The following is a 72,089-nucleotide window of genomic DNA, read 5'->3' as shown; positions in this document are numbered from 1 at the left end:
TCCAGAGTCACACCCAGATAGCTTCTATTTGTCTGTGATAACAGCCGGTACACGGTAGTGTGTGAGGAGCGTAAACCACTATACCATGTCTGTATGGAAATTTGTCAATCTCCGTCTATTTGTATACAGACTGACACACGCTGTCTCTGTCTAGTTTTGACCTTCATCAAACAGCAGATATACGAAACTGTTTGAAAAGCGTACAGCTCTCTAAAGTGTAGGTCCCGGAAAAATGGAAAATCTCCTTGGCTTGTTTTTCCAGAGTCACACCCAAATAGCTTCTATTTGTCCGTGATACCAGCCGGTACACGGTAGTGTGTGAGGAGTTTACACCACTATACGGTGTCTGTATGGAAATTTGTCAATCTCCATCTATCTGTATGCAGACTGACACATGCTGTCTCTGTCTAGTTTTGACCGTCATCAAACAGCAGATATACGAAACTGTTTGAAAAGTGGACAGCTCTATAAGGTGTTGGTGTTAGGAGTCAGGTTCCTGCGTCTGCTCTGCAGGAATCCAGACCCTTACATTCTGTGGTCTCTTGCTCTTTATCTACCACAGAAGAGATTGCCTTGCAGCAAATCTCTCCAGGGGCTAAGTCCCTCTGTCCTCCTACTGAGCATGCTCATCAGACGGTTTCCCATTGGAGATCGGGAGCCATGTGCTCAGGTCCTGCTCCAGATCTCATTGGTCCATCTCGGAGATCTGGAAGCTTCCGGAAGGTCCCGGCTGCTATAAAAAGTGCGCATGGCCATTCCGCCATGCGCTAATATAGACTATACTGCTATGTGTGAATGGTGACGGATGTATGATTCTGGTGACTGACTTATTATGAAACCCCTTCCCTCTGATATTACGCATGTGGTTAGTGAATTAGTTCAGTAGTCTGCGCCAGTCTGTGGCTAGCCTTAGGCCACTGTACACACCGCACCTCTGCGCTAGCGTCCGACATAGCGCCTGCTTTGTAGCTGTGTCATCCAGTGGCAGTGTCCTGCGCCACGCTGCAGTTGCAGCCCTTCTTGGCGTTCGCAGTAGCGACGCCGCACACACGGTAGGTCTAGACGGATGCAGCACCTCTGTCTTAGTTCCTGTTCCTGTGACCTTATACAGTATGTGCATTTACCTGAGGCCTGTGACTCTAACAGGCTCAGCCTTTTTGTATGTTTTTGTTGCGGTGCCTCTGTGTGTGAACAGAGCCCACTCTGCGCACTTTGGGTGAAGTTGATCCCATGCGCATTATATCGCCATATTGCTCGTCTGCCATTACTCAGCAGCGGTTGTAACACCTACTGCACGGTAGACCCCAAGCGGCGAACGCACTTTATTTTCATTTACTGTGTTCCGCCGTTCCTAACAGTAGGTCTGGAAAAATGGAAAATCTCCTCAGCTTGTTTTTCCAGAGTCACACCCAGATAGCTTCTATTTGTCCGTGATACCAGCCGGTACACGGTAGTGTGTGAGGAGCGTACACTGCTATACGGTGTGTGAAAAAAAGAACACTCGGTAACTCACCAGAATAAAATAATAAAAGTTGGAGTGCTTTGAAAAAAGCAGTTTGAACAGTAGTATGCACACAGCAATGCAGCTATCAGGTAGCCTTAAAATGCAGCCTAATCACCACCAGCACTGCTGCACACAACAAAAATCCTCCCCTTTCACTGCACACTAATTATACAGTGAAAAGCGCTATCAGCAGAAGCAATTTCTTTTTCTTCTTCCCTGCCTAACGCTCTCCCTATTCAGAATCAGCAGCAGCAACCGCACCTCTCCCTATTCTAAGATCAGCAGAAGTAAGATGGCGGTCGGCGGTCACGGCTTTTTATACCCACTGTGACACCACACAAAGCCAGCCAATCACTTCAATGCCCTTCTCTAAGATGGTGGTGGCCGCAGCCCATGTCATCGCGTTGCCCACCGTGTGCTTCCTCCTTCATTGGCTGAGAAAGGGTGCTGGAAGCATTATTTGAAACATGACTTTGGCGCTCGGCTCAGTGACCTCAAGGCCGACCTCACGCTATGGTCGGGTTTCGATCAGAGAAACCCGACTATAGTTAAAGTTGGCGTTTCTTTTAATTTGACCGACCCGTTTTGGTCAACTCTACTCATCTCTAATGGCTAGCATCTCATAATGCCAAGCTGTATGCAGGATAATTTTTTAAATTCGCACAGCAGAATACTAAACCTGATATAAATACTGCTTGTTTCTGATGACCAAGGAAAGTTGTTTTTAGACTTTAGAGACAGTGGATGAGGGCAGCACTACCAGAAGGCTGTTACCTGCAACACCGTCTCATCTTCTTGAATTGCTGCTTGCTAAGATGCATTTAATCCATTTGCATTTTGAAAGATGATTTTACACACAGTTTTTTGCTTTCCCTGCCAAAGAAATTTCATCCATAAGCTAGCTTGAAGTTAATAAAAGTTTGAAATGAGAAATAAGAAATTTGAAAAGGATTATGAAAATAAATTTTTTTGGTCTTTTTACCATTTTTTTTAGGACAAAAGCATGCTCTAGATCAGAGGTCTCAGAGTGCCCCTGAGGCACTCATCTGCGGCCCGCGGTGCACATGTCTCACCCCCTGAGGCAGGTAGAAGGGGGAAAGCATGCATTCAGGAGCATGTGATGGCTGCTCTGTGTGCACAGGACCTGATGAGGTCTCAGGAGGGGGAGGAGTCAGGGGTCACATGATCAGGGGCCTCAGTGTATGCAGGCCGCTGCCTGTGCTGGTTGCCATGGTGCTGGATGCGGGTAAGTTTATGTGAGGTCAAGAGGGGTTTACAGGATGGATGTAGCAGATCTGCGTGTGTACAAGGTGTACGGAGTAGAGCATGTGTGTACGAGGTGTGCAGATCCACATGTGTACGAGATGTGCGAAGCGGAGCCACGCGTGTACGAGGTGTGCAGAGTGGAGATGTGCATGTACGAGGTGTGCTGAGTGGAGATGTGTGTTTATTTTGGCATAGGGGTCCATTTGAAAGTTCGCACCAGGGCACATAACTTTGTAGTTACGCCACTGCTCACTCTAGAAGAGAGGAGGAGTGCGCCGCTCCGTAGTGGCTGTGGCCCTGCGTGATGACATCCCTCTGGCGCTGTGTCATGACATCACGCCAGCATGCAGAGAGCGGAGGTGTGACTTTCCCCCCATTGCTGGATTTTGTAGGTGGCTGTGCGTGTACAGCAAGATGATAGCGCCGGCTCACATGCAGAGATGACACTGTCATCCACTGAGGTAAGCTGTACATTGCAGCTGACAACCTATTTTAACGGCCACAATCGGTATTAGCACCGATCGCGGCCGTTTAACCCCTTAGATACCATTATCAATTGTGACTGTATTGTTTAAAAGGAATGCGGCCCACCAGCTTAAATTTTTTTTATGTGCGGCCCATTTTCTCTGCCGAGTTTGAGACCCCTGCTCTAGATACGCCCTTTTTCTTCCAATTATAGGTTTTTCCATAAGAAAAAAGCATTGAACAAAGCAAAAAACAAATTATTAGCAAAAGAAAGCTTCAGATTTTACCACGAAACCTGAGATTCCGGAGTAAAGTCTGCATGTAATGCATGCAGATTTTGATGCAGTTTTTGTGTTGCAAAATTGCCATAGATTTCATTTTAAATTGAAAGATGAAATCCACACTTAAAATTTGTGGTATTTCTGCAATTACAGTATAAGACATGCTAGGAATGATTTGAAAATCAGCAGTATGTTCAAAAAATGCATTTTTTTTACTTTTGGTAACTAGACTTAATAAGTCTAATTTATTTTACTGTACATCACAGAAAAACATGGGAAGGCTTTGCAGGACTGTTGTGAGAACCTCCAATGGATTTACTGTTCTAGACATTTTAAAGAGTTTGACTGGGCATATAATTTTGATAACTAATCTGTAAAATAGGTTATCAATATCATATTGGTCTCAGTTTGACATTCAACACCACCACAACCACCACAGATTGACTGTAATTAACTCCATCGGCTTAGCTGCTATTCTCTTAAAAAAAATTTAAAAAATTGTCAAAATGACTGTTTCAAACTAGCACAGAAGATTAGTGCACCCTTGATATGGCCAAACAATTAAGCAGCCCGATGGCCTAGTGGTGTTCCAAAGTAGGAAAAGAGGTTAGTACACCCCTGATATGGCCAAGCAATTAATTGGGCAGCATGGTGGCTTAGTGTTTAGCAATGTTGTTTTGCTGCACTGGAGTTCTGTAGGGCCTTTATATACATCTGAAGGGCATTTACATCCATTCTCGGAATGTTTCTGTTGGTTTCCTCTCACATCTCCAGAGAAATAGGGAATTTAGATTGTGAGCCCCGATGGGGACACTCAAGCTGATGTTTTCTCTGGCCCTGTGGAATTAATAGACCTATAAAAGTGAGTAACCTAAATACATCTTCTCAATGCACATCCATAAGTGCACCTTCCAATCTACAACAAACACTTAGATCTATTTCTAATGGTATGATAAAAAATCAAAATAACTGAAAGAAAAGTTTTTATTATTTTGGTAGCATCTCTACTATCAATTGCATTTCTCCTTTGGTCTTCCAAGTAATAATTAGTTCTTTTGGGACGAAAGTCAAAATATTTAATGTGTAGTTCTCTCAATTTGTTTACATTGTTTTCCAATTCCCTATCAAGCATAAGTAGTTTAGATAGCCTTGGGCAACATTCATGCTCTGCATTCAGGGGACTGTTTTCCATTTTATTACTGTAGTGGCCATATGTTGTGTATGTGTGAAAGGAAATTCACGAATTCCAGTATGACAACGTTAATATTGTAGTCCTAATATTTTGATGTAAAGACAACTAGTGATGTGGAGATATGACTGATGAAATCTTTAAGAGACTACTGAACAAGTTTCCAGTTTAAAGCCTGTGTAATATGCAAAGAAATATAGTCCACAAGACATTTGGCTCACATAGAGCTGTGTGAGGGAGGATGTATGAAGGCACAGAAAGTCTCTGTGACTGTGTACTCTGAAGTTGTTGTGGTACTTTGCTATAGAAATATTTTTCCCCTATATACATTGCTTTGGATTAGTATAATGTCCAACAGAAAAAAAAACATCCTTTAGTTCCTACTATAACTTTAAGGTTATATGTGGATGAAATTGGACCATGTGCATGAAACCCTTGCTCCACCCAACATAATTGGTCTCAGGGAGAAGACAGTCATTACATACTATTATGGCAAGCATAATGCACTGGCACAGTTATCACGGGATCACTGTTGGGAAGACATTTGTAATACACAGCAAATCTCTTGTTGCAACTACTCAGATCCTCTTAAAGAAGCACTCCCATCAATGTTTGTATCTTCTTAATATATTGCAATCATGATTTTACCGTATATAGAACTGTGCACTTACAATTGCTCATTTTGCCTTTTTACCCAGACAATTTTTCTCTTTTTTCTGCTCTATATAGAAACATGAAGTCTCTTTTCACTGCATGAATCATTCCCCACTTCAACTTCTGGCCCAGCAACTTACCCCTTCCCGTGCCAGGGACTTTGGCAGTGACTCATGAGTCATACAGTGAAAATTGACCTCCTGTTTCTACATAGAGCTTAGAAGGACTCAGACAGTCAGTTTTTAATCATGTGATGTCATGGACCTAATGGGAAAGAGAAGAATTAGCTGTGTAGAAAGGCAAAATTACAATTGTATGTACACAGTGCCTTATAATATGACGGTTGCAATATATTTCAGAGGATAACAATTTTCATAGTACTTCTTTAATGATAATGTCAACTGTATGGGGAGGGGGAGGACATGATCACTGTACCTTGTGTTACAGTAGAGACAGAAAGGGGCAAACTCATGGTCCCAATGGCTGTTTCTAGTAATAGATCATTAGCATATTCTAGTGGGATGGCCTAACATTGACCTGAAAATATTTGTATAGTTTCTATGTGTCACACTGGTAATGCCCCCTTTAATTTGAAGTAAGCTCTGGAGGCAGATTCTCAGGGAGATCAATGTCTGGCCCATAGATCTTTTCAGCTCATTTACATATTAAAGCAGCTGCAGTCCAGATTGTGACATTTTGTACTACACATTCACACACTATTTCACATACAATGAAGATATAAATTGTACAAACAGTCATGGCCAAAAGTGTTGGAATCCTTGAAATGTTCCAGAAAATTAATGTAATTGCACCTGTTTTGTTATGCACACATTTATTTCCTTTGTGTGTGTTGGAACAACACAACAAATAGAGAAAAAAAGGCAAGTTGGACATAAATTCCCACAAAAACCCAACAAAAACTTTGTTTCAATCATGTGATGTTTGATCAAACTCACCTTTGAATGCACGTATTTTCTGATAAAGAAAAATGCTTAAATATCTGGAACAATTTCAAGAGTGCCAACACTTTCAGCCATGACTGTATACACAAATGCAAACATATAAGAATTACAGAATACAAATACACAGACGCAAACATGCCCTTACATATATGGCAGACTAATTAGACATACACATTACACGCACTGTACATACATTATACACATGTACAGTAAATATATATCTAATAGCAGCAATTACAGTACCTGTCACGTTGATATGTCTGTAAAACCAGCCCACTGGTGTTCATAGGTGACCATGATTTTTTTCTATATACAATAATACTGTGGCATTGCTGTTTGTAGCACTAACAAACAGATGATTGTAGGTTCATATTATCCAAGGGTAGTAACAGATACAGTAGAAATGAAAAAAATGTTTTTAAAAATATAAATATGCTGCGGCAACACTGCAGTAAAATGCAATAAGAGGTGATCAAAACATTGTATCTAATTCAAAATGGTATCAGTAAAAACATCAGCTCGGGGTGCAAATAAACCTGCACACAGCCCTCTTGACCAAAAATTGAAAACATTCAAAGACTCAAGAATTTTTTTTTTCTCACTTTCTAATTTCCTTCAAAACTTAAATGACGAAAAAACTAGGTGTGTTTGGGATCTGCGCACTTGTACTGACCTGAAGAATCATATTGTCAGGTTAGTTTTTTCCAAATAGTGAAAATGGCAAATAAAAATAGCAAAAGCAATTGCAGAATTGAAATTTTTTTTGCTATGCTGCCAATTTAAATTTTTTTCCCCCTTTCCGGTAAATTACATGATAAAATTAATGGTGTCATTAAAAAATCAAATTATTCTCTGAAAAAACAAGCCCTCATATTGCTATGTGGACATAACAATAGAAAAATTCTATATTTTGGAAGAATGGGAGAAAAAAAAACAAAAGCACAAAACATAGAAAAAACTCTGGTCGGAAAGGGGTTAAGGACAGCACCAAGTTTTCTATTCATAAAATGAGCAAGTTTTTCCATTCCTCAAGTATGACAGAGCTTGGAAGCTGAATAATAGAATAGAGTATTATACTTTAAATAGAATGTTGAAATTAGGGGATATCTTTTTTATTATGGAGAACTAAGCATATTGCCCAAGTATGGGATAGATCAATTCTCTTCTTGAAAAAGCAGTGACATTTTATTTGTGGTTGGATCAAATTTGGGATGCCCAGATTTAGAGAGAAAAATAATTTAAAAAATACTACACAAACAGAACACCACCTAATAGTAAAATAATACTTATATACAGTATGTTATCTTCCCATAACAAGCAGGACAATTTACCATAAATATTCCCTGATATACACTTATCAGAGGTTCGGAGGTGAATAATGTAAAAAAGTGGGAAACACATTGCATTGCAGTATTTGGTTTTATTTTTCTTGATGCTCTTGGTTAAATGAATAAAGAATTAACACCAACTTATGTCTAAACCAAACTGTTAATTCTAAAACCTACAAGTTGAAGTGCGAAATTAAACATTCCTAAAATGTTTTCCTGTACAGAAACTCATTAAGGCCTCTTTCACACTTCCGTTTTTGACCATCAGTCAAAATCCGCCAGGTTTTGAAAAAAAACGGATCAGCCATTTTTTTTTGCGGATCCGTTTTTTTCCCCATTGAGTTGCATTACTGGCAGATCTTGACGGATGGCCATCCGTTGGATTGGTTTTTGTGAGGATCCGCCAAATTTTTTTCATCCACCGGCATGCCTGGACGGACCTTGCAACGTTTTTTTTGTTGTTGGATCCGCATTTTCCAGTGCGCATGCCCGGAGAAAGTTAGAAAGGGAGAAAATTAACCCTGAAATCCTTTCTGGCGGAGGAAAAAAAAATCTCTCTCTCTCTCTCCTTCTCTCTCTCTCCTTCTCTCTCTCTCTCTCTCTCTCTCTCCTTCCCGGCCAGCGGTTCCTTTAAAATTCTGCGGATCCGTCAAAAAACGGCTCCTGTGCCATCCGTTCACATGAGTTAGGGACGGATCCGCTTTTTGGCGGATTTTAACTGAGTCAAAAAACTGAAGTGTGAAAGAGGCCTAAGGAGTTAAACAGAACAATATTTATTTACCTATTTAATTAATAATTAAGCTTTTTTCAGCCATTTATATACAGAAAGTAGGCACCTGCACACTATTTGTAGTATTTTAAGATTTGTTTTAATTTTTAATTGCAACAAATTATCAATGTTGTGCAAATTTCAAGTTTGGTTATCAGATTATTTGGTAGAATGCAGAATTATGCATATATAAACCTTATTTTATCACAGAATTATGCATATATAAACATTTTATTTTATTCAAATAAAGCTAAGAGAATCTTGTAGTCATGCTGCCGAAATTGCTATTGAAGAAATATGACAGTAATTCTATAACTACTGGTAATATTCATAAACCTTAGCGTCCTGCAATAGGTGTCAGACACAATGGTTTTACTCATTTTGCATTTTTTTCATGCTTGTTTTATAAAGATGACAGCCAGTCCTATACCGGGCATACACTTAATCGAGAATCTAAACCATAAATCATTTTTAGTTCCCTTTTTATATGGTTCACATTTTTTTTTTAGAATGGAAACTAGACACTTTACAGCCTCTCCTGGGAGATTCCAGCAAGCTCTGAGAAAATGAAATTGTAAGAAATAAAAAAAGAGATTTTTTTTTTTGCTTAAAATGCATGCATAAGTGAAAAGGATACTATTTGTATTAAAACCTAATATATTTTCCAAAGCTAGAAAAGACAAAATATAGCAACATTGAAGAAAAGAAAATGAAACCATCCATATCAAAATGTAGCAATGTATGTTGTTTAAAGGGCCGAAAAGTGGATTTATAAACAGTGTAAGACATTGCTGTGAAGTAATCATCGCAAGAGAATAAAACTCAGAGAGAAAAATTCACTGCTGAGTTTATAGCAGGCAGTGCAATGGAAAAAAATTCTCCATCTAGGTAAAACACTTTGCTATAGCAACAAGGCAATCATTCAGCAGTGCAGATGAGAGAAACAATGTCCCTTGATGCAGAACTCTTATAAGACAGACCAGACATAATTTGTCCATTAAGGACAAATTTACAAATTATGCAGCAGGGGAGAATTAATCCAGGTCAAACCAATAAAAAAGTCTCACATTGAGAATTGTTTAGAATTAAATTCAAATCTGTTTTATGTGAATTAGAAATTTTGGTTAAGCGCATACTGGCCAATGTCCATCACTGCTGCATGGAGGACCACAGTGACATCTGCTTGGGGTTTATATGTTCACCTATCAGTGGCCGAACGAGGCTTTCCTTCACCTGGGAGAAGACTGAGTGTGCTACCTTAGAGTGCACCTAAATACTCTAGACAAAGAAGAGTGGCTAGTTGGAGCTTACCTCCCTGGTACCCAGAACTCAGTTTATATGTCCCAGTATGATACAGGAAAGATATATATCTCTGCACCGTTTTAGCCAGTAGATAGAAAAATATTTAGAAAAGAGAGTCCTCAGTGGTTGATACCTTTTACAGTAGTGGCTAACTGAAAAGATGGTAACAAATTGCAAGCTTTCGAGACCATTCAGGTCTCTTCATAAAGGCATAGAATAACACAAAATCTGGAGTCACATATTTCTACCCAACACAGCACAGAAATAATGCAGTAGATAAAACAAGTGATGTGAAGCAGAGCTAGCATTATGGGAGAGAGATAAGAGGGATAAACCGATGTGGCCATAAAAATTGAAACACAGTAGTGGGGGGGTCTGGAAATATGGATTGCAATCGGGCATCTTTTTGTTAGTAGAGGTTGTAATTTCTGTGCAGCTCCACTTAGCACCTCCAGATTTGGATTGTAGGTGAAAACTAGAGGCACCCAGTTATTTTCTTATTTAGCTTTGTAATGTAGGAGATGATTCCTTGAGATTCTGGTGTCTCTTGTAATTTGGTTTTCAATTGTTCTTGGATGGTAGCCCTGATTCAAAAAGGTCTTTCTGAGGTGACCAAGATGTTTGTCTCTATCCATGGGGTTGAGACTAGAGTTGAGCGAAACGGGTTGGTCAAATTCATAAGTCGCCGACTTCGCTAAAGTCGAGTTTCATGAAACGAAACCCGACCATGGCGTGAGGTCGGCCACGAGGTCGGCGACCAGAGCGCCAAAGTCGCGTTTCAAATGATGCTTCCAGTGCCCTTTTTCAGCCAATGATGGAGGTCGCACACTGTGGGCAACGTGATGACATGGACATCGGTCACCACCATCTTTGAGAAGGGCATGCAAGTGATTGGCTTGCTTTGTGTGGCGCCATAGGGGCTATAAAAGGGCGTGCACGCCGACCGCCATCTTACTTCTGCCGATATTAGCATTAGGGAGAGGTTGCAGCTGCTGATTCTGAAGAAAAGGGAGAGCATTAGGCAGGGAAGAAGAACAAAAAAACTGCTTCTGCTGTTAGCGATTTCCACTGTACAACACAACAGTTTGTGTGCAGTGACAGGGGAGGCTATATTTTTTGTGCATCAGCTCTGTTGGATATTAGGCTGCCTTAAAAGGCTCCCTGATAGCTGCATTGCTGTTTGCACACTGCTGTGCAAACTGCTTTTTTAAAAGCAAAAATACTTTTCTTCCTCTTTTCTGCACAGTTACCAAACATTCATTTTTCCACACTTTTGTGTGCAGCAGTCCTGCTTATTAGGCTGCCTGCTGCCATACTTGGACTGAGAGCATCATTGTCAGCCTCCTAAAATCTCTAGGGAGCTTCCAATTCTCCCCAATACTATATGCACACCTTGTACTTTGTCATACACCAGCCAATTTCAGCCTGTTAAATTGAGATGTAATCTATAGTGGGCCTGAGATAATAGTTCAGCCTCCTAAAATCTCTAGGGAGCTTCCAATTCTCCCCAATACTATATACACCTTGTACTTTGTCATACACCAGCCAATTTCAGCCTGTTAAATTGAGGTCTAATCTATAGTGGGCCTGAGATAATAGTTCAGCCTCCTAAAATCTATAGGGAGATTCAAATTCTCCCCAATTCTATATACATCTTGTCCCTTTTTTACAGCACCATATAGCTGGTGGTATTTTGGGTACATTTTTCCAAAAATGAGGAAGTATGGTGGAAGAGGCCGTGGAAGTGGGTGGGGGTTGCCAGCTGGTACTGATGGTGGTGGGGGTGCATCTGCTGATAGTGGCAAAAGCACAATAGCACCTAAAGCAGGAGGTGTAGAGCCTGCGTCATCATCTGGCTCCACAAGGCCTCGAAGGCTCTCTTTTCTGGGAGTAGGTAAACCGCTTTTAAAGCCGAAGCTTCAGGAACAAGTTTTGGCTTACGTTGCTGACACATCCTCCAGCTCTATTGCCTTCTCTTCTGAAGTTTCAAAAAATAAAAGCACTGAGTCGTCAGTGGAGGTTCCTGGTCAGAAACAACACCTTTCCTTGTGTCCTTCACCCCTACCAAAAGTGAAGGATGCGGCAGGCCACACTACAGATTACTCCATGGAGCTCTTTTCACATACCACAGATACCATGCCTGGGTTATCAAGTCAAATCGTGAATTCCCCAGTCCAAGATGAATCGGACATGGAGTGCACTGATGCACAGCCACTGCTAGATTTTTCTGCTGGTACAATCACTCAGAGCACTACATTGTCCTCGCAGTGTACTGAGCCAGAATCTGACCCTGATGAAACTCAGGTGCCCCTTCCCGCATACTGTACCACCTTACACGGTGAAACAGAGGAAGGTGCACATGAAATTGAAGAGGAGGTGATGGATGACCCATTTGTTGACCCAGATTGGGGAAGAGGGTGCCGCTGCCAATAGCTCAGAAGAAGAGGAGGAGGATCCGCAGCAGGCATCGACATCACTACAGCTGTTATCTGGCAGGCCCGTAGCAGTCCAAAAGCGGCTTACAAAAACCCAAAGAGTTGCAGGACAGCTTGGCCAGACGGTCAAATTAGCACAGCATGCAAGGCCTCAAAATGTCTTCCATGGTAGGAAGAGTGCAGTGTGGCACTTTTTTGAACAAAATCCTAATGATCAGGCAAAGGTTATCTGTAAGAAGTGCGCAAAGACCTTTAGCTGAGGGAAAAATCTGAGAAATTTGAATACCAGTTTCATACTTAGACATTTAACCACCATGCACTTGCAAGCGTGGACGGACTACCAAACCTCACGTACCACATGTGCACCTGCTCCGAATGAAGGTAGTCAGCAATGCTACATCGCTTCCCCCACTGTAAGCCCACTGGTTAACTCACCACCAGCAGCAAATGTTGAGGTGTTGTCGCAAGGTCAAAGCAGTAAGGGAACCTCAAAGTTATTGCTACAAAAGACTGAATCTAGGCCATCAGTAAGACTACCAACACCATCACCATCACCATCACCAGTCCGCCATGTCCACCGCTAGTTCCACCATATGCAGCTCTCAAGTCCAGCTCACCCTACCAGAGACTGTCAGTAGGTCAAGAAAGTACTCATCCTCTCATCCGCGTACACAGTGTTTGAATGCCCACATTGCCAAACTAATCTCATTAGATATGATGCCCTACGAATTGGTTGAAAGCGAAGCTTTCCGCGAGCTCATGGCCAACGCAGTACCACGCTATGACCTACCCAGTCGGCACTTCTTTTCTTGAAAAGCCATCCCAGCCCTCCACCTGCATGTGAAAGACCGCATTGTCCATGCACTCAAGCAATCAGTGAGTGGAAAGGTGCACCTCACAACAGATGCATGGTACAGTAGGCATGGCCAGGGCCATTACGTGTCCATCACTGTGCACTGGGTTAATGTGGTGGATGCAGGGTCCACTGGAGACAGCGGCAGTGGGACAGTGCGGCCTAGCCCATGGTATAAGAAACAGTTGGCTGTAGGCGTTCGACCCTCCTCCTCCTCGTTCAGAAGCGAAAGCTCGTCCACAGAGCGCAGTGGCACGAGCACTCCATCCGCAGCTGCCAGTGTTGCACACGAGGTGTCCCACTATCAAACAGCTAGTGGTAAGCGTCAGCAGGCTGTGTTGAAGATGATGTGTTTAGGCGACAACAGACACACCGCGGAGGTACTGGCCGACTACTTGCAGCGACAAATTGAGTCATGGCTGGGCAGTCTACATCTTGAGGCAGGTAAGGTAGTTAGTGATAACGACCGGAATTTTGTGGCAGCCATAGCCCTTTCAAAACTCAGACACATACCTTGCCTGGCTCACACCTTGAGCCTGGTGGTGCAGTGCTTCCTCAATAATTGTCAGGAGTTAACAGCCCTGCTCCATAAGGTGCGAAGACTGTGCTCGCACATCCGCCGGTCATCCATACACTCCAGTCGCATGCAGAAGCTGCAGCGATTGCTCCACCTTCCCAAGCACCACCTAATTATCGACATTGCAACAAGGTGGAACTCCACCCTGCACATGGTTCAGAGGCTGTGCGAGCAGAGGCAGGCTGTAATGCATTTGTGGGAGGATACATGGGCAGGCAGTTTGAAGGAAGACATGGAGTTGTCTGGTGTACAGTGGTCGAAGCCGAAAGACCTCTGTAAAGTCCTTCAGAGTTTTGCGGAATGCACACAGCTGGTAAGCGCAGACGACGTCATCATAAGCATGAGCATCCCACTTATGCGTCTGCTCATGCAAACTTTGACGCAAATTAAGGAGCAGGCGTCTGCAGCCGAGGAGGAAGAGGAGGAGGGAAGCCTTGATGACAGTCATCCATTGTCTGCTCAGGGAACTCTCCTGGATGAGGTGGAGGAAGAAGAGGAAGAGGAGGAGGAGGATGATGGGGATGATTATTTGTGGGAGGAGGATGGTTCTCAGGGGGCAAAAGAAAATGTTGGCGTGGCAAGGTCAGGTACAGGGTTTGTGCGTGACTTGAGGGATGTTGATTTGCCAGAAAGTGCTCCTCCACCCAGCACTCGCAGTGCATCATTGACAACTGGAACATTGGCCCATATGTGTGATTATGCCTTGCAGAGCCTAAAAAGGGACCCCCGCATTGCCAAAATGATGAACGATGATGACTACTGGTTGGCCAGCATCCTGGATCCACGCTATAAAGGCAAATTCCAAAACATCATGCCACAGGAGAACCTTGACCTAATATTGGCTAACAAACAAGCAACTCTGGTAAACCGTTTTTGTTTGAGGCATTCCCAGCACACAGCGGTGGTGATGGTTCTCCCACGAGCCGTAGGGGGCAAAATGGAAGAGGTGTTCGTGGTGCACACAGCCAAAGTGGCGTTGGACACAGGGGTTTTATGACCATGTTTTGGACTGATTTTTCAAGTACCGCTCACACGACTGCTAATACTGCATCGATTGAAAGTGACAGGAAACAGCAGTTGTCAACTATGGTTACAAACTACTTCCCCTCCCATATCGATGTTCTCCCTCACAGGTCATTCCCCTTTGACTATTTGGCCTGTAAATTGGACACCTGGCCTGAATTGGCACAATATGCCTTACAGGAGCTCGCTTGCCCTGCTGCTATTGTGCTATCCGTAAGAGTCTTCAGTGCTGCTGGATCAATCCTGACAGAAAAAAGGACCTGTCTGTCGACCCAAAATGTTGATGATCTAACCTTCATTAAAATGAACCATGCATGGGTTTCAAAGGATTTTGTTCCACCTTCCCCTGCTGACACGTAGGTTGCCCGAAAAATGGATCACTTTTGTCCTCTTCCTCGGACTTTTCCTATTCCTTCATTTTCAGCTGCTGAATGTCCAACATCAACATATGCCATTTTTTCAACCTCCCTAACTGGGCTGCCTCCCCCCCAGGGCTGGGGTCACCACCTGGTGCACGCACCCGTGCGAGTACCGTTGCCCTGGACCGGTGGGTGGGCCCACCATTGGGCGACAGCACTGGCACAGGGTCCCTCATAGTACAATCAAATGTCTCTGATGGTGGGGGTGCACACCCGCCATCAGACACACCAGCATACTATGAGGGGCCCTGTGCCAGTACCGCCACCCACGGGTGGGCCCCCCTGCTTGCTCAGGGCCCCAGCACTTGCAATACTTACCTCTCCCTGCTCCACCACTGTGTAGTCTGGGCTGTTAAATCCTTCAATGCGACTGCCAATACAAATTTGGTGAACTGATAGATGATGGTTAAGACGTAGCTATGCCCTGTCCTGATGGGCTCTATCTTCAGATGTTCAATGGCTTCCATTTGTTATGTACGTCGACTCACAATGAGATGCAGTGGTGGTTTATCATCAGCTTTCATGGTTTTCCTACTCACAGATGTGTAACATTCCTGCCCACATTTTTAAATGTGTCCTCTCATGCCAATCCAATAGAATTGCCTATGGCCTGTGGCTTCTGTCTTTTGCACTCCAAAGTTACCTGACAGATCATGATAGGCAGTGAGGACAATGTCTACATCTCTCCCTGTGATCACAATTTGATGGGGATGAGTAACGGTGATGGGATCCACGGTACTGCGATACAGCAAACCTTTCTTCACAAGAACTGTTTTCGCTGTCTCCACAGACAAAGTAACTGAGGGTCAGCATCGCCTCTGAGAATTCTCCCGGGAGTTTTTCCCGTGATTAGTAGTTCCAAAATTTCTGCAATCACTCGACTTTCCGTCTGTACTTGTATCCATCTCGTTTCCTCTTGCGGAGAGTCTGGACTGTCTTACTGAGAGTGAAATATATATGAAGATTGAAAAATACCCCAACAGTGTATACTGGTGTACGCTTCGAATACATTACCCTTTTTCTACTTTTTAGAATCTTGTCAAATCCATACTGAGGCTGTGTCTTTGTCGGACTACAGAAATATACACAGAGATTTTTAATGTTTAAACTATGCTACATATACCTGGTATCCAGTGATACTGTACCCTTTCTAAACTTTCTACAATCTTGTCGAATCCATACTGGGCCTGAGACCGGCTGAGTCTGCCTCCTGATATATAGACATCGATTTGTAATGTGTAAACTATGCTACGTATAACTGTTATCCGGTGATACTGTACCCTTTCTCAACTTTCTACAATCTTGTCGAATCCATACTGGGCCTGAGACTGTCTGAGTCTGCCTCCTGATATATAGACATAGATTTTTAATGTGTAAACTATGCTAAATATATACCTGTTATCTGGTGATACTGTACCCTTTCTCAACTTTCTACAATCTTGTCGAATCCATACTGGGTCTGAGACCGTCTGAGTCTGCCTCCTAATTAGAGATAAGCGGTGTTCGAGTCGACCTGTTCGCCAAGTTCAAATTCAAGCTGTTTTGAGTGGTGTTCGAGCCATTCGTCGAACTCGAACACTTTGCTTAAAATTCGGCTGTTAGAGGTTCCGTTCGAGAATGGTTCGTTCACCAAAAGCGTAACTTTATTTTCACATTAATAATGGTTTTAAATGTTAATAGACAGTTTCATGTCATTGTAGTGGTGTCTGGTAGCCAGCGGTGTAGTGCACCTGTCAAGGAGCTACACCGTGTGTGTTTCTAATAATTTTTTACAGCATCTTGTCCAGAAAATCCTTTTGGGCCTTGTAGCACTGTCTGCTACTCAGCAGAGGAGCCCACCCGTGAACCTAGCTACGCCGCCTGGTTATGAAAGAACCAGTTTTTTACTGCATTTAGCCCAGTTAATACTTTGGGCCTAGTAACTGCTCAGCTCTGCTGTAATGTCCTCCATGTTGGGAAACAATAGAAAAGAGGGCACCACCTAATAATAGGGATCAGCCTGTAGCATGTTTAAGATAAACCATGTTGCCAAATAAGAAAGAAAGATACTATAAATACAAGGATCACCATAAATAAAGTTTTTCTTATTGAAACACACAACAAAAGTATTCATTAAAAACAATTCAAAACTGACAAGGTACACACCTAGTCCAGTATATGGCTAAAAAAGCCCACACCTATCTAACAGCCATATACAATATTGTCCAATAATATAAATGGCACCAAAAATGCCTGTAAATTAAGACCATATAGAGCAAATAAGTTAGTGCCTATGTAAATCAAATATCCCCAGATCCAATCAGTAAACACACATAACAATTAAGGACACTTGCAAAATCAAATAATATGCCTTATTAATTATATATCCAGCAAAGTACGGCTGAGTAAAGGAATTGTTTCATAGTCATACAGCATGCTCACCCAACAAAACACTATAAAGGTTGCTAGAATATCATATATGCCATTTGGGCAGAATGGATAACAAATAGAAATAGTTGTCAACATTAAGTGCACAACAAAAAATGGTGTGAGAAAGAGATATTCAAAAACTTGTATAGACCATAATGCAGCAGGGGCCTAAGTATGCAAGTAGTTGAAGAGAAATGGTGGAGCATGAGTACCCAATGCGTGTCGCCATACAATGTGGCTTCCTCAGGTTCTGTGTGTCTGGTGTGTATGACAATTTTAAATCGACGGATAATAAACAGGAATGAATATCAGTTGTTAGACTTACCGAAGGCGACCATGTTAAAATCGGCAATTCACTTGAGCATGCACATAAATTTCAGATATAAGAATTTTTGCGCATGAAATATCTAGCCATCCCATGCACACGCATACATTGGCCAAGCAGGCAGCGTGTGTTCATATCATGATCGATAGTACTCCACAATAGCATCCACCCTGAAAAAGTATGCTCTTGCGCAAATTGGGTAAGAACAAATAAACAAATAGTAGACATGTAAAGTGCATATAATCAAATCTGTAAGAGGACGAAATCCATAACAGCCTTACATATGATAATGAATAATGTGAAAAAGTATAGAAGAAGACAAGATCCCAGAAACATCCTCCAAAGGATCCCGAGAGACTATCTTGTGAGACGTCAGGAAGGGCGAGTTCTCCATATAGGAATGCAAAAGCCATGTGAAAAAGGAGAAAAAAGTCAAGGTATTTAATATTTTATATAAAATATATATTATAAATAACCTATTGAAACAGCAAAGCAACTAAAAGAGGACTGAAAATCCTCCAAAAATTCAAAAATCAGCAAAAAGACAGTGATGTTTACCTGTTTATCAGGATGCAGTGGACCCATATAGTTAAGATGGCGGTGACACAGGTACAAAAATATCGATGAGACAACCACTCACAGCCTACCAATACACAGAGTAGGTGGTTGCTTAGTACGTTACTGCACAATAGAGACCTGTATGCGGTGTTGTTCACACAATGGTAATGCACAGCATCTGGTTTACAGACTATTAGTGATGCCCATACTATTAGATTAAGGCCGGGATCACACTACAAGCTCACATGAGTCTCTCGCCTCAACACTTGGTGCTGCTGCTGGCACTCAGGACACGAGCTACGGCTGCATAGAAATACACGAGGTCACAGCTCCGGTCCGTGTGCCGGTAGCAGGGCCAGGTCCTGATGCGAGTTTCTCGCATCACACACGGTAGTGTGATCCTGGCTTAATTGGGATGCTCAGCGCTATCCAAATGCATCCCATGTGAACAGACACCACAGTTTACAAGACCAAATGGGCCCAACTGCACCCTGAAAAATAAAGTGCCGAAAAATACATATAAAAATAAGTGAGGTATTAGTCGATATGGGTCTGCTGCATCCTTATAGTGCATTTGTCTGAAGGCCTGGGCCTGGGTAAACAACACTCCCTTTTTCTGCTGTTTTTTTTATATAACCTACTTAAAGCAGAGTGATCATAAATGAGTACTTGCCTATGCAGTTGATATTTTTAATTCTTAGATCTGTATATAGAATTGTGTAAACAGCAACTCCTCATTAAATCCCTGCGGGGCTAGACTAAGCAGATTGTGTATCCACTTGGATTCACATCACAAATGACAGTTAACAGTACTCCTCCCTCTAATGTTAGTATGAACCTACTCAAGACAAAGAACTTTTAAGCCATGCAAATGGCACTGATGTTGCTCAAGGAGGTATGCTGCCACTGAAGACAAAGTCTTACCTATAGGCGGGGGTCACACTTTCAAGTGTGATGCGAGAAACTCACATGAGTCTCTCGCATCAATACCCGGCACTCAGGACCAAAGTGTGCAGCTACATAGAAATACATGCAGCCACACACTCCGGTCATGAGTGTGGGCGGCAGTGGCGGGTATTGATGCCAGAGACTCGCAAGTGTGACCCTGGCCTTACTATGATCTTTTTTGCCTTAGCTATGTTAGAAAATGTTGCTTGATCCTGCATCTTATTTCTTGAGTCGTTTGACCTATTAGATTTTAGCCCAATCACTCATGATCACATACACCAGATTTCAGGAACTGCAATTAAAGAAGGTATTTGATCGAACCTGTGAAGGAAAAGCATGGAGATATTTCTTGCTGACACCATTTTGTGCTGTGCATTTAATATTTACAAGTCTTAAGGTACTGTCACACTTAGCGATATACCAGCGATCCCAACCAGCGATATGACGCGGTCAGGATCGCTGGTGCATCGCTAAGTGGTCGCTAGTGAGCTGCCACACAGGCAGATCTCACCAGCGACATCGCAGGGGGTCGGGGATCGCTACTTACCTGTCACACTAGGCGTCCTGCATCCTCCCGCCCGCGTCCACGCATCGCTCGTTGGCGCCACCGGAAGCCCAGCAGGAAGCTGATGACGAGAAACAGTCCTGGACGTTCTCGCACGATCAGTGATAACCAGCAGGGGAGCTGGTCGTAGGTAAGTATCAGACACAGCGATGTCGCTAGCAAAATCGGTATAACGTCACAAGTTATAGCGATATTGCTAGCGATATCGCTTAGTTTGACAGTACCTTTAATGTTTCTGTTTGTTATCCACTCTGCCCATATAGCATATAGGGAATACTAGCAAACTTTAGAGTGTTTTCTTGGGTGAGCACGCTGTATGACTATAGGTGTGGATTTTTCAGCCTTATTCTAGGCTAAGTGTGTACTTTCTTGTCACTTTTGACTTTTTCATCATTTTTACTTAATTCTTTCTGCTGTGTGTTTCAATAAAAAACTATATTTACTTAAGGTGATTCTTGTGTTTATATCATGTTTCTTTCTTGTTTGATTACCATGTCCTCCATGTTGCTGCAGCGCGTCTCTGTGAGCTAAAAAAGTAAATGAAGAGCAGGAATTCCCATCTCTATGGTAGAAATGACTCCAAGTGTCTCCTCCTCTAGCTCCCAATGGATTGAGCAATGAGAGGAAAAAACTAGTGAGAATTCAGGATATAAGTCACATAATGGGCAAAAATAGTGTTGTTACGTGTTACAGAACCACTCAGCACCCAGAATATGTTGTGCAGTTATATGTATGTATAATAGGTTCTATGTGTGATGCATGTCCCTAATGCATCAGCCCACAGGCTGCACCCCTGGGCAGAGGGGACACGATATTCTCCTTTTGTCCGCCCTCCCCCCACCTTTGTAATTCTCACAGTAAACATCGGCAGGCACTGGCCACCTGCGGCTTTTGTAATGCATGTCTGACCTGCCGCTTTTCTATTGGCCTGCCCTCTGTATCTGTGTGATATATTCTGTGCCCTGTGAGTAAAGTGTTGTCAGACTGGAAATACGTGGAGAAGCAGTGATCTTTTATATGCGCCCATGTAACCAAGGAATTCCAGCCAGCGTCATTCATTCAGACTCCAGCCAACGCAGAGTGGACCTCTGAAAACACGGGGTGGTACAGAAAGAGGTACCCCAGCTTGGGTAGACCCCGTTACACTGGTGGCAGACAGCGGAATTTGATACCCCTTCTACAGAAGGAAAGGAATGAATGGAAAATAACTACCAGAAGTTAAAGAGGACTACATTAAAAGATCTGGTGGAAGCCCGAGGGTTGATCGCCAGCAATAAAACAAAAGCGGATTTGATAGCAGCCATCATGGAACACGACAGTGCAGTGCCCCCCAATGTGAATGTGGAGGAGACCAAATTCCAGAGGGAGGTAAAGAACAGACTGGCGTTCTATGGCCTAAACCCTGCAGCAGAGATCATACGAGAGGTGATGGCTGATGTGCGTACTGATCTGAAGGAAAAGATGGCCGAGCGGACCAGGATAGAGCTAGCCAAGATGGAGATGGCAGAGCAGACCAAAGTGGAGCTGGCCAAGATGGAGATGGCAGAGCAGAGAGAGGAGAGTCAGTGAGCAGGGGGAGCTCTGGCCTTTGACCAGGTACCTTCAACAGTAAGCCACAAAAAGATCCAGTATAATGCCTTCCGACAGTTGGGGGAGGCAGAGGAAGACATTGATGGCTTTCTGCAGGACTTTGAGCAGTAGTGTGCCCTTCATCAAGTGAAGCCGGAGGAACGGGTTCAGATTCTGGCCAGCAAGCTGACAGGCCGGGCAGCGGACGCCTATCGCACGGTATCTGATGAGGACTGTATGGACTATGAGCGGATCAAAGAAGTGATTTTGGCCCAGTATGCGCTGACACCAGAGGCCTACCGCCAAAAGTTCCGCGGACTTATAAAACGCGTAACCGATACCCACGCTGAATGGGCCTGTAAATTACGGCGGTCACTGCTACAGTGGGTACAAGGGAGCCAAGCAACCACTAAGGAGGACGTCCTCCAGCTCTTCCTGTTAGAACGATTCTTTAATGGACTAAATCCCGAGACACAGGAATGGCTTCGGGACAGGCGGCCAACGACTCTTGAGGAAGCCGCTCGTCTGGCCGATGAACATCATGATACCAGGAGGCCGCAGTTGTCTGGATCAACGGTGGTCACTAGGGGCCCGCCCATGGACCTGGAGGGACCCAAACCACCGAAGATTGTAGGGGGACCAGCTAGAAACCCGGCCTACCACAGTCCCCCTGGGGCGCGATGCCACACCTGTCGTCAGCTGGGCCACCTGCAAAGACAATGCCCCAACCGGACTCAGCATACCCAGTGGCCAAAGGCGGGAACAGCTACCTTCAGCCAGGCTGCTGTACACTGTTACCAAGGCGAAGCTGACCCAGCATTGGGGGCTACGATTAACCAAGGGGTGGAAGAGATGGAGGAAGTGCTGCATGAAGTAGACCCCGTGCAGGCAGCCCAGGCAGATAATCGACAACAGCATCGACAGGTCGTGTGGGTTAATGGGAAACGTATGCAGGGACTAAGAGATTCTGGGGCAACTTTGACCCTTGTGAAGCCTCATCTCGTCAGGGACCAAGAGAAGACGGACCGGACAGTGGCAGTCCGTGTAGCAGGGGGAGCTATACATCGACTAACCACTGCCAGGATTCACTTAAACTGGGGAGTCGGGGATGGCCTTGTTGAGGTCGGCTTGATGGAGGATTTGCCTGCAGACGTCTTGCTGGGAAATGACTTGGGGCCCATGTTGTCTGCATTCTCGGTGGCCCCTCTGGCTGAGACCTATCCTGTGACCACCCGGAGACAAGCTCGAGCTGCGGAGGCGGAATCACACTCAGAGGAGGCCCAGGTAAGACATCCCAGCCCTGCACGTATTCCCGTAGCCAGACACATTTCTTGGGCCACCCCAGATGAATTTAAGAGGGAGTTACTTGAGGATCCTTCATTAGAGGGATATCGTGGGAAGGCACAGGAGGGGAGAGGAGTACTGGAAGGGGAACAGTTTGTATGGAAGCAGGGACTCCTCTACTGGATCACAGAGCAGCACCACACAGGGATGAGCCCCACTATAAAACAACAGCTGGTAGTTCCCAAGAAGTATAGGCAGGAGTTACTGCGAAACTCTCATGATATACCCTTGGCCTGGCACTTCGGCGTCAGTCGCACCAGGCATCGTCTGACACAAAACTTCTTTTGGCCAGGGGTAACCTATGATGTTCGTCAGTACTGCCAGACCTGTGACAGTTGTCAGTGCATTGACAAGAGGGGGGATCGATGCAAGGCCAAATTACGCCCCTTCCCCATTGTGGAGGAACCATTTAGCCGAGTAGCGGTCGATCTGATAGGGCCGTTAGTCAAACCCAGTCTGTTCGGGAAAAAGTATATATTGACAGTGGTAGATTATGCCACAAGGTATCCAGAGGCGGTTGCGTTACCTAACATACTGGCAGAGACGGTGGCGGCCGCCCTGCTCCAGGTTTTCTCACAGGTTGGATTTCCCTGGGAGATTATCTCGGACCAGGGTACCCAGTTTACAGCAGAGGTGACCAACCAACTGTGGAAGCTGTGTGGCGTAAAGTCCATTAGAAGCGCCCCGTACCACCCGCAAACCAAAGGGTTGTGTGAACGCTTTAACGGGACATTAAAACAGCTCATTGGGACTTTAACCAGGACCTACAGGGACTGGGAGAAATTCTTGCCACACCTCCTGTTTGCCTATCGGGAGGTGCCCCAAGAATCCACGGGGTTCTCCCCGTTCGAGCTGGTATACGGGAGACAGGTAAGGGGACCCCTAGACTTGGTGCTGGAACACTGGGAAGGGGAGGGCCTCATAGAAGGGGTGCCTATTGTACCCTATGTGCTGGAATTCCGGGACTGCCTACAGGAGCTGACCCAGGTTGTACGTGAGAACCTGCAGGTGACACAGCAGCGCCAGCGCGTATGGTACGATCGGAGGGCCAGAAAGCGCACTTTGGAAATAGGACAGAAGGTCCTGGTGTTAGAACCCACTAAGCAGAATAAGTTTCAAGCTACATGGCAGGGGCCCTACCAGGTAGTGGGTAAAATAGCTGACGCAACCTATAATGTCGCCGATTGTGACAACCCCAGGGTTATCCGCATGTTCCACGTGAATATGCTGAAGCCCTACCGGGAGCGCCCTGAAGAGGTAGTGGCCATCTGTGCACCTGAAGCAGAGGATTTAGCCGGACTTCCCTTGCCGGATGTCTTAGGGGAAAGGACTCATTCTAAAACATGGGACCAGGTACACTTGGGTGAAGACCTAGGCCCCCGGGAGAGACAGCAGGCGGAGGCGTTGTTGAGGCTGCAACAGAGGATGTTTTCAGAGAGACCGAGGTACACTCACCTGGCACAAAACAAGGTTGAGACCCAGGATCAGACCCCCTTGCGACAAAACCCCTTCCGCGTCCCTGAGTCTGTACAAGAGGGGATGCGACAAGAGATACAAGAGATGTTGTGTTTAGGGGTCATTGAAGAGTCAGATAGTCCCTGGGCATCCCCCGTAGTGTTAGTGCCCAAGAAGGATGGGACTACGCGGTTTTGCGCAGACTATCGTAAGCTCAATGAGAAAACAGTGACGGATGCATTCCTCATGCCGCGTGTGGATGAGTTGTTAGACCGGCTGGCGGGGGCAAAGTATTTGACCACCATCGATCTATGCAAAGGCTACTGGCAGATTCCCCTTAGTTCTAACGCTATTCCCAAGTCGGCATTTAATTATAGAAGGATAGGGAAAATGAAGGGAGGTCAGCTCACCAGTCTCGGTTGCGATCCATAATCCTCCTGCGCACGGAGTCACCTTGATCAGGGGTGTTGACTGAAGCAAAATAAAGAATGGAATCTCCAGCGCTGGACTTCAGTTAAAAATACATCATTTATTGTAAATTCTTAAAATAGAACAGAAAAAAGTATGGATAAGGACATACAGGCAGATGGGGTCTCTGGTGGTCTCCAACCAACGCGTTTCGACCTAGAGGGTCTTACTCATGGTTCACACTAGACCAATACTGACGACTACAAATAGTACAAAAACTAGTAAATCACAGGTGTTGGACAAAAGAATTAATGAAAATAGGGAGTATCCCTACCAGTTAACTCTTGCAAACACTCAGCCTAATGTGGAGCTGAAACAAAAACTTGTCGGAAAAACAAAAAAAAAAAAAAAAATCTAATAAAAAGATATCATAAGAATATAATAACAATCACAAAAATTATCAGAATAACCAGAATTGAATAGGACTAAGTAGAATGTAAATATACAGAAGAAAATATCAATCTAATTGCAATATTAAATCAAGTCGTTTGTTCAGACCTAATGGTACTCTTGTATTTAATTTAAAAATCCAAAAGGATTCACGATTTAATAATTTTCTCCTGAAATCACCTCCCCTAGTAGATCTATAGACTTTCTCTATTGCTATAATTTTGAGACTATCAGTTTTACCTCCATGAACAGTTTTACAATGATAAGAAACTGCTGAAATATTATAATTACTACTAGTAGCTTCTGACAAGTGTTTCCTAATTCTCTTTTTAAGAGGTCCTATTGTGCAGCCTACATATTGTAGGTTACAAAAAACGCATTCAATAACATATATTACTCCTTCTGAATTACAATTTATGTGAGACTGAATAGGGTATGATATGCCAGTAACACTAGAAGTGAATCTGCTGGTTTTAACCACATAGTTGCAGACTTTACAGGGATGATGTCCACATTTGGAAAAGCCTTTATATGACAACCAAGTATTATTTTTAGTTCTCCTATTGCTGATAAAAAGACTGGGGGATAAGATATCGCTCAAAGCAGGAGCTTTCCTGGCTATGTATCGTATCTGGGTATTGTCCAGAATTTGACCAAGTTTATTATCATTGTGTAAAATAGGTAAATATTTTTTGACAATGTCCTTTACCTTATTGAATTGTGGACTGTACATGGTAGAAAAACTAACTATAGGACGGTCATGATTATTGCAGGAGGCCCGTGTGCGATTCTTTTTCTTGTTAGCAGTAACTCCAGTGTGTACAAGGCTCAAAGGAGATTCATTCAGCAGGGTGTGTCTATCGATCCTGCTGACAATATTATCAGCTTTCCTTAGCATCCAATTAGCATATCCTCTGTCCTTAAGTCTAGAGAGGGTTTTGTTTGATTCTTTAGCAAATGTTATAGGTGAACTGCAATTTCTTTTTAACCTAATTAATTCTCCCACTGGAATGTTTTTAACCACGTGCTTGGGGTGACAAGAATAAGCTTGTAAAATTGAATTTGTATCTGTGGGTTTTCTGAAAGGAAAAACGTAGACCTTTTGGTTGTCAGGATTCACAGACAAAGTCACATCCAGATAACTGACAGAAAAATCCGACACTGTAAATGTAAATGAAAGATTAAAATCATTCATATTGATATAGCTAATGAAATCACTAATCCCTGAGATGTCTCCCTTCCAAATCAAAATCAGGTCATCTATAAAGCGGCCATATAGTTGTATATTTTGTGAAAAGGGATTATTGTTACATAAGATATATTTCTCTTCCCAAACAGCTACTGTAATATTAGCTAAAGCTGGGGAACATTTGCCCCCCATACTTACTCCATGTTTTTGTAAGAAAAAAATTCCATCAAATGAAAAATAATTATGTGAGAGAAGAAAGGAAACTGCATCCACAATGAAGGATTGAATTTCTATCACATATGTGCTATATTTTTCCAAAAAGAATGTGAGACTAGAAATAATCACATTGTGTGGTATGGACGGGTATAAGCCCACCACATCACAAGTAATCCATGAATATTCTGGTGACCAATGATAATCATCCAAAGCAGAGATTAACATTTTGGTGTCTCTGATATATCCTGGAAGATCAATGACCAAAGGTTGTAGGTAATGATCAACCCACTCTGCCAATTTCTCTGAAAAAGACCCTATCCCCGAAATTATAGTTCTAAAGGGGGGGGGAACAAATCCTTGTGGATTTTAGGAAACGCATGATAAATGGGAATCACAGGGTTCTTGATATTAACATAATCATAAATTTTCTGTGTTATGGCCCCTGTGACTAAACCATCGTTTAATAATTTTGACAAATCACACTGAAATTTAGACGTGGGATCACTAGAAATCTTGGAATAGGTAGCAGAATCATTCAAAATGCGCAGATTTTCTGAATAATACAGACCAGCATTAAGCACGACTACTCCACCCCCTTTATCTGCCTGTCTCACCAGAATGTCAGCATTATCTTTTAACTCTTTCATAGCTGCTCTCTCTTGTGCTGTTAAATTGTCATATGTCATTTCTGTTATTTTATCAAGCTCCACTAAATCTTTCTCTATTAGTTCTTGGAATATATCTAGAATAGCAGGTCTGGACTGAACTGGATAAAACCCTGGATTGGGCATTTTAAAGAGATCATTTAAAGTCCTATTTTTTGGTAAGGAATGTGATTGTAAGTCTCTAAGAGTGGAATAGCCTATAAGATCTTTAAAAGAAAAATTTCCATAGGGAAAAATTAACTCAGGAATATTTGTAGATCCAGACAGTGACAAGGTCTCTGAAGAGGTGGACTGGTGGTCAAAATGACATTTCAAAGTTAAATTTCTGGCAAACTTATTCACATCTAGAAGAGTCTGATAAATATCAAATTTGTTGACTGGACTAAATCCCAAGCCTTTGCTCAAGAGAGTCATATGAGCTTCTGATAGGATATAGCTTGAAAGATTTATTACAGGGCATGTTGATATCTCCTCCTGTTTCTGAAGTGGTAGTTTCTTTTTATGTTTCCTCCCCGCTCTTCTCCGTCGTTTTTTGATCTCCTTACGATAATTCCATCACTACGGATATCCTCAGAATGATTAGTGTTGAAGGAAGCATCTAAGAACTCTTCTGACGTATTCAGATTAGAACTGGAAGACACTGTTGAATCATGAGACCTGGTGAAGCTGACCCTGCGATCTCTATGGTGAAAGCCTGAAAAACCATGCTGATATCGTTTTTTACCTTCTTGAAAAGGACGGCTTTTCTTCCAGGAATAGACCTGGTTCAATTCAAAGTCGCGTTTGTCTCTTGTGAATTTACTGCGTTTTATATCTGCAATATATTCTTCCAGTTTGGAAAGATTTTTTTCCATTCTTGAATTAAATTTGTCAAAGTCTTTCACATTATTGTGTTTGTTCAGAGAAGTCTGCATCTTAGTGATCTCTTCTTTAACACAAGTCATCTCCAGTTCCTCATATTTAATAATCAACTCCATTAATTTGAAAGAACTTTGTGTAAGAGTCTGCTCCCACTCTAATCTGAAAGTGTCTGAGTAGATGAAGGTAGGTCTTTTATTCAGTCTCAATCCCCTAGGGATAAGTTTTTTCGTCAGATAAGATTTTAGAGAGGTCATGTCCCACCATAATCTGGTTTCCTTATTTTTCCGATTTTCCAGTTTATTAAAAAGGTTTTCTAAAGACTCTACCTGAGAGACCCCACTGCTCACATTAGTAACATCATCTGTAGAGTCAAAAATGGCTGCAAAGATATGCTGCCTATTTCTGTCCAAATCCATGTCCATAGAATTAGTGTTTACAAGCGTCCACAACAATTATAGAGTAAGGGAGCAGGACTAGATCATAAATATAATTATAGAAGGATAGGGAAAATGAAGGGAGGTCAGCTCACCAGTCTCGGTTGCGATCCATAATCCTCCTGCGCACGGAGTCACCTTGATCAGGGGTGTTGACTGAAGCAAAATAAAGAATGGAATCTCCAGCGCTGGACTTCAGTTAAAAATACATCATTTATTGTAAATTCTTAAAATAGAACAGAAAAAAGTATGGATAAGGACATACAGGCAGATGGGGTCTCTGGTGGTCTCCAACCAACGCGTTTCGACCTAGAGGGTCTTACTCATGGTTCACACTAGACCAATACTGACGACTACAAATAGTACAAAAACTAGTAAATCACAGGTGTTGGACAAAAGAATTAATGAAAATAGGGAGTATCCCTACCAGTTAACTCTTGCAAACACTCAGCCTAATGTGGAGCTGAAACAAAAACTTGTCGGAAAAACAAAATATATCTTATCCCCCAGTCTTTTTATCAGCAATAGGAGAACTAAAAATAATACTTGGTTGTCATATAAAGGCTTTTCCAAATGTGGACATCATCCCTGTAAAGTCTGCAACTATGTGGTTAAAACCAGCAGATTCACTTCTAGTGTTACTGGCATATCATACCCTATTCAGTCTCACATAAATTGTAATTCAGAAGGAGTAATATATGTTATTGAATGCGTTTTTTGTAACCTACAATATGTAGGCTGCACAATAGGACCTCTTAAAAAGAGAATTAGGAAACACTTGTCAGAAGCTACTAGTAGTAATTATAATATTTCAGCAGTTTCTTATCATTGTAAAACTGTTCATGGAGGTAAAACTGATAGTCTCAAAATTATAGCAATAGAGAAAGTCTATAGATCTACTAGGGGAGGTGATTTCAGGAGAAAATTATTAAATCGTGAATCCTTTTGGATTTTTAAATTAAATACAAGAGTACCATTAGGTCTGAACAAACGACTTGATTTAATATTGCAATTAGATTGATATTTTCTTCTGTATATTTACATTCTACTTAGTCCTATTCAATTCTGGTTATTCTGATAATTTTTGTGATTGTTATTATATTCTTATGATATCTTTTTATTAGATTTTTTTTTTTTTTTTGTTTTTCCGACAAGTTTTTGTTTCAGCTCCACATTAGGCTGAGTGTTTGCAAGAGTTAACTGGTAGGGATACTCCCTATTTTCATTAATTCTTTTGTCCAACACCTGTGATTTACTAGTTTTTGTACTATTTGTAGTCGTCAGTATTGGTCTAGTGTGAACCATGAGTAAGACCCTCTAGGTCGAAACGCGTTGGTTGGAGACCACCAGAGACCCCATCTGCCTGTATGTCCTTATCCATACTTTTTTCTGTTCTATTTTAAGAATTTACAATAAATGATGTATTTTTAACTGAAGTCCAGCGCTGGAGATTCCATTCTTTATTTTGCTCAAGTCGGCATTTGTCACTCCGTTTGGCTTATTCCAGTTTCGAGTTATGCCATTCGGGATGAAGAATGCCCCGGCTACCTTCCAAAGGCAGGCTGACCGGCTTCTGGATGGTCTCCAGGACTATGCTTGTGCCTACCTGGACGACATCGCCATCTACAGTGCGACATGGGAAGAGCATCTAAATCACCTAGAGACAGTATTTGACAGGATCCACCAGGCTGGAATCACCCTGAACCCAATCAAGTGTCACGTGGGCAAAGCAGAGGTTCAGTATTTAGGGCATTGGGTGGGAAGTGGGAAACAGCGACCAGAACCAGCCAAGATTGAGGCCATAGCCAAATGGCCCATGCCACACACTAAAACCCAGGTCATGGCGTTTCTAGGGACAGCGGGGTATTACAGGAAATTCGTTCCCAATTACAGCAGCGTAGCCAAGCCCCTCACTGATTTGACCCGTGAGAACCAACCCCGCCAGGTAACCTGGACCTGAGAGTGTGAGGAAGCCTTCCGCCAACTAAAGGACTCCCTCACCAATACCCCTGTATTGGCCACACCCAATCCAACTAAACGTTTCCTTGTTCACACAGACGCTTCTATGTTTGGATTGGGGGCAGTACTGAGCCAAGTCGGGCCAGATGGCCAAGAACACCCGGTAGCTTACCTGAGTGGGAAACTACTGCCCCGTGAAGTAAGATATGCGGCCATCGAGAAGGAGTGTCTGGCGGTAGTATGGGCACTCAAGAAGTTGCAACCATATTTGTATGGATGACAGTTTTCCCTCTTAATGGACCATAATTCCCTAGTCTGGCTTAATCTGGTGTCCGTAGACAACGCCAGATTGCTGCGGTGGAGTTTAGCCCTACAACCTCTGGACTTCACCATCCACCACAGACCCGGCAAACAAAATGGTAATGCCGATGGACTAAGTCGACAAACGGAACTTGTACCTACCCCATAAACTTCAGTCATCCCCAAACTGATCCGTTGAGGATCAGACTGTGTATGCCGATCGCGTCGCTGAAAAGGGGATCCGTGTTACGTGTTACAGAACCACTCAACACCCAGAATATGTTGTGCAGTTATATGTACAGTGGGGAAAAAAAGTATTTAGTCAGTCAGCAATAGTGCAAGTTCCACCACTTTAAAAGATGAGAGGCGTCTGTAATTTACATCATAGGTAGACCTCAACTATGGGAGACAAACTGAGAAAAAAAAATCCAGAAAATCACATTGTCTGTTTGTTTGTTTTTTCATTTTATTTGCATATTATGGTGGAAAATAAGTATTTGGTCAGAAACAAAATTTCATCTCAATACTTTGTGATATATCCTTTGTTGGCAATGACAGAGGTCAAACGTTTTCTGTAAGTCTTCACAAGGTTGCCACACACTGTTGTTGGTATGTTGGCCCATTCCTCCATGCAGATCTCCTCTAGAGCAGTGATGTTTTTGGCTTTTCGCTTGGCAACACGGACTTTCAACTCCCTCCAAAGGTTTTCTATAGGGTTGAAATCTGGAGACTGGCTAGGCCACTCCAGGACCTTGAAATGCTTCTTACGAAGCCACTCCTTCGTTGCCCTGGCGGTGTGCTTTGGATCATTGTCATGTTGAAAGACCTAGCCACGTTTCATCTTCAATGCCCTTGCTGATGGAAGGAGGTTTGCACTCAAAATCTCACGATACATGGCCCCATTCATTCTTTCATGTACCCGGATCAGTCGTCCTGGCCCCTTTGCAGAGAAACAGCCCCAAAGCATGATGTTTCCACCACCATGCTTTACAGCAGGTATGGTGTTTGATGGATGCAACTCAGTATTCTTTTTCCTCCAAACACGACAAGTTGTGTTTCTACCAAACAGTTCCAGTTTGGTTTCATCAGACCATAGGACATTCTCCCAAAACTCCTCTGGATCATCCAAATGCTCTCTAGCAAACTTCAGACGGGCCCGGACATGTACAGGCTTAAGCAGTGGGACACGTCTGGCACTGCAGGATCTGAGTCCATGGTGGCGTAGTGTGTTACTTATGGTAGACCTTGTTACATTGGTCCCAGCTCTCTGCAGTTCATTCACTAGGTCCCCCCGCGTGGTTCTGGGATTTTTGCTCACCGTTCTTGTGATCATTCTGACCCCACGGGGTGGGATTTTGCGTGGAGCACCAGATCGAGGGAGATTATCAGTGGTCTTGTATGTCTTCCATTTTCTAATTATTGCTCCCACAGTTGATTTCTTCACTCCAAGCTGGTTGGCTATTGCAGATTCAGTCTTCCCAGCCTGGTGCAGGGCTACAATTTTGTTTCTGGTGTCCTTTGACAGCTCTTTGGTCTTCACCATAGTGGAGTTTGGAGTCAGACTGTTTGAGGGTGTGCACAGGTGTCTTTTTATACTGATAACAAGTTTAAACAGGTACCATTACTACAGGTAATGAGTGGAGGAAAGATGAGACTCTTAAAGAAGAAGTTACAGGTCTGTGAGAGCCAGAAATCTTGATTGCTTGTTTCTGACCAAATACTTATTTTCCACCATAATATGCAAATAAAATGAAAAAAAAACAGACAATGTGATTTTCTGGATTTTTTTTTCTCAGTTTGTCTCCCATAGTTGAGGTCTACCTATGATGTAAATTACAGACGCCTCTCATCTTTTTAAGTGGTGGAACTTGCACTATTGCTGACTGACTAAATACTTTTTTTCCCCACTGTATGTATAATAGGTTCTATGTGAGATGCATGTCCCTAGTGCATCAGCCCACAGGCTGCGCCCCTGGGCAGAGGGGACATGATATTCTCCTTTTGTCCACCCTCCCCCCTCCTTTGTAATTCCCACAGTAAACATCGGCAGGTTCCGGACACCTGCGGCTTTTGCAATGCATGTCTGACCTGCCGCTTTTCTATTGGCTTGCCCTCTGTATCTGTGTGATATATTCTGTGTCCTGTGAGTAAAGTGTTGTCAGACTGGAAATACGTGGAGAAGCAGTGATCTTTTATATGCGCCCATGTAACCAAGGAATTCCAGCCAGCGTCATTCATTCAGACTCCAGCCACCGCAGAGCGGACCTCCGAAAACACGGGGTGGTACTGAAAGAGGTACCCTAGCTTGGGTAGACCCCACTACAAGTGTTATTCATCTTGTACACACACAGAACAGCTTGACAGTTACCCTTGAAGAAATTCACTGGATCCTTGCTGAGACATTAGTTTTAGGTTCGACTTGTTATGAAAATCAAATCATTTCAAATGTAACAACCCAATATTGTGTCCATGGTTTTTGATCATTTCAATTTCAGCAAAATAATTTTTCCACACTACACAAAACTTTGAATTTGTTTTATTCAGAAAACAATATAGTCACGACTCACGAAAAATGTATTATCCATTCAACAGGTTACATCTACCAATAATGTACATTTCTATTTATTTTAGAAGGTCAAAAGTTCAAAAGCTTGTAAAAATAATGGAAAGACCTTGATGTGTTCAGCAAACTATAATTACTTTTTGATGCTTTATATTGTATTTCAACTTTTATATTCTTCTTCTTACTGTTATTAACCATTAGGCAATGTGTTTCCTATTTATGAGCTCCTGTTCTGAAGCATAAAAGCAAGTGTCAGCAACCTTTTTGAAGGAATAAATTAGGTGCAAACTGTGTACTGTTCTTGTAGAAACTCTACGGCTTGCAGCATTGCTAGTGGCTGGTGTTTTTATTTCTAAGGTTTGGCTTTTGTACATTTAGCCACATCTGATTTCTTTGCTTCAAAACACAGTAAATGCATGTGAAGGGTCCTCTTCAGGTTTTGTGAATATAGAGTTGCTTGTTTACAATAAGTGAGGTGCAAGTAAGAAATATTAAGTATGTCTGGTCCAACTGTAATTACACAGAACAAAGGCAGTATACAGAATGTTTTTTTGGCTCTTGAATAGTGAATGCAGACCTGGGTAAGTCACAATGTGAATAGGAGGAACATAATAAAAACGAAATCAAATGAATGCATATTTGCTTTTGGCTTTAGTAAGAAACTATTATCATTGTAGGGGGTAATAATAATGAGCAACATTTCATGACAACTGACTAGCTACTTTTGAAGTGTACATTTTGACCAGCTTCACAGGAAAGTGCTTTTTGTATGAAGGCTGAGCTTTGCCTTGCACCACTGCTTGTGTTAATATTTGGCAAACTGATTAAAGGATATGGCTTAAAAACAATACAACTAGTTTTAGCCAGGTAAATAGCATTCAAATACGCCAGAAAATAAATGATGCCCAACTCTGTGGGGTACAAGAACACCTTATAAGTGTTTAGCAACAACCTAAATCTTGTTCTTTTACATCTGTGTTCTATAATACTTACTGTATATGTAAAGGCATCTATACATGAGTTAATTCATAAGGAATACAACTAGAATGATAGATACACATATTTAGGCCAGTTTCACAAGTCAGGATCTCCGGTACGTTTGGTGACAGTTTTTGCACGTATCGGAGACACCGACACACGTAGACCCATTCAAATCACAAACCGTGTGTCCATGTGCAAAACACGCTGACATGTCCATTTTTGGGCAACAGCATGGATCACACGGATCCATACAAGTCAAAGGGTCTGTGTAAATATGTACCGCACACAGATAGCATCCGTGTGCCGTCCGTGTGCCACCCGTGTGTTAAAAGTCATAGGGTTAACATTGGAACAAATTGTTTCAATACATGGACAGCATACGGATCACACACGGATGTTACACACGGATAGCACACGGATGCCACACGGATGTGACAAATTGACACACGGACACGGATAATTGCGGTATCGTGTTTCTGGTACCGGAAATATCAGGCCATGTGAAACCAGCCTAAAGATGAGTGAATCTTTTGAAATTTGAATTTAGCAGTTTACAGAATTTTGCCAGGAAATGCAATTTATAGCTAAGTGATTTGCGGCAAATTGAAAATGATGCAACTTTCAATTGCTCTGAAAAGACATGTATGACACTCTGATTGCTCCTAATGCTGTATCCAATGCCCTTTAAATCTCTTCAATGCAAACACAACCTTAGCAATGCTAAATTGATTCAGCATATATGGAAAAACACATATAAATGGTAGTAACTAACAGCCTTTTAAATAACATATGGCTCTCTCAAACTTTGTATGCTTATTAATCCCTTCATCCCCGGGCCATTTTCCATTTTTTGGTTTTCATTATTTTGCTCCCCTCTTTCCCAAAGCCGTAACTTTTTTTCCAATATGGCCATGTGAGGGCTTGTTATTTTGCAGTAAAAGTTGTACTTTTGAACAACACAATTGATTTTGCCATATAGTGAACCTTGAAGCTGGGCAAAAATTCCAAGTGAGGTTAAATTGAAAAAAGTGCAATTCCACAATTGTTTTTAGGGCTTTTTTTACCATGTTCACTAAATGCTAAAACTGGCCTACCATTACAATTCTCCAGATCATTATGACTTTGCAGATACCAAATATGTTAAGGATCTTTTTTATTTAAAGGGAATCTGTCACCTCATTTTTCCGATATGAGATGCGGCCACTGCCATCAAGGACTTATCTGCATCATTCTGTAATGCTGTAGATAAGCTCCCGATGTAACCTGAAAGATAAGAAAAACTAGTTAGATTATACTCACCCGGGGGTCCGGTCCGATGGGTGTTGCGGTCCAGTCCAGTGCCTCCCATCTTCTAGCAATGATGTCGTCCTCCTCCTTCTGCCACAGCTCCTGTGCAGGTGTACTGTATCTGCCCTATTGAGAGCAAAGTGAAGTACTGCAGTACACAGGCACCGGACATCTCTGACCTTTCCCGGCACCTGCGCTCTGCAGTACTCTGCTCTGCCCTCAGTAGTATCTGATTCATTCAGGAGATCAGTATATTGTAAAATTATAGATAGCTGACTCTCAGATCCATCCCAGACTTTTCTCAAGACTTTTGATAAAATATTCTGACAGCAATAACTGTTAGGTGTGTCATATATACAAGAAGAGATGAATATCAACTAAATGTTACATAATACATAATGAGTCATAGAAATGGTAAAGTAATATCCAGTTGAAGCATACAGTGGATGAAATCGCATTGCAATCCTTGGATTGGCCATTGGCTTTTCTGACCTGAACATGAAAGCTACATAGAAATATTTAGCAGGTGAAATAAGTATTGAACATGTCAGCTATATTCTAAGTAAATATATTTCTGAAGGTGCTATTGGCATGAAATTTTTATTAGATGCCGGCAACAACCCATCCAATCTACACTGTCAAGGAAATCAAATCATAGATGTCCATAAATTAAGTTATGTGTAGTAATCAGAAATGATACACAGAAAAATATTGAACACCTGAAGAAAGAGAGATTCAAAAAGCCATGGAAAGTCATGACACCAGCTGAAATTTATCAGTAATTTTAAAGCAATTCTGCCATTTAGTGAAAATTAATATCAGCTGGTTCAACTAATGGCCTGTAAAAAGTGTCCTATTACCAAGATGTTATACAAGAAACATCTCATGATGGGTAAAACCAGGGAGCTGTCTAAAGACCTTCGCAACCTTATTGTTGCAATACATACTGAAAGCAAGTTATTTCACCCTCTGTACCTAGCAGAAACACATGTATCAGTAAGCATATTTAATGGGTAAATATAATATTTGGTGTACAAAAACAACCCAAAAAACAAGGGACAAATTGACACCCATAGTAATCCACACTTATCGATCAAGACTGTCAAAATATAGTAAAATGGAAGATAAAAACTACACATTAGAGTCAACTTCTGAATAGACACAGAAATACAGTAACAAAAAGAGGGGGAGGGGATATGAATGAAAACAGCAAGAGAATATCATATTCATGATAAATGAAGCAAAGAGATAAGTGCACTCATCATAACTACTATTAAAGAATATTAAAAATGGTGTGCAGAATAAAAATTCCTAAGGAGGAACTTTCACCAAAATGTTCACCTCTTCTGTGAAGCCCCTTCCACCACACTGCCTGCTCAGAGATGTGTCAATATCACACTTATGTCTGTTGTTTTCCAATTGTACTCGCTCTGTAGTGAGCGTATATCATTACATGTCAAACAGAGGTAGTCCAAAACAGGTAGATTACTGCTGAGTGAGATGCAATGACCACCCTTGTAGGAGGGTGAACTGTGATTACACCAGGAGAGCACTAGGACCCTGTGGTGTTTTCCTGCTGCAGCTGCGAGCAGGTGCTGCGAGTGGCTGGGAGTCTGTGTGTGTCCTGGGGGTGGGGCCCAATGTCAGCTGTCTGGAGCTGTAAGGGAAGCTTCCAGTAGAGAAGAGAGACTGCCCTGAGAGACATTGTGTGTGTGAAGCAGCTTGTGAGAAGCAAAGAGATTGAACATTGTAAGAGACTGTGTACTGCAACCCTTCATCTTGGGAGCCTGAGACCTTGCTGTGGAACAAAGACTGAGCGCTCCTGAGAGCTGTGTGACTGTGGAGCTCTGTGGAGTCCCTGTTGTGACGAGCTGAGAAGCAGTATTGGGCAGACATTTTATACAGAAACAGGCATATTGCTTCTAGGAGAATCTGTGAGGACTAGAGGAGAGACGGCATCTTGAGGCTACAGAACTATAAGTCCCCGGCATTTGGGCTTGGCACCGGCCGACAAGACGAGGAACCTTGTGTTGCTGCAACTGACTGGCACCAAAGATTTGGGACTGGCTACAGCCTATGCAATCTATATGCCTGAGAGGAGACTCACCTCAGGTTAAAGGTACCATAGTCATAGATACCCGAGTATCCCTAGTTGAAGTGCTTAAGGACCTTTGTTTTATATTTATATGTATTGTTATTGTAGGTTTGTATAGGTTATACTCAATGTGCCATTCCAGGGGGTCCCTTGATATCACTACATTCAATTCATACCTGTTCTCTGAGTACCTGAATTGACCTTTCTGACAGGTCAATTTATTTCAAATCCCTTTGTAATACACTCTTCAGGGAACCTTGGATTGGCATAGTGATTTCAGCTCCGGCTCAGTGAGTGCACTGTATAAGGGTATTCAATCTCTTTCTTCCATAAATTAAGTTCTACTTTATCAGCTGTTTGAGTAAAGACTCTCTAGGGATTTCTGCCTCAGTCTCAGTTTGTGACCCACTGGATCTTATTCGGACCTCCGGTCATTACATCCTCATCTCACTGCAGAGCGATTACAAGTTGCTTCTGCACATAAATGTGATTACTGACACACTCAGTATTCAAGAGAGCTGGTAGTAGTGGGTTTGTTGTATGACATCAGTGACATTGCTCTGCCCCCACATTGACTTATGTAGAAGGTTGAACCAGGAGATATGGGCTGTCTGTCATGACATCTCACATGTTGAGAAACTTGCTCTAATCTATGGAGGGTGGTTTCTTCTTTCCTTTAAGTTTTGCTTCCTGCTTATGAGTGGTCAACATCATACAGGGAGAAGTATTCGCAACAAGTAAAAACTCTGATAACACCCACTTGAACATTAAAATTGCTACCTTACTAGGTGCCAAATACTTTAATTGTTAATTTTCTGAAACACAGAGGTAACATTTTTTTTTTAGGTTTTATGCTGTTCTGCACAGCCACTATTACACCTTGTGTCCAGTTCAACATGAAATTAGATGAAAGATCCTCTTTAAAGGTGTTCTTGACCTATATAGACAAGCTCCTACATTCTGTAATTACATTAGTTTGGTAGGATTTGTTCAAGTGGTGAGAGAACTTGCAATGGTTTGGAGATAGGGTTTGGGAGGGGGTGGTTGGCTTCTTCATACCCAAAACAATAAGTGCTGGGTATACTGTAATACAATTCTGATTTAAATGAGTTACTTTAACCAATCAGTTTGTTCTAGTTCTTCATTTTTGTCAGAAATTATTTTTTCATTCATTCTTAGTATTTTATGAATAATAGACAAAGTAGTCCCGAAATATTAGGAAAGTTTTTTTTTAAAAAAGGGGATGAGAGCCATATTTTTCTACAAGGGTATGCCCTTTTCTGGAAAATAAGGTGCACTGTTCATCCCACTTTTTTAGATTACTGCCACTCCATTGACTGACAGTGCTGGCTTACAGAGAGTTAGTGCTGAAGATAAAACTCCAGGATGTGTGCACTGTCCTGTGCATGAGAAGAAACTCTCTCCTTGCAGTGTAGGAGCGGAGCATACACATAACTCTCTCTTCACTGCTGTCATCGCTGGCGTATGACTGTCTAGCCAGGGTCTGGAGTCAGGTAAGAATAATGTGTGCACTCGCTCCCGCGCTGTCAGATTCCCTTTTAAGGTTGCAGAAATCAGCTAAGTCCAATTCTAAATTGTTTTACTGGTGCCTGAGGATCATGTGATGCTCCCAAGAGAGTCAGGTTGCACCCAGTGTCATGGCTATTTTTTTCCCACAGTTCCACTGCGCATGTTTATAATAGTGCCCTCTATCGCATTGTGCCCCTTTGTGTAAGCAGCATACCCCAGTGTGTATGTGTATGTCATTACAAAAAGTCTGCTTATGTATTAAATTCAAGTATCCAGAATAGGTCTACATTGTGTCCAGGCTTACAGAATGTATAAAAGTGCAGAATGTATTAAGTTGTGTCGTGGGTGTACAGTCTAATTGTTTTCAAGGATTTTCACGATATTCACCTTTTGTTCAATACTAGGCATCATATGGATGATTAAATATTTGACAATTGCCACGTTGAACTGAGGGAAGTGGGAGCATGGTCGCACATTTCCTTGATCACAAATAGAGCTTGTACCTCTACTGTGATTAACAGTTTTTGTCTGATACAATGAAAAATAAAGGCTATGTGTAGATACAAAATGATTGGGAATGTATTTAGAGCATTAACTTTGAAGAGATTAATTTTCCTTTCTAAGATTTTTTTTACCAAATAGGAAAAATTCTCTCTGAATCGTGTAGATTACAAGCTAGCAAATTTAAGATATTATTTATGTCGTATCATCATGGAATCCCTCAAATAGAATACATTTTTAATTTATTTTATTTTCTATTTCCTATTAGTGGAAAAAAATAACATTGCATTTGTTAAAAAAAGTGTAATGTTCTTAAACTTTTCCAAAGTTGATTCTCACTTGCAATAATGTGGTAATTTGCGAACCCACAAGTCATGGTCCAGTCCGGAGTTTATTTTCTGCTGTCTTCAGTCTGGACTGGTCATGCAGGGGTTAATCTTCTCAGCCTCGTTCTGGAGCTAGCTGGTCTCTCAAAGCCTGCTGACCAGTGTTAGTTATAGCTCAAGCTTCCAGTTTAGAGCCTCTGACCCTTCTACCTTGGTGATCCTCCTGCCTTTGACTTGTATCCACGTGTAAGACCCAGACTGATCTCTGACCCCGTCTCTTGTTAGTCATCTCTGCTACTACGCTCCCTCTCTGGCATTTGATCCCCTGGCTTGTACCCTGACCACGTATTTCGACTCACGTTTTTGTTTTGACTTTAAATGTTTTTGAAAATCCATATCGAATCAGGAGCCCTATATAATGCTCCATATAGTTCATGATGGCCCCATAAGATGCTCCATACAAAATACGCCCCATATAATGCTGCACAAAGCTTAATAATGGCCCCATAAGATGCTCCATAGAATAATATGCCCCATATGCTGCTTCATAAAAGTTGATGGCCCCATAAGATGCTCCATAGATATATATGCCCCATATACTGCGCCATAAAGGTTGATGGCCCCATAAGATGCTCCATAGAATATGCCCCATATGCTGCTCCATAAAGGTTATGGCCCCATAAGATGCTCAAGATAATGCACCACATGCTGCTTCATAAAGGTTATGGCCCATATTATATGCCCCATATGCTGCTCCATAAAGGTTATGCCCCATAAGATGCTCCATAGAATATGCCCCATATGCTGCTGCTGTGAATAAAAAAAATGACATACTCATCTCTAGTCGCTGGGTACCAGGTGCCGGTGTCCTGAGCAGGTGGGGACACGGGTGCGTTATGGGGGCCAGGTGCCAGTGTCGCCGCTGGCTCAGGGCCCCGGCATCTGCGATATTCACCTGTCCTTGTTCCACTGCCGCATGCCACTCTGTCTTCTGGGTCTCTGCAGTGACTGTTAAGGCAGAGGGCGCACACTAAACACGTCATCGTACCCTCTGACCTGAACGTCACAGCCAGAGGATGCGGAGGACAGAGCGGCAGGCGGTGGTGGAATGGGGAAAGGTGAATATGGCATATGCTCCCCCATCATGTTCACCCCCTCCTGTCACATCTCTGCAGTCCCTGCTTCTCCGATACCAGCAGCTCCTTCCAGTGTTCAGCGGTCACGTGGTACCGCTCATAAAAGTAATGAATATGCACATATTCATTACTTTAATGAGCGGTACCATGTGATGGCTGAACACAGGAGGAGCTGCGGCGCCGGAGACGATCTGAGAAGCAGTGGCTGCAGAGATCATGCCAGGAAGGGGTGAGTATGATCTGACAGCCGTGATCCCCCTCCCCTGCCGACCCCCTGGTCTTTGACTCGGGCATAAGCCGAGAGGAGCACTTTCAGCCTTAAAAAATGGGCTGAAAATCTTGGCTTATACTCGAGTATATATGGTATGTCCTTTACAGCACATACATAGTAAAGGAAAGGATCTAGCTCTATGTGATTTCTCAAATCTTGGTCTTTCCTAGGTGTGACAAAAAAATTCAGATCCAGTAGTTTAAAATGTTATGATGCCAGAATAAAATAAGTGTTTCAGATTGTTGAACCCTTAGTCATGATGTCATGTACAACAGGGAAAATAAGTATTTGATACATTGACGATTTTTGTAAGTTTTCCCACCTACAAAGAATGGAGAGATCTGTAATTTTTGTCGTAGGTACACTTCAACTGTGAGAGACAGAATCTAAAAATAAAAACCCCACAGGCTCAAACATTACACTTAGTAACACACTATGCCATCATAGATTAAAATCTTTTAGGGCACACAAGGTCACCCTGCTCATGTGCTGGCCTAATTGAAGGACACGGGAGAAGGTCATGTGGTTAGATGAGACCTAAATAGAACTTTTTGGCATCAACTCCACTCGCCGTGCTTGGAGAAAGAAGAAGGATAAGTACTGCCCCAAGAACATCGTCCCAATCGTGAAGCATGGTAGGGGAAACAAACTTTGGGGGTGCTTTTCTGCAAAGGGGACCGAACGACTGCATTGTATTGAAAGGAGGATGAATAAGAGCATCGAAGATGGGTCATGACTGGGTCTTCCAGCATGAAAATGACCTTAAACACAAAGCCAGGACAACTAAGGAGTGCGTCCATAAGAAGCACTTCAAGGTCCTGGAGTGGCCTAGCCAGTCTCCATACCTAAATCCAATAGAAAATATTTGGAGAAATGTTCCCCAGCAACAGCCCAGAAACCTGAAAGATATGGAATGGGCCAAAATCTCTGCTGCAATGTCTGTAAACTTTGTTAACAATTGCAGGAATTGTCTGACCTCTGTAATTGCAAACAAAGGTTTCTGTACCAAAAGTTAAGTTTTTTTTAAGTGTATCAAATACCTATTTCAAGCAATTAAGTGCAAATTAATTATGTAAAAAAATCTTACAATGGGATAGTCTGGGTTTTTTTATATTCTGTCTCTCAGAGGTACACTCAAGTGTACCTATAACAAAAAGATCAGACCGTAAATGAATAGAAACTGCGGACGGCACCGCTATTACCATATATCAGCTGATGGTATGCGTCTGGCAGCAGGCTGTCATCCAATGCTCCTGGGTGCTTGACCTCGCAGCGATCAAATCATTGAATCCAAGTATAGTAAAGGTCGCACTCGACAGGATAAAATATAGCTCCTTTATTGACACATATTTACATGTCAGGTCAGAGTGGTGTGGCAAGAGTGTTCACAAGCTGACAACGGCCGTTTCGCGCTGTTCAAGCGCTTCCACGGGTCAAAGAGCAGGAGGAAATGACGGACTCATTTGCTACTCACTTCACCTCGTCTTCCCTCCTGCTACAGCTAATGCATAAGTGATAAGTGAATTAAAACCATGTGCACAATACAATTCACAAAATACACCGTGAAATACACATTTCATTAACCGCTGAACTGCGGGATAACAATTCCTCATATAGATGAACAAAATTACAATACCATTTCTTTGTATTCTTTTTCTATATATGCTGGACTATAATTTATTATAATTTCTTATCCTTCTTTTCTGTGGAACAATAAAGCAGATATTTATGCCCATAATTATTAATAACCATAACGTGTATATATGGACAAAATTCCGCCCAATAATATTCTCATTAATGCAACTAATCTGCAAGATAAATGTCCCACATATACAGTAGATAGGCAACAAAATTGTTATAATGCCATTTCTTTATACCATTTTTCTATATGTACTAGACTATAATTTATAATAATTTCTTATCCTTCTTTGCTAAGGGACAATTAAGCAGAAACTTGTGCCCATTAATATCAACAATCATAACGCATATACCTGAGAAAGTTCTGTCCTATAATATTCTCATTGACGCAGCTAATCATACTAAAAGTCACCAAACTGGATGGCTACAAAATATCTAATATTTATAACAAACATATATACAACTTTTGATTATCTGAATGAATATTTCAGCATACTAATTAATTTATAAAGTCTATTCATTCTAATCATTCAAGTGACATATATATGTGAGTCCATAAGAGTACATATGGTCCCCTCACTTATATGGAAATGTAATCAGATCTATATATTACTTCTGATACAAATTATTTACTCAGGGCCATCTATTTATGAATATTTATTATCAAAGAAAAATAGCCATATCGACTCTGTCATTGAAGCCCACTGACCCATTGCTCGTGTATCAAGGATCCATTTAGATTCCCTTTTTAATAATAATTTATTAAGATTGCCCCCTTGTGGGGGTAATATTACTTTTTCAATCCCCGCAAACGAAAGAACACGAGGATCCATTCCATGTACATTCCTGACGTGGTCAATCAAACGCAGAACACCCTTTCCTGTTGTAATCAATTTAAAGTGTTCACGAAATTGGACATATTATGGGGGCCTTATAGTTTTACCTATATAATAAAAACGGCATGTACAGAAGATTACATACACAACATGATCCGTCTTACATGTGATAAAATCCATCACAATATGTTTAACTGCGCCCATCTGTAATGTGCGATCAATACAATGATTAGTGTTGAGCGATACCGTTCGATACCCAAAAATATCGTATCGGATGGTATCGCCCGATACGAAAAAAATATCGGGTATCGCCGATTCCGATACCGGAAGTCCCATTCAAGTCAATGGGACTTCCGGTATCGGAATTAAAAAAAGCCCTTTATTTCCTTGTTGGCTAATTCTACATAATTGAAAACAAATAAGAATCATGTAGAATGTATTGTGGGAGGTGGAGGAGACATTAAAAGCATAGTGGTTTATTCAAATCACATGGCATAGCATTAATTCCAATTTTTTTTTTCAGTACGTTCAGAGTTAAAAAGATATTGACTATGTTAACCTTTTTTATATTTTGTCAGATATGTATGTTTCACAACTTCCATGATCTTCACGTTCTTTTGTACTTCTCCCACACTTTCTCCTTCATGATCCGCAGCAGTAGCATTTTTTTCATCAACTTTTTCTTCACCTTATTCATCTTCTTCTTCATCTTCTTCCCATTAATTTTTTTTTCCATTCTTCATATTCTTCTTATTCAGCTATTATCAATTTTAATATGCTATTTCTTCATCTTCTTCCTATTCTTCTTTGTCTTCATTTTCTTATGGTGACAGGCATTCCTGTAGTACTTATCTATAAAAGTTATAAGATTACACCTTACGTTCTGCCTGTCACTAAAGATTTACAACAGGATTTGTCCGCGTTCAGTTTGGCCTGCAGCAGCAGGCATTTTCCAGGGGCACCACGAGGAGGAACGGACTCACCCCCATTTACTGCTTAGTCTTCTTCTGCTTATAATTTTGATTTCTTCTATGCTGATTTTTAGTCTTATGCTTAATGTTCTTCTGCTTTCTGTTCTTCTGCTTTTGCTTCTTCTGCTTCTTGTTCTTCTGTCTTTTGTTCTGTATCTTGGTGGTTGTCTTCATGTTCTTTGTCCTCTTGGTCTTATTATTTAGGGTCATATTTCTGGTCTTCTTTGGTGTGGTCTTCAGGGTCGTCGTCATCAGGGTCGTCGTCATGGAGATCAATAAGGATTACCAAAGACAATTTCAAAAAGCTTGATCTTGGAAATGTAGCAGAAGGTACAAGAAGGCTGAGAAACTGGCGAGAACCAGCAGACAGTGCTGGCACCCGGATGGGTAGCAGAAGGAACAAGAGCCAATGGCACTACCGAGGACCAACTGACGGAGCTGGACCACGGTTACTAAGCAGAAGGTACCTGTGCTAAAAAGCACTACCAAGGACCAGCTGACGGTGCTGGACCTCGGATACCGAGATGGAGGCACCTAGGCCAAAGGCTGTGGCGAGAACCAGCAGACAATGCTGGCACCCGGATGGGTAGCAGAAGGAACAAGAGCCAATGGCACTTCTGAGGACCAACTGACGGTGCTGGTCCACGGTTACTAAGCAGAAGGTACCTGTGCTAAAAAGCACTACCAAGGAACAGCTGACGGTGCTGGACCTTGGATACCGAGATGGAGGCACCTAGACCAAAGGCTGTGGCGAGAACCAGCAGACAGTGCTGGCACCCGGATGGGTAGCAGAAGGAACAAGAGCCAATGGCACTACCGAGGACAAACTGACGGTGCTGGACCACGGTTACTAAGCAGAAGGTACCTGTGCTAAAAAGCACTACCAAGGACCAGCTGACGGTGCTGGACCTCGGATACCGAGATGGAGGCACCTAGGCCAAAGGCTGTGGCGAGAACCAGCAGACAGTGCTGGCACCCGGATGGGTAGCAGAAGGAACAAGAGCCAATGGCACTACCGAGGACCAACTGACGTTGCTGGACCACGGTTACTAAGCAGAAGGTACCTGTGCTAAAAAGCACTACCAAGGACCAGCTGACGGTGCTGGACTTCGGATACCGAGATGGAGGCACCTAGGCCAAAGGCTCTGGCGAGAACCAGCAGACAGTGCTGGAACCCGGGTGGGTAGCAGAAGGTACTCATTCAAAGCAAAGTAGCCAGGCCACAAGCCGGCCGCAGTTACCGAAACACACAGTCCTACAGGGGGTCCATGTCCCATTGGCACTACGGATCCAGCCTTCAGTGCCAGTTCCCGCAGCCCACATAGGAGTCACCTAAACTGCAGGCACCGTAGAGTCGGCTAACCTGGCCGCCAGACGACAGGACAACGGATTGGTGGCATAGTGACCTTGACACTACCCGGAAACAGCAGGCGTGCTGGAACCAGGCTGGGCAACAGGGAGTACCCGTGCCAAAGACACTGCCGAGAACCAGCTGACGGTGCTGGAACCCAGATGGGTAGCAAAAGCTACAAGAGCCAATGGCACTACCGAGGAACAGCTGACGGTGCTGGACCACGGTTACTAGGCAGGATGTACCTGTGCTAGAAAGCACTACCAAGGACCAGCTGACGGTGCTGGACCTCGGATACTGAGATGGAGGCACCTAGGCCGATGGCTCTGGCGAGAACCAGCAGACAGTGCTGGAACCCGGGTGGGTAGCAGAAGGTATCCATTCAAAGCAAAGTAGCCAGGCCGCAAGCCGGCCGCAGATACCGAAACCCTCAGTCCTGCAGGGGGTCCATGTCCCATTGGCACTACGGATCCAGCCTTCAGTGCCAGTTCCCACAGCCCACATAGGAGTCACCTAAACTGCAGGCACCGTAGAGTCGGCTAACCCGGCCGCAAGACGACAGGACAACGGATTGGTGGCATAGTGACCTTGACACTACCCGGAAACAGCAGGCATGCTGGAACCAGGCTGGGCAACAGGGAGTACCCATGCCAAAGACACTGCCGAGAACCAGCTGATGGTGCTGGAACCCAGATGGGTAGCAAAAGCTACAAGAGCCAATGGCACTACCGAGGAACAGCTGACGGTGCTGGACCATGGTTACTAGGCAGGAGGTACCTGTGCTAGAAAGCACTACCAAGGACCAGCTGATGGTGCTGGACCTCGGATACCGAGATGGAGGGACCTAGGCCAAAGGCTCTGGCGAGAACCAGCAGACAGTGCTGGAACCCGGGTGGGTAGCAGAAGGTACCCATTCAAAGCAAAGTAGCCAGGCCGCAAGCCGGCCGCAGTTACCAAAACCCACAGTCCTACAGGGGGTCCATGTCCCATTGGCACTACGGATCCAGCCTTCAGTGCCAGTTCCCGCAGCCCACATAGGAGTCACCTAAACTGCAGGCACCGTAGAGTCGGCTAACCCAGCCGCAAGACGACAGGACAACGGATTGGTGGCATAGTGACCTTGACACTACCCGGAAACAGCAGGCGTGCTGGAACCAGGCTGGGCAACAGGGAGTCCCCGTGCCAAAGACACTGCCGAGCACCAACTGGCATTGTTGGAGCCCAGGGACAATTATGGTGTAGGCCGAGGCCTACTTGGTGGTAGTTTTAGATTGTTTGTAGGCTACAACAGACTGTCAACGTGCTCCAATTAGGCATCTGTCTCCACTCTGTTTCCAGGATTTCACGTGACCACCAACACCGCCAGTTTATGCGTACAGCAGCCGTCTGCCCAATCCACACGTGTTCCTGTGTTACTGGGATTGTGTAATGTCAGCAGATCCCCTGATGTGTGTCTGCCACTGTCTCCTGCTCTGTCCACATTCCCACCGCGTGCCGGACACACATTGGGGGATCAGCTCACGTTACAGAACACCAGGAACACAGGAACAAGTGTGGAATGCGTGGACGGCAACTGTGAGCAGGAACTGGCGGTGTTGGAGGTCAGGGGAAATACTAGAGACAGAGTGGAGACAGAGGCCAAATCAGAGAATGTTTAAATCTGAAGTAGTTACAATTTGGAGGCAGCAGCAGTTTGCCCTCCACACAGCAGGGGATCAGCTGACGTTACCGAACCCCACTTTCACATGAACGAGTGTTTTTCTGTGTGGACAGCACTTCCGAGCACCAACTGGCGGTGTTGGAGCCCAGGGACAATCATGGTGCAGGCCGAGGCCTACTAGGAGCCAGGTGTAAAGCTGAGGTATTTTGACTTTGGAGGGAGCAGGACACTTTGCCCTCCACACAGCAGGGAATCAGCCGACGTTACCGAACCCCACTTTCACATGAACGAGTGTGTTTTTCTGTGTGGACAGCACTTCTGAGCAACAACTGACGATGTTGGAGCCCAGGGATAGTCATTTTGTAGGCTGAGGCCTACTTGGAGGCAGTTTAAGATAAGACGTTGTTTGAATTTGGAGGCAGCAGCAGTTTGCCCTCCACACAGCAGGGGATCAGCTGACATTACTGACCCCCACTTTCACATGAACGAGTGTGTTTTTCTGTGTGGACAGCACTTCCCAACACCAACTAGCGTTGTTGGAGCCCAGGGAGAACCAGGGTGCAGGCCGAGGCCTACTTGGTGGCAGTTTTAGATTGTTTGTAGGCTACAACAGACTGTCAACGTGCTCCAATTAGGCATCTGTCTCCACTGTTTCCAGGATTTCACGTGACCACCAACACCGCCAGTTTATGCGTACAGCAGCCGTCTGCCCAATCCACACGTGTTCCTGTGTTACTGGGATTCTGTAATGTCAGCAGATCCCCTGATGTGTGTCTGCCACTGTCTCCTGCTCTGTCCACATTCCCACCGCTTGCAGTGGGAAAGTGGACAGCACAGGAGACAGTGGCGGACACACATTGGGGGATCTGCTGACGTTACAGAAGCCCAGTAACACAAGAACACATGTGGAATGCGTGGACGGCAACTGTGAGCAGGAACTGGCGGTGTTGGAGGTCAGGGGAAATACTAGAGACAGAGTGGAAACAGAGGCCAAATCAGAGAATGTTTAAATCTGAAGTAGTTACAATTTGGAGGCAGCAGCAGTTTGCCCTCCACACAGCAGGGGATCAGCTGACGTTACCGAACCCCACTTTCACATGAACGAGTGTTTTTCTGTGTGGACAGCACTTCCGAGCACCAACTGGCGGTGTTGGAGCCCAGGGACAATCATGGTGCAGGCCGAGGCCTACTAGGAGCCAGGTGTAAAGCTGAGGTATTTTGACTTTGGAGGGAGCAGGACACTTTGCCCTCCACACAGCAGGGGATCAGCCGACGTTACCGAACCCCACTTTCACATGAACGAGTGTGTTTTTCTGTGTGGACAGCACTTCCGAGCAACAACTGACGATGTTGGAGCCCAGGGATAGTCATTTTGTAGGCTGAGGCCTACTTGGAGGCAGTTTAAGATAAGACGTTGTTTGAATTTGGAGGCAGCAGCAGTTTGCCCTCCACACAGCAGGGGATCAGCTGACATTACTGACCCCCACTTTCACATGAACGAGTGTGTTTTTCTGTGTGGACATCACTTCCGAGCACCAACTAGCATTGTTGGAGCCCAGGGAGAACCAGGGTGCAGGCCGAGGCCTACTTGGTGGCAGTTTTAGATTGTTTGTAGGCTACAACAGACTGTCAACGTGCTCCAATTAGGCATCTGTCTCCACTCTGTTTCCAGGATTTCACGTGACCACCAACACCGCCAGTTTATGCGTACAGTAGCCGTCTGCCCAATCCACACGTGTTCCTGTGTTACTGGTGTTCTGTAATGTCAGCAGATCCCCTGATGTTTGTCTGCCAATGTCTCCTGCTCTGTCCACATTCCCACCCCTTGCAGTGGGAAGGTGGACAGCGCAGGAGACAGTGCCGGACACACATTGGGGGATCAGCTCACGTTACAGAACACCAGGAACACAGGAACAAGTGTGGAATGCGTGAACGGCAACTGTGAGCAGGAACTGGCGGTGTTGGAGGTCAGGGGAAATACTAGAGACAGAGTGGAGACAGAGGCCAAATCAGAGAATGTTTAAATCTGAAGTAGTTACAATTTGGAGGCAGGAGCAGTTTGCCCTCCACACAGCAGGGGATCAGCTGACGTTACCGAACCCCACTTTCACATGAACGAGTGTTTTTCTGTGTGGACAGCACTTCCGAGCACCAACTGGCGGTGTTGGAGCCCAGGGACAATCATGGTGCAGGCCGAGGCCTACTAGGAGCCAGGTGTAAAGCTGAGGTATTTTGACTTTGGAGGGAGCAGGACACTTTGCCCTCCACACAGCAGGGGATCAGCCGACGTTACCGAACCCCACTTTCACATGAACGAGTGTGTTTTTCTGTGTGGACAGCACTTCCGAGCAACAACTGGCGGTGTCGGAGCCCAGGGAAAATCAGGTAGTAGGCCGAGGCCTACTTGAAGCCAGGTGTAAATCTGAGGTTGTTTGACTGTGGAGGGAGCAGGACACTTTGCCATACACACAGCAGGGGATCAGCTGACGTTACCGAACCCCACTTACACATGAACGAGTGTTTTGTCTGTGCGGACAGCACTTTTGAGCACCAACTGGCGGTGTCGGAGCCCAGGGAAAATCAGGTAGTAGGCCGAGGCCAACTTGGAGCCAGGTGTAAATCTGAGGTTGTTTGACTGTGGAGGGAGCAGGACACTTTGCCATACACACAGCAGGGGATCAGCTGACGTTACCGAACCCCACTTACACATGAGCGAGTGTTTTGTCTGTGCGGATAGCACTTCTGAGCACCAACTGGCAGTGTCGGAGCCCAGGGAAAATCAGGTAGTAGGCCGAGGCCTACTTGGAGCCAGGTGTAAATCTGAGGTTGTTTGACTGTGGAGGGAGCAGGACACTTTGCCATACACACAGCAGGGGATCAGCTGACATTACCGAACCCCACTTACACATGAACGAGTGTTTTGTCTGTGCGGACAGCACTTCTGAGCACCAACTGGCGGTGTCGGAGCCCAGGGAAAATCAGGTAGTATGCCGAGGCCTACTTGGTGGCAGTTTGCGATTGTTTCTAGACTACTACTAACTGTCAACGTACTCCAATTAGGCCTCTGTCTTCACTCTGTTTCGAGTATTTCCTCTGGCTTCCAACCACGCCAGTTGCTGCTCTGAAATGCCGTCTGCACAACCCACACTTGTTCCTGTGTTACTGGGGTTCTGTAACAGCAGCTTCTCCCTAGAGGTGAGTCAGGCAATGTCTCCTGCTCTGTCCACATTTCCACTACAAGTAGTGGGAATGTAGACAAAGCAGGAGACATTGCCGTGCTCAACTCTGGAGATGAGCAGATGTTACAGGACCCAGGTACCACAGGAACAAGTGTGGATTGTGCAGACGGCACTTGAGAGCAGAAACAGGCGGTGTTGTATGCCGGAGGAAATACTCAAAACAGAGTGGAGACAGAGGGCAAATCAGAGAACATATTAAATCAGAGGTAGTCAGAAGTTGTAGGCAGCAGGAGAGTTTGCCGTACACACAGCAGGGGATCAGCTGACGTTACCGAACCCCACTTACACATGAGCGAGTGTTTTGTCTGTGCGGACAGCACTTCTGAGCACCAACTGGCGGTGTCGGAGCCCAGGAAAAATCAGGTAGTAGGCCGAGGCCTACTTGGAGCCAGGTGTAAATCTCAGGTTGTTTGACTGTGGAGGGAGCAGGACACTTTGCCATACACACAGCAGGGGATCAGCTGACGTTACTGAACCCCACTTACACATGAACGAGTGTTTTGTCTGTGCAGACAGCACTTCTGAGCACCAACTGGCGGTGTCGGAGCCCAGGGAAAATCAGGTAGTAGGCCGAGGCCTACTTGGTGGCAGTTTGCGATTGTTTCTAGACTACTACTAACTGTCAACGTACTCCAATTAGGCCTCTGTCTTCACTCTGTTTCGAGTATTTCCTCTGGCTTCCAACCATGCCAGTTGCTGCTCTGAAATGCCATCTGCACAACCCACACTTGTTCCTGTGTTACTGGGGTTCTGTAACAGCAGCTTCTCCCTAGAGGTGAGTCAGGCAATGTCTCCTGCTCTGTCCACATTTCCACTACAAGTAGTGGGAATGTAGACAAAGCAGGAGACATTGCCGTGCTCAACTCTGGAGATGAGCAGATGTTACAGGACCCAGGTACCACAGGAACAAGTGTGGATTGTGCAGACGGCACTTGAGAGCAGAAACAGGCGGTGTTGTATGCCGGAGGAAATACTCAAAACAGAGTGGAGACAGAGGGCAAATCAGAGAACATATTAAATCAGAGGTAGTCAGAAGTTGTAGGCAGCAGGAGAGTTTGCCGTACACACAGCAGGGGATCAGCTGACGTTACCGAACCCCACTTACACATGAGCGAGTGTTTTGTCTGTGCGGACAGCACTTCTGAGCACCAACTGGCGGTGTCGGAGCCCAGGAAAAATCAGGTAGTAGGCCGAGGCCTACTTGGAGCCAGGTGTAAATCTCAGGTTGTTTGACTGTGGAGGGAGCAGGACACTTTGCCATACACACAGCAGGGGATCAGCTGACGTTACTGAACCCCACTTACACATGAGCGAGTGTTTTGTCTGTGCAGACAGCACTTCTGAGCACCAACTGGCGGTGTCGGAGCCCAGGGAAAATCAGGTAGTAGGCCGAGGCCTACTTGGTGGCAGTTTGCGATTGTTTCTAGACTACTACTAACTGTCAACGTACTCCAATTAGGCCTCTGTCTTCACTCTGTTTCGAGTATTTCCTCTGGCTTCCAACCATGCCAGTTGCTGCTCTGAAATGCCATCTGCACAACCCACACTTGTTCCTGTGTTACTGGGGTTCTGTAACAGCAGCTTCTCCCTAGAGGTGAGTCAGGCAATGTCTCCTGCTCTATCCACATTTCCACTACAAGTAGTGGGAATGTAAACAAAGCAGGAGACATTGCCGTGCTCAACTCTGGAGATGAGCAGATGTTACAGGACCCAGGTACCACAGGAACAAGTGTGGATTGTGCAGACGGCACTTGAGAGCAGAAACAGGCGGTGTTGTAGGCCGGAGGAAATACTCAAAACAGAGTGGAGACAGAGGGCAAATCAGAGAACATATTAAATCAGAGGTAGTCAGAAGTTGTAGGCAGCAGGAGAGTTTGCCGTACACACAGCAGGGGATCAGATGACGTTACCGAACCCCACTTACACATGAGCGAGTGTTTTGTCTGTGCGGACAGCACTTCTGAGTACCAACTGGCGGTGTCGGAGCCCAGGGAAAATCAGGTAGTAGGCCGAGGCCTACTTGGAGCCAGGTGTAAATCTGAGGTTGTTTGACTGTGGAGGGAGCAGGACACTTTGCCATACACACAGCAGGGGATCAGCTGACGTTACCGAACCCCACTTACACATGAGCGAGTGTTTTGTCTGTGCGGACAGCACTTCTGAGCAACAACGGGCGTTGCTGTAGCCCAGGAAATAAAGTTCAGGTCATAGAAACATGAACACAACAGGAGACCTGGATCCTGTTGCCAGCCAATTATTTATTCTGGAAGAGGACTGGCAAATTCAGGTGAGATCCAGGCCTTGTTCATTTTCACAAAAGTAAGCCGGTCAACATTATCGGCGGATAGTCGCGTGCAACGGTCTGTTACCACACCACCTGCAGCACTAAAGACACGTTCCGATAATACACTGGCAGCAGGGCAAGCCAGCACCTCCAATGCATACTGGCTAAGCTCTGGCCATGTATCCAGCTTAGATACCCAATACTTGAACGGGGAAGAGCCGTCTGGGAGAACACTAACAGGGCACGACAAGTAGTCTGTCACCATCTGACGGAAACGTTGCCTCCTGCTGACTGGAGCCGTCTGTGATGGTGTAGCCGTTTGTGGCGGTCCCACAAAACTTTTCCACATTTGGGCCATACTGGCCTTGCCTTGTCCTGCGGCACTGCCTCTGCTACCTCTTTGTGCAGAGCTTCCTCCACTGCCTCTATTCACATGGCTGCTTTGAAAAGCACTACCAGCAACACTTGTGGGGGGAATGGAGAACATGATGGCCTGCACAAGTGTTTCTTGGTACTCACGCATTTTTCGCTCCCGGTTCAACTGTGGTATGATGCTTTGTAAGTTGACCCTGTAGCGAGGATCTAGGAGGGTGTACACCCAATAATCAGCCGTGTGGAGAATGTTGGCGATGCGGCGGTCATTTAACAAGCTCTGCAGCATGAAATCAACCATGTGCTGCAGACTGCCAACTGGACCGGAAACGCTGTCCCCAGCTTGAGGCAGCATCTCTGCCTGCTCAGCATCACCCCACCCTCGCTGTACACACTGACTACTAGAGCCTTGTGTACCTCCCTCCTCTGGATAGATGTGTTCCTCCTCCTCCATTGACTCCTCGTCATCCTCCTCACTTAGTGTCCCCTGCCTGGGCCTTTGTGTGGAAGCACGTTGCGCAGACTTGCCAGAAGCAGATGGCATTTCTGACTGCTCATCCTCGACCTCTTCAAAAACCTCCTCACTTAGTGCTTGTAAGGTTTTTTGAAGCAGACAGATGAGGGGGACAGTCATGCTGATTAATGCATCATCTGCACTGGCCATCCGCGTGGAGTCATCGAAGGCATGCAAAACTTGGCAGATGTCCCTCATAGTGGCCCACTCAGTGGTGGTGAAGTGTGTCTGGCGCACAGTGCGACTTGTTTGCGCCTGATGCAGCTGGTACTCCATTACTGCTGCCTGCTGCTCACACAACCGCTCCAACATATGTAACGTTGAATTCCACCTGGTGGGGAGGTCACATATGATGCGATGTTCTGGCAGGCGGAATCGGCGTTGCAGAGATGCAATGCGCGATCTTGCCATGCTGGAAAACCGCAAGTGAGCACACTCTAGGCGAACCTTGTGCAGCAGTGCATCAAGATCCGGATAGTCCCTCAGAAAGCTCTGCACGACCAAAAATGAGCACGTGTGCCAGACATGGTATGTGAGTGAGGTTGCCTAGGCCCAGAGCTGCCACTAGATTTTGGCCATTGTCACTCACTACCAAACCTGGCTGGAGATTCGCTGGCACAAACCACACATTGCTCTCCTGCTTGATGGCATTCCAGAGCTCCTGTGCTGTGTGGCTCCGATTCCCCAAAGAAATTAATTTAAGGACGGCCTGTTGACGTTTGGCCACACCTGTGCTCATATCTGGCCTAACAGGCTCACGCAGTGCTGATTCCGAGGAACTAGAGTAGGAGGAGGACTCAATATGTACAGACTGCATTCCTGCAATCCTTGGAGTTGGCAGAATACGTACAGAGCCACTCTCCAGATCTGTACCCGGCTCCACAACATTGACCCAATGGGCAGAGAGGGAAAGGTATCGTCCCTGTCCATGGCTACTGGTCCACGCATCGGTGGTCAGGTGGACCTTGCTACTGACGGCATTTAGTAGCGCATTTTTAATTTTTCCCTCCACATGCTTTTGCAGGGCAGGGACAGCTTGCCTGCTGAAATAAAAGCGGCTGGGCACATTGTATTGTGGAACTGCCAATGACATAAAGTTCCGGAAGGTGTCAGTCTCCACCAGCCTGAATGACAGCATCTCAAGGGCCAGTAGTTTGGCAATGCCGGCATTCAGAGCCAGTGCTCGGGGATGGTTTGCCGAGTATGGCCGCTTTTTCTCCCATGCCTGTGCTACCGATTGCTGGTGAGTGGCCTGGGAGTGTGCTGATGACTGCGAACGTGGTTCAGTGGGTGGAATTTCCCTGGGTCTCTGGACAATAGTGGCAGTGGTTCTTCCATGGCGTTCCAGTGAGGAAGCCGAACCAGCTGTGTGTGAGCTGGAGGAAGAGGCCACAACACAAGCTGAAGAGGTGGTAGGTGCTGCTGAAGGTTGGCCTACATCTTCAGTGTGTCTGTGTAACTCCACCTCGTGCTTGGTACGCACATGTTTCCACATATTTGTGGTATTGAGGTTGGTCACATTTTTCCCTCATTTCACTTTCTGATGACACAGCTTGCATTTGACAAAGCAAATGTCATCTGCAACTGTGTCAAAAAAAGACCACGCACTGCAAGTCCTGGGAGCGCCCGTTTTGTGTTTTGGAAGAGGATTGCTCCTCACGGGTGCCAAAGTGGAGGCTACAGGCAACCAAGTCTGCCCCCGCCCTCTCCCTCCTCTTTTGGCCATTTGGGGAATCTCTTCCTCAGAGCTGCTCCCACCACCTTCCTGTGGCTGACGCCATGATGGGTCAAGGACCTCATCATCTCCACTCCCCTCTTCAAGCACCGGCTGGTCCTGGGTTGTCTCGCCAGCACCGTACGCACCAGAAATTGGCAACTGAGTCTCATCATCATCAGATGAGCACTGAGGTGTGCTGACAATAGGCACTGGCCCACCCGCCTCTTCAGATTCAGAGGGACAAAGCAGTTGCGCATCACTGCATACTCCCTCTTCTTCACGCTCTAGAATGCTGCTTGGCTGGCCACCTCTTTCCAAGCCAACAGATTCTGAGAACAGAAGTAAAGATTGAGATGGCTCCTGTCCAGGGCTCTCAGACTGCCTGGGCAATTTGGCAGGTGGTGAAAAGACAGATGGTTGCTCTTCAGTGCTCTGGCCTTGGGAGGATGCGGAAGTCATTGAAGTGGATGCGTTAGCTGCCATCCATCCGACAACGGCTTCAATTTGTTCGTCACGCAGCAGTGGGGTACGGCGAGGTCCTACAAAGCTGCGCATGAAGGACTGTTGCCTGGTAAAAGTGGGGGATGCCGGGTCACTGGTGGCCGCAGCAGACACCGAATCCCCATGTCCTCTCCCTGCTGAATCCCCCCGTCCTCTCCCTGCTGAAACTCCACGGCCACGACCACGTGCCTTACTCCCTGCCTTCTTCATCTTGGTAGACTGATAAAGATAGGCAGAAAAGTAAAAAAGGGGTGGCTTAGTGTTCTTATTCCTGAACACCTGCTAACCAGTATAAGAAACACTAATTTGGCTAAGAGTGTGTCTACTACAATTTAATATGATCTAATGTGGCCTAGACAACTGTAAAGTGAAGTGTTTGGTGAACTTTATTTCCTTTTTTTTTGGGGGGGGGTAAGGAAAGGATGTGACCAAAGTTTGAAAGCTATAGTATCACAAACTTTTTGGAGCGATTACAATGCAGGAAGCTAACCTACAATGCAATTGATGAGGCTCCAAAAAATAGGGTGATACTAGCCTGGCTGGCCCTGAAGGGCACAAGCCAGCAAAAAGGCTCCTCTATCTAATCCTATATAGTGTTTGCAACCAACCAATGACAATGGATGCGGTTGGAAGCACACTAATATAGGAGCAAAAATCTGGCTAAATTAGCTGCAAAAAAAGGACTATGTATGAGGCAGTGACGCACGCTGAGCGGATGACAGCTAGCGGTGGCTGTAGAACACACTGCAACGTGAACTGCACTCACACACAGAGACCTATCAGACAGCCAAAAACAGTGCAGAGAAATGGGCTATAGCACTGAAAGGCTGCTGAAAGGCTCCGCTGTCCACTCCTTTAGTGTTTGCAACCAACGTATATGGATACGTATGGAAGCACACTATACAGGAGAAAAAAAAAGCAGCAATAAAAGAAAAATGTGTATGAGGCAGAGACACACGCTGGGCGGCCTACAAGCAGACGTGCCTGCAGGACACACTACACAGCGTGGGTCTGCACTCACACAGCCCTTGCAGACAGCTGTGAAAACAGCGCTGCTAGGGAAAAGCAAGCTACAGTGGTGGTTTATGTAGCCTGGGTTAAGCACTATATGTTTTGTGGAATCGCTATTTCTAACTGTCCCTCACAGTCTTCAACAGCAGCCTGTCCCTAACTGAATTCACAGCAGAGTGACCAGAAATGGCGGCTGCAGCGCTTTTTATAGTGCATCATGACATCATTTCAGCAGCCAATCACAGCCATGCCAGTAGTTAACATGCCTACATGCCTAACAGGAGGTGCCCACACTTCTGAGGATTCCCATTGGCTGAATCAAATCGAGCGGGCTCCTAGCATTATGGGAACTTCCGATTCCGGTATTCGATATGAAAAAAGTATCGGAACTAAGTATCGGAATTCCGATACAGCTAATATCGGCCGATACCCGATACTTGCGGTATCGGAATGCTCAACACTAACAATGATATTTACAATATGAGCAATGCCCACACTTAAAGTTTCCCTTAGGGATACCTTGCTCCAACCAAGTGTCTCGTTTGGTTACTATTCGATTATGGACCAATATATCCCTAATTCTAGTACTGCGTTTACATGAAATTAACGGTCCTCTTGACACTACATCACTTAGTTCTCTATCCTGTTCCAAAATATGCCAATTCTTTCTGATTACAGATCTAATTTGTTGGTCCATGGGACCATAACGGAAACAAAAAGTGAATCTCTTTTCCTTCTTAATGGGTTTGTGTTGCAAATACATCATACCTCTCTTTTTATCTGCCCATTGTAATTTCACTTTTCGAAGTGCAGCATCTAACAAAGTATCAGGATATTCTCGTTGTTTTAGTCTATCATATAATTCCTTAGATTGCATTTCCGCCCCTTCTGGTGTATTATTTAAATGAAATATTCTAAGGAATTGACTATATGGCAAAGAATTTACTGTATGTGAAGGATGGAAACTATCATAACATAATAGTGAATTAGTTGCTAACGGTTTTCTAAAAACCGAAGTGCAAATATTTTCTTCTTTTATTTCCACCAAAACATCCAAAAATTCCAACTTTGAACCCCCAAAATTGTATGTAAATAACATGTTCATTTGATTTTCCTCATTTAAATATTTAACAAACTCTTCAAATGAATTCTCCGTACCATCCCAGATTATAAACACGTCATTCACATATCTAAGATATAATCTAATCTGTCCAAAAAAATTTTTTGCATTATAGACATACTTCTCTTCGAATGCCCCCAAAAACAAATTAGCAAATGTACACGATACCAGAGTACCCATCGCAGTTCCCACATTTTGACAATACCACGACTGATCAAATGTAAAAGCATTATGGGTTAATATGAAGCTCAAAGCTTCACATACAAAATTCACAAAATCCCCTCCTTTTTCTGTAGTATCTAATATTTCTCTAATAACTTCTACTCCCATTTTTTGGGGAATTCTCGTATAGAGACTCTCTATGTCTATTGATAACCCCGGTTGCCAAGCAAAATCATGTATTACTTGTAAAAACGCATTTGTATCTTTTATGTATGATGGAATCTGCGTTAATAATGGACGTAATAGCCAGTCCACATATTGCGATAGAGGCTCGGTGACTGACCCTATCCCTGATACGATAGGGCGTCCTGGTGGACTAGTGGATGATTTGTGTATCTTAGGTACGTGGTACCAATGTGGACGTGTAGGGAATTCTGGCAACAATTTTTCTGCCTTTTTTTCAGAAATTACATTACTCATAACATGTTTCCTGAGAAGAGACCTTAATTCTTTAATGAACTTGAAAGTTGGGTCTGCTTTCAACTTAGTATAAGTCACCACATCAGATAACTGCCGATAGGCTTATGCAATATACATATCTCTTGACAATAATACCGTATTCCCTCTTTTATCTGAAGGTCTTACTACGGTGTCAGACCAAGATCTGATCTCTTTTATGGCCTGTTGTTCCATTACTGTTAAATTTGGAGGAACTGTTGGATATATAATTGACTCTATATCTTTTATAACTTGCTTCTCAAATATATCTATAGCATTCCCAGGGGAAATAGGGGGCATATACTCAGATGACACTCCTCCTATAAAAGGTATATTTTCCACTTGTGGAACACTATAATTCCTCTCTGGTTCCGTAATACTCAAAAGTAAGGCAGCATCTTCTCGTACCTCAGCTAAAGTACCCGTTCCTGACATAAACCCTAAAGGACCCACCTTACATTGTGACTCCCCTGATAATGAGGTATCATCAACTGATTTCTTTAAAAAATGCTTGTATAAATGGATTTTTCTAATAGACTTATATAGATCAATTCTAAACTCCGTTAGATCAAACTTGTTAGGTATACAGTAATTCAAACCTTTAGATAATAATGTATGATGCGCATCGTCCAGAACATGACTAGTTAAATTAATGACTGAAAATGACGGAGCGTCTCCTAACGCCTTGGTCTCCACGAGACCTGTTTTCTTTTGCGATTCTGACCAAATTGTCTTCCTCCTTCCTCTTCTGACTCTCCGCCTAAAGGGTTACTCGATCCTTCTTTGTATGAGGGAAAACTTGCAAAATCATCAGAGTATCAAATACTTATTTTCATCACTGTATGTCAGGGAATCATGGATTTATATAACCAGAATATTCGGACTACAGACATTGTACTTTATTAATGATTTAACCAGTTGTGACTCTAAGGTATAAAAGCCTGTGCGTACGCTTTTTTAAATGCACACTCTAATTGAAAATAGCAAATGTAATAATTAAATGCAATGCTTAGATACACAAACCAACAAATTACACACTACTAAAGTAATTACGCCCCTACTGAAGTCCCTAAGTGCTTTTTCCCATTATGACATCTTTGTTCATTTCTTTATAGAGGATCATGCCTTCAAAAATTCCCCCCTCCATACCCATTATAATACCCCAACAGTAAATACCCCTGCACAATTTGCACCATAGTATGATTATACCACAGAGTATGATGTTGTACAGTGCCTTCAACACATTATGATGCTGCCAAACAGAGTATAATGTCCCAACAGTGACCCCAACATAGGATGAAGCTCCCACAACTCCCACACACAGTATTTTGCTTCAACAGTAAGATGCCGCAAATATTCTCCCCACAGAGGATAACAGTCCCCAAAGTCCCTCCCACACTGAATAATAGCCCCATAGCCCTTCCTTTCACACAATATGATGGCTCTCCACACAGTTAGATGGCCCTTACAGCCTCCCACACAGAATTATGGAATCCACAGTTCCTACAGAATGATGGCCTCTAACATCCATACAATGCCCATAAGCATGCCACACTATGTGATGACCCCAAAATTGTATGACTTCTCTCACATAGTATGATGACCTCACAGCATGATGGACCTCACAGTCTCGTTCACCGAATTATAGCTTTCATAACTCCCACACAATCATTGCTCCAACAGTGCCATACACAGTGCAAAGGCCTCCATAGTGTCTCACAAAATATGATTCCCCCAAAACTCAGTATGATGCCTACCATCAAACAGCATTGTGCTCACACACCACCTCACACAGATTAATGCCCCAACACAGAATGATTGACCTATAGCTCATCACACAGTATGATAACCCCTACAACTCCATAAATAAATTTTTTCCCCAATACACAGAACAATGCCTTCGCAGCATCCAAAATAATCAGATGTCCCTTTTCGCACCCACATAATATGATGCCCCCAAAGTTTCCCCAGCAAATAATGTCTCATGAATTAGAACTACTCAGCTAGCACTATTTCCCCAATGTGCTTTTCCTGTATGTGCAGTATGTTGAATGAGGCTCAATGCAGCAGGTGCAAATTAGTATGTCATCGTGCCTGCTGTACTGAGTCTCAAAGGCACTTGATTGTTGTTGGAAGAGGCAGGGAGACATTGGCTCCGTCATCCACCACTATATTCAACTATATCTTCACCCTAAGGATGCAAACAGTGATGAAGTCCTGATTCTCGGTGAGAGAAGGGGGTGTAATTCATAGCAGCAGCATGGTCTGCCTCTATTAGCAGCACACAGTTACATATGAATTACTTTCTATTTGCTTTGAGTTAGCCTTTATTACAAAATTGTCATTGTAGTATATTCTTTTTGTTTTTGAGTTCAATAGAAAATGGGAAAAAAAAAATATTGCAAGAGAAATAATAAATGTTAACATTGCCCTATAAGATGGACTCACATTTTGTTTCTTATGATCCAAGTCATCTCAAAAACATTCACAAACTGTTGAATGCTAGGATTTGGGTTGGGCAAGCTGAGAGAAAAAAGATGGAATAATTGTTGCTCTTACAACATTAACCTTTTTCATTTTTCATTTTCTGTACTCACTTTTTTTTCTCTTGTTCTTCTGCCGATATATATGTTCTTGCATTTTTTATTTTTGAATGGCATCATTTGCTTCACGACATAACATGCTAAAAAACATTTTGTATTACTTTATTTTTTAACTAGAAATTAGGGGCAATTGCTTTTTTATATTCCCCCTCCAACTTCCTGTCCCCAGGTGTCTATATAAAACACAATTTATACTGATTAATTTCCAGAAAGTGTTAATATAGACCAATTGATCATTTTTCTGCACAGACTGACAGAAGGCTTAGAGCTATAAATGTGCACATTCCATTTAATTCTGGTTTTGATTTCATTACAGAGTTTTGATTTTGTTTCAGGCTCTGATTTGTAGCCTTAGAAACTGATTGGTTTTGTTTCTGATTTCAAGCCAAATTCAGATAGTAGCAAAATAAATTCATGATATAAGGAGCCGTTTATGCCTCCATAAGTTTTTAATATGACTTTAAGTTATTTTGTGCATAGCAAAGGCCAGCATTTAGGAAATCTCCATGTACCCTTTATACTATAAAGCAGAGGTGGGCTAATTTTCCTAAGAGGCTTCATGAGGACCTGGGACCGTTGTGGAGGGCTGTACCAATTGTTCGAACTTAGTTCCGCTCAATATTAATTTTATTTTTTTAAAAACTGTAAATTATATGGTTTTTATTAGCTGCCACTACTGGTAAAAAATAGAATACATTTACAATAAGTATTAAAGTAAAAATAATTAGCAACTAGTCAACAAGTTACCTACACTGGAAAATTGATGTGAATACTTTTCTGCCCAATGATGACAAAAGTATTCTAGGCACATTCCCTTGCAACAATAAAAAATGCAAAACTTGTATTCACATACTGTATTACCAACAAATAGAGTCCGTCTACCAAACACAAATCAGGACTATAAGGTCATGGCTTCCTTTTCATGTACATCCTCCAACGTGATACAATGTACGAGGTGCCCTGGAAGTGCAGGCGCAGGCACCGGACCTCTCTGACCTTTCCCGGCGCCTGCGCACTGCAGTACTTTACTCTGCCCTCAACAGGGCAGATAAAGTACTCCTGCACAGGAGCCACGGCAGAAGTAAGAAGGAGGACATCATTGCTAGAAGATGGGAGGCGCTGGACCGGACCACGACACCCACCACACCGGACACGCCCTGGTGAGTATATTCTAACTCGTTTTTCTTATCTTTCAGGTTACATCGGGGTCTTATCTACAGCATTACGGAATGCTGTAGATAAGCCCCTGACGGCTGTGGCCGCATCTCATAGGCCAAAAATAAGGTGACAGATTCCCTTTAAAAGTCTTAATACTAAAAAGTCATTTTAAGGATGACAGAGAAAGAAAAATTTGGTAATTCAAAATGATAAAGATGCTCAATTCTTTGACACTAGAGGCCCCTTTACATTTAGCGATGCACCAGCGATCCCGACCACAATACGACCCGGTCAGGATCGCTGGTGCATCACTAAATGGTCGCTAGTGAGCTGCCACACAGGCAGATCTCACAGCGATGCAGCAGCGATACAGCGGTCGTTACTTACCTTTCAGACGAGGCGATCCTGACATCCTCCCGTCCGCGTCCACGCATCGCTCGTCGGCGCCAGCAGGAAGCCCAGCAGGAAGCGCCTGACGAGAAATGGAGCTGCGCGATTTCGCGCGATCAGCGACGGACAGCGGGGGAGCCGGTCGGAGGTAAGTATCACACATAGCGATATCGGTGATGCTTTAGCGATATTGCTAGCGATATCGCTATGTGTAAAACCCCCTTAGGACTCAATTTAACTCCTGGATTTATGTCTCACTACACGGATACAATTCACACCTCCACCAGACGGACTCCAGATAACTAAGAACATCATTCCCACTGCCTCTCCAATTGTAAGAAAATGCCTAATTGGATTTCCTTGGTTTATCTTTAGGAGGCATCACACCTCCCACCTCATGAACAAATGTGCTACTGTAGTATGCCTTAAATGTTGTGCTTTTTTCTTATTAATCTATTTATAATCTTGCCTGAAGAAGGAGCCTCTGTTCTCTGAAAGCTTGCAAACATACTATTTTCTGGTTAGCCAATAAAGGTATAACGCCTAGAATACTTTTGTCATCATTGGGCAGAAAAATATTCACATCGATTTCCTGGCTAACACGGTACCACAATATAATTTGCTATTGTACTACACCGCAAAACAAACACATTTTCACTGCTGTTTATAAAGAGTTTAAAAGCATGTTATATTAAAAAGAAAATTAGTTCTACAATGATTAGATTTTGAACCTACTTCCAGTGAGAAAAATCCAGTCTGTTTTTAGACTTAACAAGTGTGATGAAGTTTGGTTGAATTTCTGATGTGCATATGTGAAGGACAGATGACCATCAGCAAGAGAGAATCTGTATCTGGATTGGTTAAACTTCATAACTGGGAATATTTGTTCACATAGGTGGGTAGATCCAAAAAGAACAAACCTCTTCTGAACATGCCTGCTCATGTGTGGAAAGGTCCCCACTTTGATAGTAGAGTAAAAATCCTGCAGTGATACTGACTTAATGGGGTTGTCCAATCTTCAAGTACAAGGGAGCGGTCAATGTATTTATGAATGTGTGCTGTGAGGATTCCCCGATGCCTGGAGCATGCCACATTGTTACCGCAAGTATGCTATTTGAATACTTCCTGTCACAATCTGACTACATCTGTCAGCCTGCCTATCCTCTCTCCAGTACTGGAGAATCCTCAATGCACATATGCGCACGCTGAGGAGATTCACAATTCTGCAGTCACCTAGGGTGACTGCAGACTTGTACCCTAAGGCCAGACAACTGCTTTAAAGTGACCTTATAGTAGTATAGACTTCAAATTTATTGGGAATCAAATGCAATTGTTTTTTCCTCCCTTCTCCTGCAGTGCGGATAGTACACCCAGCGATGTTCAGATTGATCCCATTGATTGATATTGGGGCCGATATACAGGAGATGAATCATTCTCAACCTTCTCAATCATGCAATGTTATGTGCGCTTATTCTTGTCAGGGTCCTGTCAGTGCCGGCGTGCAGAGCAGGGATTCACCCGCACTGTAGAGGGGCCTGGGGTCAGGTACGGCCGGGAAGCTCAGACAAGCAGGACCTGGGGACTCTGAAGTTTAGCAAGCAGTGAAGGACCTACGGTAATGTGACTGCAAGGGGCAGGGCTTAGCGACCTGCTGCCAGAGATCGGCAGGACAACTACAGGAATGCTCAAAGTCAGGCAAACGGGGGTCATACACATAGATAGCAGTAGAGTACCAGGGATCAGACAGAACGGATAGTCAGGGCCAAGCAGAGGTAAAAACCAAACACATAGAAGGTACCAAGCAGAATCCAACAAGCAGTATCCAGAGAACAGACTGAGTCAAAACCAAAGTATCAGGCAACCAGAACACAGCACAAACACACTCAGGGGTCAACACACTTTGCCAAGGACGAAAGTATAACTGACGGGGATAGGAGCTTCCTGAGGCTATAAGAAGCCTTCCCAGAACCAAGGAGAGGCCACAATAATAAGCCCCAGGTGTGCAGGTAAGAGTCTGCACTGAGATCATAACATTAACCCCAGAAGTGCAGGTCCATCAGCACTGGTTTCAGACATTAACCCCAAGCGTGCGGGTCCAACCCGCACTGGGATCATGACAATTCTGTTTTCTCTTACAGTTGATTAGTTGTGTTGAGGGATGTTCCTACTTCATCTCTCTGTCAGCATGCTAAGCGTTGGCATGAGGCTCCTCCCTGATCTCTGTCTATTACCCTACGTGTGCTCTACAACTGATATTTTACTAACGTTCTCCATAATTCAAACCTCTTATTTGTGACAGCTGCATAGTAATACATGCTGTCACACTCCTGTCAGGAGAGCAGATGGTCACTCCGAGGATTGAGATGCAATCCTTGGGTGAGTAGCTGAGCACTCTAACTGAATCAGTTTTGCCTTGTGCATGGGTGGGTAGGATTATCGGTGGGGCAAGGGGTGAATATTTCACATTTACATGCACATGCAATTGAAAAATAAATATTCATCCCTTCCCCACCAATAATCCCTCCCACCCTTCCCAGCCAGAATCATTGATTAGGTGTAGTCAGACTGCTGTGTTACTCACTGCTGAGCTCAGTGATTGGATGTAGAGGTGATGTCTGCTATAGTTGTGAAGTCACAATTTCAGCCAGTAAACAGAGATCATAGCAGTGGTGGAGAGGCACTACTGGAACTAAGGAGGGTAAGCAACATCTGATTCTATCATTTTAATCCAGTGCTGGTTATTAGAGACCAGAAACCTATAATTGGAAAACATCATTTAATAATAAAGTATACTTCTTGCAATGCCATTGAACACCCACTACACCCACTCAATATGCAGTGGGGAAAAAGTGTTTGATACACTGCCAATTTTGCAAGTTTTGCATCCTACAAAGAATGGAGAGGTCTGTAATTTTATCACAGGTGTAATCAGGGGCGGACTGGGCCAGGGGCAGGGAGGCAAATGCCCCCTGGGCTGCTCCCCCAGAAGCTGTGCAGGCCCGACCGCCTTAGCACCATCATTCGGTATATACAGAGCTGTGTGGGCACTCAGAACATTATTTTATATAAACAGGGATATTATTCGTCTTGATAGGGGCACTCAGGTTCCATAATGTTTTTATTTTTTGGAGTGGGAGCATTGTTAACGCTAAGTGGTCACTCAAGGATATTTGTTGCTAGAAGGTGGCATTTGGGATATTATATCCTTCAAAGAAGCATACAGGACTTTGCACTGTAGGGTTATTAATACTTTCTATAGAACACTTTAATTTTTGGGGGACAAAGTAATCCTAGTAATGAGACAATTTTTAAAATATTGGGGTCAGTGTTCAAGTGCATGTAGAGTAGGAAGCTTTTGTAGGTTTGGAATAAATGGACACATCTCTGGAAATGTGAGATGTTTTTGTTTTTGACATTTTTGTGTTTTTGTTGTAATCTGTGCAGACGAGTCGTGGCTGGAGAAGTTGTCATATCAGTCTGGGCCAGATGGAAAAGAAGGTAAAAGTGAACCACCCGAATCGGAAAGAATGTCAGCTGTAAGTTAATATATATATATATATATATATATATATATATATATATATATATACAGTGGGGCAAAAAAGTATTTAGTCAGTCAGCAATAGTGCAAGTTCCACCACTTAAAAAGATGAGAGGCGTCTGTAATTTACATCATAGGTAGACCTCAACTATGGGAGACAAACTGAGAAAAAAAATCCAGAAAATCACATTGTCTGTTTTTTTTTCATTTTATTTGCATATTATGGTGGAAAATAAGTGTTTGGTCAGAAACAAAATTTCATCTCAATACTTTGTGATATATCCTTTGTTGGCAATGACAGAGGTCAAACGTTTTCTGTAAGTCTTCACAAGGTTGCCACACACTGTTGTTGGTATGTTGGCCCATTCCTCCATGCAGATCTCCTCTAGAGCAGTGATGTTTTTGGCTTTTCGCTTGGCAACACGGACTTTCAACTCCCTCCAAAGGTTTGCTATAGGGTTGAGATCTGGAGACTGGCTAGGCCACTCCAGGACCTTGAAATGCTTCTTACGAAGCCACTCCTTCGTTGCCCTGGCGGTGTGCTTTGGATCATTGTCATGTTCAAAGACCCAGCCACGTTTCATCTTCAATGCCCTTGCTGATGGAAGGAGGTTTGCACTCAAAATCTCACGATACATGGCCCCATTCATTCTTTCATGTACCCGGATCAGTCGTCCTGGCCCCTTTGCAGAGAAACAGCCCCAAAGCATGATGTTTCCACCACCATGCTTTACAGTAGGTATGGTGTTTGATGGATGCAACTCAGTATTCTTTTTCCTCCAAACACGACAAGTTGTGTTTCTACCAAACAGTTCCAGTTTGGTTTCATCAGACCATAGGACATTCTCCCAAAACTCCTCTGGATTATCCAAATGCTCTCTAGCAAACTTCAGACGGGCCCGGACATGTACAGGCTTAAGCAGTGGGACACGTCTGGCACTGCAGGATCTGAGTCCATGGTGGCGTAGTGTGTTACTTATGGTTGGCCTTGTTACATTGGTCCCAGCTCTCTGCAGTTCATTCACTAGGTCCCCCCGCGTGGTTCTGTGATTTTTGCTCACCGTTCTTGTGATCATTCTGACCCCACGGGGTGGGATTTTGCGTGGAGCACCAGATCGAGGGAGATTATCAGTGGTCTTGTATGTCTTCCATTTTCTAATTATTGCTCCCACAGTTGATTTCTTCACTCCAAGCTGGCTGGCTATTGCAGGTTCAGTCTTCCCAGCCTGGTGCAGGGCTACAATTTTGTTTCTGGTGTCCTTTGACAGCTCTTTGGTCTTCACCATAGTGGAGTTTGGAGTCAGACTGTTTGAGGGTGTGCACAGGTGTCTTTTTATACTGATAACAAGTTTAAACAGGTGCCATTACTACAGGTAATGAGTGGAGGAAAGAGGAGACTCTTAAAGAAGAAGTTACAGGTCTGTGAGAGCCAGAAGTCTTGATTGCTTGTTTCTGACCAAATACTTATTTTCCACCATAATATGTAAATAAAATGAAAAAAAAACAGACAATGTGATTTTCTGGATTTTTTTTTCTCAGTTTGTCTCCCATAGTTGAGGTCTACCTATGATGTAAATTACAGACGCCTCTCATCTTTTTAAGTGGTGGAACTTGCACTATTGCTGACTGACTAAATACTTTTTTGCCCCACTGTATATATATACAGTATATATTGTGGTGCAGTGACCGCTGTGTCCGATAGGGGGTGCTGTGTGGGTGTCCCAGGACAGCCGCATAAACATTTCCATTGCCCTGATAGGGGTAGGATACTGAAAGATCATAATGATCAGCAGAGGTACTGCTGACTAGTACGTTCTGTTACAATGAGTCAGGGAAGCCTGTGTGTGGTTGTCTGCAATAGGACCTTGGGTGAGGTCATAGCCATGTGATCACCTGTGGGTGTGGTTATGGACCATATAAGGTACCTGAGGTCTGGTCACATGTGGGTGAATGCAGGGACCCGATTGGTCCAGAGAGGAAGGTTCCGCTGACATAGGGCTTCCTGCCTGACAACACATGTGGACGCTGTGTGTAATGGCGATGTGTGCCTGTTAGTTCCCTGGAGGGAATAAACGTGCAGCATGGTGAAACAGCACGAGGCAACCCTGACGTGGGTGAGATAACTTGGTGGCCAGAAAGCCTGCGCATTGAGCAGTGCATTACTTGTGTGATGCAAGGATAACAGAGCTGAACTCTGTAATGGACGCAATGCTGACTGTATGCTGTTTTCTGTTGCTGTGACGGTTTATGAAGCTGAAATAAACCGCATGGATTATACTGCTTTATGAAAACCCGTGCTGGATGTGACTTATTCGCTGCCAAGCGAGTGTCCCCCAACCTTGAATGACAGCGCTACCTCACAAATGGTGGAGAATTGCTAAGGGCAATATAGTAGCATTGTTGCTGGGGGCAACGGAAAAGGACTGCCAAAAAAAAAAAAAAACTTTGTTGCTAAGGGCTGCGGTTCCAACAGCACATGTTGCAGTGCTGGCAATGCTGAGCCAGGAGGGCTGACGGTTGTGAAAGCCGTATACTGACAGCAGCTCAGTGAAAGAGACTGGTGATTGCTAGAGTGCCTCTGCGGATAAGAGGTACCCGAGGACCTGTGTGGCCGACACAGGTAACGACAGGTGTTCGTTGTTGTACTGACCTGGATCAGTGAGCAAGGTCCTGGAGGGTCAGTGTTGGGAGGTTCTGGAGAGAGGAATCGGATCCCTGGAACACGTGATATGACCTTGGACCTGGTGAGGCCGGTGTGTTGGGAGACCCTGGGAGGAAGGTCGGCTCCCTGAATAGCACCCGGTGTGCCCTGTGTGTTGGACGGTCTCAGGCGGATACGGTACGTCCTGAATAGCGCACAGACAGGATACGTGAGTTTTTTGGAGTTTTTTCGTGCATGTGTTTTTCATTTTTTTCCTCTGCAAAACCTGAAGGTGCTTGCTGTGGCTCAGTGGGGTCACGAAGATCTCGCAGCACAGGGACCTGGGGTTTTTCTTTTTTTTGGGATCTCCTCTTTCAGCATTGGCAGCAGACGCTGTCTGTCTACACCATCCTGCTGCAGCTTTATTGCATGTGACTAAGCGGATACAGTAGTTGTGGCTTTACACAACTATTAAGGGTGAGTACCCTGTATTATTTCTTTATACCCATTATACCTGCACTGGTAAGGCCCTATGGGCATGCTTTTGTGGTTTCTTTTATCTTCGAGGGTGACAAGCGGCTTCCGGTAACCCGGCGGGGTTACGAAGGGGACAAGCGGCTTCCGGTGGATCAGCAGGTCCACGAAGACGGCGCAGCAGGAGCTGCAGTGACACCAGCAGCTGTGTGTGAATAGCAGCCGGTGGTGCCGGTGACAGCAGGAGCTGTGGTGGTGCCAACAATGACTTGTGTGGTATCGTAAGAGACACAAACTGTGTGGTGTGAACTGTGGTCTGAGAAGACTGGTATAACAGACATGGGGAGATCCCGAAAGGGGGTGGAGTCCCAAAAGGGGCGGTGACCCAAATCGGGGTAGTAACACAAAAGGGGGTGGAGTCCCAAATTGGTGCGGTAACCCAAAAAGGGGTGGAGTCCCGGGAGGGGGCGGCAACACAAAGTGGGGTGGTGGTCCAGAAAAGGGCCAAGTTTGAAGAAATGACAGCACTAGATGACTCAGTGGGTACGTCTGGAGTACCGCAGTGTGTGTGTATGACTTGGTCAGAATGTGGGATATCCTTTCCGGATAGTGACGATGGGCCGCAGGTGTGTACCGTGATGCTGCATCGGGAAGGAGTCCCTGGTAGGCTGGACTCAAAGAGTCAGGTGACTCTCACAGGAACTCCGCTCGTTTTAGCTCTGACCGAGAAAAACGTCAGAGTTCGCTGCCTCCACGGGGTCATCGTGAATTATAAGGTGGACAGAGTCCTAATTGAGATGACAAAGGGGGCGTGCCAAGGTGGTAGTATGCCACCAAACTTAGTGCATACCTTTGAGAGGCGCCGGGACTTTGTCATGTTTAAAGATGTGGGGCAGGAGGATAGACATGTTTCTATTGTAGGGCTAGCAGACACTGAGACGCTGACGCCTCCTAACGTGGACAGGCCAGACGTATGGGCGACCGGAGAAAGAATTGCGTCAGACGAAATTACTGACCTGACGTCACCTGAAGCGTTCCACAGTGTGAATGAGAATGGTGTTGTAAACAAAAAGAGCGGAGCTGACATACGGATAGAGAGTGTCTTGGGGGTTCACCGCATGGTGTGGTGTGACTGTGACGTGTTATTGCCAGTGGCCACCACTAGGACAGAATCTAATGCTGTGCTGACTGAAACTCATGACAGGACTGGTGGTAACCTGATCGAGAGGATAACGGGAATAGAAACACAGTCAGAGGGTAACCGGGGGGTTCACTCGACTGATAGGACTGACTCAGTGGTACCCTTTGACGATATAGTTAAAGAATTAGTGGTGCGACATGTGCTGGCCAAAAGAGAACAAGATCAGGAGATACAACTAATAAAAGAGACAGTGGAAGAACATGTCAAACAAGAGAGAATCTTGAGACAATTGGCCGAGCACAAGGTGGAGGGGCTCGAGAAAGAAGTCTTGGAGCTCAGAGGTCACCTGTCCACCTGGCAAAGTGTGAACAAGAGCCTTAAGGAAGAGATGGAGGAACTCAGAGGAGTAGTAGAAGGTCTTCTGCGGGAGAAGAGCTTGGACGGAGATGTGCAGCAGCTGGGTCCGAGTGATGACAAGATGGAACTGCCGGTACCTATCTTGGCAAAGGCTCGCGAAGAGATAAAATCTCCTGAAGTTGGTGAGCAAAGAGCCGAAGAAGACAGTCACCTGGTCGGGTCAACTGTAGTGAGGGAAGTGTCCGTGGTAAAGCCAGAGTCTTCTGTCCAGGAAGAGAGCAAGACCACGACCTTCAAATCTGTGATCGAGGTACCCGAAAACATGCAAGAAGCCTGTGCGGAGGAAGGGGTACATGAGGCTTTCAAAGAGGCGGTCAAAGCATGTGAGGTGCACTGGGCACCTGAGACTCGGCAGTTGGTGATAGTATCAGCCAGGGAAGATACATCAAACCGACTAGCTGTCCTGAAAGAGATGCATTTGCAGTGTCTACGTGTCAAACAATTGGTTAGGCAGAGTAATATGAAGGCTGCTCGACGC

The sequence above is a fragment of the Dendrobates tinctorius genome, unplaced genomic scaffold (assembly GCF_039654945.1).
Source record: "Dendrobates tinctorius isolate UK_male_01 unplaced genomic scaffold, ASM3965494v1 ptg000060l, whole genome shotgun sequence".
NCBI lineage: Eukaryota > Metazoa > Chordata > Amphibia > Anura > Dendrobatidae > Dendrobates > Dendrobates tinctorius.
This window is presented reverse-complemented; position numbering follows the sequence as displayed.